General features: G+C 33.9%; 6 protein-coding genes and 1 non-coding gene across 7 annotated transcripts in view; all 7 read right to left on the reverse strand.

Moving 5' to 3' along the window:
- Positions 1-10,526: 10,526 nt before the first annotated feature.
- Positions 10,527-10,946, reverse strand: LOC144575462 (uncharacterized). Its single transcript, XM_078325611.1, has one exon. The coding sequence runs from the start codon at positions 10,944-10,946 to the stop codon at positions 10,527-10,529; it is 420 nt and encodes a 139-aa protein (XP_078181737.1).
- Positions 10,947-23,916: 12,970 nt separating this feature from the next.
- On the reverse strand, positions 23,917-25,887 carry LOC144575648 (protein CELLULOSE SYNTHASE INTERACTIVE 1-like). Its single transcript, XM_078325858.1, has 4 exons — positions 25,606-25,887; positions 24,905-25,359; positions 24,488-24,604; positions 23,917-24,256 (listed from the first exon to the last, which is right to left on the reverse strand). The coding sequence occupies exons 1-4, from the start codon at positions 25,823-25,825 to the stop codon at positions 24,116-24,118; spliced, it is 933 nt and encodes a 310-aa protein (XP_078181984.1). The 5' UTR covers positions 25,826-25,887; the 3' UTR covers positions 23,917-24,115.
- A 3,723-nt stretch (positions 25,888-29,610) lies between these two features.
- On the reverse strand, positions 29,611-29,717 carry LOC144576018 (small nucleolar RNA R71). Its single transcript, XR_013518583.1, has one exon. It is a non-coding gene; the product is annotated as a small nucleolar RNA R71 (small nucleolar RNA).
- An 11,671-nt stretch (positions 29,718-41,388) lies between these two features.
- On the reverse strand, positions 41,389-41,808 carry LOC144575463 (uncharacterized). The gene has a single exon (XM_078325613.1). It carries the CDS (start codon positions 41,806-41,808, stop codon positions 41,389-41,391), a length of 420 nt encoding a protein of 139 aa, XP_078181739.1.
- A 2,825-nt stretch (positions 41,809-44,633) lies between these two features.
- On the reverse strand, positions 44,634-45,053 carry LOC144575464 (uncharacterized). The gene has a single exon (XM_078325614.1). It carries the CDS (start codon positions 45,051-45,053, stop codon positions 44,634-44,636), a length of 420 nt encoding a protein of 139 aa, XP_078181740.1.
- Positions 45,054-47,716: 2,663 nt separating this feature from the next.
- Positions 47,717-56,858, reverse strand: CSI1 (binding protein). Its single transcript, XM_078325859.1, has 7 exons — positions 56,435-56,858; positions 55,895-55,962; positions 52,334-55,379; positions 49,406-51,950; positions 48,705-49,159; positions 48,288-48,404; positions 47,717-48,056 (listed from the first exon to the last, which is right to left on the reverse strand). The coding sequence occupies exons 1-7, from the start codon at positions 56,498-56,500 to the stop codon at positions 47,916-47,918; spliced, it is 6,438 nt and encodes a 2,145-aa protein (XP_078181985.1). The 5' UTR covers positions 56,501-56,858; the 3' UTR covers positions 47,717-47,915.
- A 13,993-nt stretch (positions 56,859-70,851) lies between these two features.
- LOC144575479 (cellulose synthase-like protein E6) overlaps positions 70,852-72,089 on the reverse strand; it is a 4,445-nt gene continuing 3,207 nt past the window's right edge. The window contains exons 7-8 of the mRNA XM_078325636.1: positions 71,821-72,089; positions 70,852-71,573 (exon numbers count right to left, since the gene is read on the reverse strand). The exon at positions 71,821-72,089 is cut by the window's right edge and continues 79 nt beyond it. Of these exons, the coding sequence (XP_078181762.1) occupies positions 71,028-71,573; positions 71,821-72,089 (815 nt within the window). The 3' untranslated portion in view covers positions 70,852-71,027. The remainder of the gene's footprint in view (positions 71,574-71,820) is intronic.

The following is a 72,089-nucleotide window of genomic DNA, read 5'->3' on the forward strand; positions in this document are numbered from 1 at the left end:
AAAGGTTATACAAACGATCATGACAGACACGCTTAGTGAAACGACCACTGTCATGCCCGTTCAATGTATCAATTATTAAAAATAAAAATTAAATCAACATGTGGCATATTATTTTATCATGATCTTTCCCCTTTAGCTCACTCACGATCTTGCTCAATACCTTCATCTTCATTACCTGGAACCCACATAAAAGTGGAACGGGTGAGAGATTCGAACATCCTCTCAGTGCGGGATTTAGTTCCAGTTTTCACCTATATGTCAATCCAATGGGAAGTCCAACCAACATTGAAAGGCCACCAACCCACTGGGAAGTCCAACCAACAGTAAGAGGATGTCTCACTAGACGAGGGGTCTAGTCGAACACCGGATCCAATGTGCACATCTCGATATGCGAACATATCGGCCCCTGTTCACTTATCTTTTCACATCACGTATATTAACTCAACACAACACATCCTATAAGTTCGTTGATCAAGCGAATAATCTTATTCTAATATTCACTAACAAATTCAAACGGTTGTTCGAATTTAACATGCATAATTCTACTATGTAAAAATAAATGCAAACAAAACGATAAGTAATTATTTGACAAAGTTCAGAAAACCCGCACCTGATGTTGAAGTGAATCCTTGATTGTCTCTTATGTTGTTTAAATCTTTAAACTTCGAATATAAAACATAAACATATATTTTAATTAACGATGTTTGAATTAAACTTTGTTTCCTAATAACCTAAATGTTATACGTCATTTACCATAGTTTACTATCTAGGCGAATTGTCAATGATTTTGATTTGACTATTTCGGTAAAATCTTGTATATTAGATGTTATATATTCTCTTTATTAAAAACTCTGACAAATTTATATTCGATTAAAATAATTTGATATCTAACCTCTGTTTTAGTATTATAACGAGGATGAAAGGATTAAAATAAATAAGATCAATGATTTTGCTTGTGTCACCTTTATCATTTTTATAACCTATAATTTTGACTAGATATAATAAAAAGAATATCCAATTAAATATATAGTAATATAATTGAACATATCAACTCTACGAGATAAGAGTTAGTATTTTTTAATAAGATATATATATATATATTAAATACCATCATGTACATACAGAGATCAAAATTATTTATTTATATCATTTCAATAAAGAAAGTGGATTGAAAATATAATTAAAATACTAACAATAACTATTAGTTAGTTTATACAGTAGCTATTTAGAGTTGTTAAACACAACAAAATATACATCACAATTGAATAAAAATCAAGAGAATAGTTTTAGAATTTTTATAACTGAAGGAATTAGTATCATAAAAGATATAGATTTTCAGATTATGATTTAAATGAATACAATCTAAGAATAATACTTGATTCGAATCAACATCTCTATTATCATATCCTAATCGATGGAATTCATGCATCAACTTATAAAGAAAATATCATAACTTAGAATACCTTAATGTAGAAAATTTTCTGCGGCAGCCAGCATAGACTTGAAAAGGGAATCCTCATTAATTTTTAGCAAGGTCTAATGGCTAATTTTACTTTCCAATTAAAATATTGAGAGATGGGTGTGATTATAGAGGGGTCAGAGGAGTTTAAATAAGGAATGTCCGAAGGTTGGATAAAAACTGTAGTTTAATTGAATTTAAATAATAGGTGTGATGAAAACTGTACAGTTTTTAATTTGATTTAAGTTAGAGAGAAACATTTATTAAATACAAGGATATATGATGAATTTAGATGTCTGCCGAAATTAAGTTTTCTAAGTTAATTATACTTCATATTGTTGAATTCTAAATTAAATTGAAGGTTTTTATTAATTAAAGATTTCTCTATTAATTGTTCTATTAATTGAAGGTTTCTAGGTTTCTTAATAACCTCTAAACAAACTATCCAATACGATACATTTCATTTAAAGCTAAGAAAAATAAAGATCACAGCATTAAATAATATGAGGAGTATATTTGTCACACCCCGCGGCCACGGGTCGTAACAGTCCCCCGCCGTAAGCATACAACGCCGTGTATGCTTACAAGGCTACTCACATTTCAAACCAAACAACAAGCAATTCAAACAAGTTTCTAATATATATATCAGAGTACACAGTCTGGTCAGCATATAATACAACAAAAGTATCTCATCCGGATACCAACCACGAGCCCTACCCTAAATCTATACAACAAAAGATATCTAGGGTCATATACTGGTAAGCTACTAAGGCCTACTACTCTCGTGCCTCTCCGGAATCAGTCGCACCAATACCTGTAAAATAACGGGGAAGGTGGGGGTGAGAATAAAATTCTCAGTGCGAATTTGCCACATTTGAATTATTGGACTTGCAATCAAACTCTATATTCAATAATGAAACCCAAACAACAACAATGCAAACAGTTATATAAGAAAACATAAATAACAGAATGCCACTACTCGACAACAGTTAATCAACCTGAAACACAGTTTACGGAACTTCCAAGATGAATCTCAAACACAACATATATTTTGGCTTAACTCGATTCCTAACTCAGTTCAGTAGGGCTTGTAGCAATTACAGATATTCTTTCGAGCTGAACCTTTATCAAACCCACATCTGTAGGGTTACTGACACCTACAGATGGCCAACCGCTGGACCCTTTATCTGACACCCATCTGCAACCGCTTGGCTTAACAGTTTATTAAGGTCTGGTTCAAATCATGTAAAGAAAATCCACTTTAGAATCGTTTCCAATATTCGTCATATTCAATCGACCGTTCAAATGCATTAACACGTAGGAAAATGCTACCGAGCCATAGACGTTACACATGTCACCCACGACCTCAAATCACATATCATAACATATCACATATCATCACATAATCACCCTCCCTCGTCCCAACCGGTACTGGGAATATCGAGGGCCGTTCACCTAAGGCCATTAGGATCCTGGGAATCCAAGTCAGCATACAGCCCGACTTGGCAAATTCATTGGATCCAAGTGCTTAACTTCGTAAATCCATTCACATACATATCAAATCAAATCGTGGTGACTTTCAATCAAATCAGATCATAATAGATCGACACAACCTACAACCATACCGGCATGCAAATCACTCAAGTCACATCAATTCGAGTTTAATTTGATTGGGCTATGCAAATGCTCTACACAATTCAATGATGCAATCAATGATATTCAACATGACAAAACGAATACACAGTTTAATTCCTGAAAATAAAGTATCAAACAAGTCCAAGAATCCCGCACCTTAGTATGACGAGCGTACCGCTTAATTTAAGGATCGGACGTCTCGTATTGTCTCGCAAGTTCTTGCTCGACCGAGCCTACACCTATATTATACGTATACTTGGTTTAATTTGGATTCAGTGGTCCATACGTTTACTTAGGGTTTGTACAGTCCTAAATCAATTCTTATGTTTTGGTATCGATTCTTTTCGGTTCTTTCTTTCTTACCAAAATCTCACATAACGGTACACAATTCCATCTAGGCCCTCTAGCCTTATACTATTTCACTTTGGTAACCATCAATCACCGTTTCACTACTTTGGTTCTCGGATCAATTCGATTCACCGTTTGGTTAACCCTAATTTGGTCAAAACCTCAAATCAGCCGTTAAATGTTCTAAAAATTCACGATCAGGAGGCAACCCTACCGATTACAAGTCTAATTGGTCGGGTTAAACAAATCAAATCACGATTATGCCAACTTTCAATTTTGGCACGAAACCCTAGAAATCAGATTTCACAAATCGGAAGAAATCGGGAAAAAGATTGACAAACAAACTAGTAAGGAGTGTAGAGGAACTAGTCCTCGAGCAATTCGAACACAAATCTCGGGTTTAAAACGAGAATCTGAGAAATCGAGAAGATTCGAGTTTTCGAAAGAAAGAAGGAGAGAAAGAAATACCAAATAGGAGGGTTCGGAGAGATCCTCGGCTGCTTTCTCGGTTCCAAACTCGATTTATCGCAACAATCGGGAGTCTGAAAGAAACGGAAAGTTCTCGCACTCTTTTCCTTCTCTTTGGCCGAAAATCACGAAATAATGGGGAAATGGTGAAGTGAGAGAGAGAGAGAAGGTTGGATTTGAGTTTTAGGGCAAAAATCACCCTGAATGCGGATGCCCCCATCCGCACTGCGGGTGGCTTGATCCGCACTCGATACTTAGAAAGTTTTCAGACCAAATTCAAGAAAAATCCGAGCCTAGTACGGATGAACCCCACCCGCACTGCGGATGGACCCTTACCCACACTGCGGATGGACCCTTACCCGCACTGCGGATGGACCCTTACCCGCACTGCGGATGGACCCTTACCCGCACTGCGGATGGACCCCATCCGCACTCACTACTTAGCCGATTTTGGACCAACACAGAATTTCATGAGTGCGGATGCACCCCACCCGCACTGCGGATGGACCCTTACCCGCACTGCGGATGGACCCCATCCGCACTGAGCCTATAAAGTTCCGAAATCTCAAAATTTCGACGCGATTTCAATTCACAATTAACTTACTTATTTAGGGAAACCTTAATTAAGGTTTAAACTTCCATTTTATTAACACAATTAACTTGATTCTTTCTTTTAAATCATTTTAATTTAATTGTAAAAATTTCGTAACGTAACAATATTAATTGTTTTATATTTTATTAATTGGAAGAATATGTTAATATAATCTAAGATTTTAAATCAATTCATACCTTGATTTATTTGTTCTAGTTTACATGACGTTACACTATTCTAGCTATATTCTTATTTTGCAATCAAATATACTCTAAAGTAATACTTTAGATGTGCAAGAAGTTCCGCATATTTTGTTAGTTGTAGATATTAATTATTTTGTTTTGGCAAAATCCAAGTACCCTACGGCAAAACCACTAGCATCCATTTTGTATACACAAAATATTGTCACAAAAGGAATTAAGGATAGTATGCTTTAATAAAGGAGAAAATGTTTATGTCCACTGGGTTTTGTCCACCATCTGTCCACAACCTTATCCAACTCCCGTTCTAACTGTCGGTCCCCACCTTCTTCTAACAACTTCGTCTTGCTATTTAAACACCTGATCCCTCAAATTAGAATTCTCGAAACTAATCGTCTCATCTTCTCTTCTCTTTGAATCAGATCGGTCTCTTCTCTTTGAATCAGATCAGAGATTGATCTCGAGAGAGATAGAAATACTTGTCAGATTGATCGAGAGAGAGAGAGAGAGATTGATCGGAGATTGATCTCAACATCTTCAACATCAATTATTCATCATTCTTGTCATTTTCTATCTTTTCGCTGAGTCACTAACGCCTTGCTTTCTTTCTGTTTCCGCGGGGAAGAGAAGGATATAAGATGTTCTACACGGTGAGTAGAGGAAGCTACTAGCTAAAGCATATAGTTATCCATCTAATCAACCCAATCATACTAATAGCCAATTTACCTTCTCTGTTGATTTTGCTTTCACCTCTCGCCTCTCATCTCTCCTCTCTCTCACCTCTCTATTGACGGTCGCGACGACAATGAGAGTGGATAAGAAAGAGATGATCGGATCGGATCGGAAGAATAATCTGGATCGGTTGCGACGGCAACGAAATCGTAATTGTTGTTTTTTTGTATTTACCTTCTCTGATTCATTTTTCCTTTGCAATGTCGATTTTAATTGAGATTACTGATTCAGTCTCGTTTTTTATACATGATCGCAATAGAACCTTCAATCGTGGAGCGCGATCGAATAGAAGTTGTTTTTGTTGAAGAGCACGACAAAATTCAAATCTAGTAAGTTATTTCTGTTGAATTTGTTGTTTTCGTTGTATGCAGTAACAGATCTAGCATTTCAAATGAAATCTGGAGGAAAGAGATGATAGATAGGCGATATGGAGTATTGATCTGTTAATTTTACTGTATTGCCCCGTTAATTTTACAGTATTCATCTTGTCATTTTACAGTATTCATCTTGTGGAAATCTGGAGGAAATAGATGATAGAGATGCGATTTGGAGTATTGATATGTTAATTTTACAATATTGCCTTGTTAATTTTACAGTATTCATCTTGTCATTTTTCAGTATTCATCTTGTGAAAATCTAGAAGAAAGAGATGATTTGATAATTTTACAGTATTTATCTTGTAATTTTACAGTATCCATCTTGTAATTTTACAGTATTCATCTTGTGAAAATCTGGAGAAAAGAGATGATAGATAGGCTTCTTACTCATCCGAACAATGAACACAAGAGCTTTTTAATGTAAAAGTTATTTGTCCATAGTTTTTTTGTTGCTATTATGTTATTCTGAATGTTGCGGTGAATATTTTTATCTTGTGTTGAACAGATGTTGTTTGTGGTGAACATATGTTGTTTTGTGGTGAACAGAATTTTTGTGTGATGATGGATGTATGTATAGATTTAGCAATTTTAGAGTATACATGGTATTATTTTATGGTTTATATTTTGTAATTTTACAGTATACATGATTCTTTGTAGGTTGTAGTTTAAACTGAAATGTAGCATTTGTTACATTTTATCTTACAGTATAGATGGTATTATTTTATGGTTTAGTTTTAGAAATTTTACAGTATGCAAGATTCAATTGAAAATTTAGAGTATTATGTGAAAATTTTACAGTATACAAGATTCAATTGAAAATTTACAGTATTATTTGAAAATTTTACAGTATACAAGATTCAATTTTACATTATATATTTTATAGTATACAAGATATAATTAAAAATTTTAATGTATACAAGATTCAATTTTACAGTATACAAGATTCAACCCAGTGCGGACGCTAATAATTAACTCTAACTGCCAATAATCGCTAATAACTAACTTTAACTGCCAATAACTTCCTATAACTATAATTTCCGAAAGTACGGTTTGAAAGTACATTTATTTTGTCCTATTGTGCAAGTTGCAATCTTTTTCTAACTATCATGTGACCACTTCAAATAGTTGCTGGATGTTTTGTGATTAACTGATATATTTTATGTGATATATTGTATAATTATACAGTATGTAGAAGTAATTTTACAATATTCGCGCAAGTCAAAGCTGTGGACAATTAGACGCTTCCTTTGTTTTGTCAAAGTATGAACTTTCTAATTTAACATTTTGTAATATGTAGAATAGATTGTATATTAATTTTTTGCCATGTTGAACTATGAACTTTCTAATTTCAACTTTTGTATTATGTCTTTGTAATGTCTATCAAACTCTTTAAATTCTGATGTACTTTTTAGTTTTAGTTTTTTGGTTTACTTTTTAGTTTTTACTCTTAAACTATTAGTTTTTGGGTAATTATAATATCCCCCACCTATCCATCCCCCATTTCATCCCCCAACTAACTTTCTATTTTAAGTATAACTATAACTACTATTTCTAACAACTTTTATTTCTTTCCTCTTTCTCCCTTTCTCTTCCACCTCTATTTTTCTCTTTCAGCTCCATCTTCTTCTCCCACCTCCGCGTCCGCCTCCCACCTCCCTCTCTCACCTTCACCTCACCTCACCTCCGCCTCTACCTCCCTCTCCCACCTCTGCATCCCACCTCCTCCTCCACCTCCGTTTTTCCATTGATAAGCTCCCCTCCCTCTCCCACCTCGAAATGATAAATACAATAAGCTCCCTCCCTCTTACACTTTCGTCTCGGTTTTTTCCCTCTATGCCTGCTGCTCCTGCTCTAGCGAACGTTCTGCCGGAGATCATCCGTCACTCCATCCCAATCAAGCACACATTTGCCAGGAATGAATACTTCAATGTGTATGAATGAATACTTAAATGTGTTTGAATGAATACTAGAGCACGTCTCTACCGGGTCAGATCCGTCACTGTCGATCATATCAAAATAATTTTGTATATGTATATGCAATTAATCTTTTTCATGTTTATGTTCCCCTTCCTCATGAAGTAGCGAGTTTTGCAAATAACAAAGCTTTATTAATGATGAATTAGGCCACTGCGTATTAAATAAATGACATAAAAATAAATTTTGAAAAAAAAAAAGATATATGAATGAATACTTGATGTCTTAGATACGAATACTTCAATGTGTATAAATGAATACTTAATATCTTATGTATGAATACTTGCATGACAAGATATTCATACTTGTGCAACAGATAACTCGAAAGTATGTCATCATGGATCTCATTTGAAAGATAAAATTGTGTAGAAAACGTTCGTGGTTTTAGATTTGCAAAATTCTTCCCAGATCGTCAAAAATATTGGTTAGATTGAACGGAGAAAAAAAATCCACCTCTATAAACATGTAAAAAATAGATGAGTGATGTGTCCAGTTTTTATATTTACACTTATACGATGAGGATTAATACTTTCTCGATAAGAGATGAATACTTGTGCAACGGACAACTCGAAAGTATGTTATCATGGATCTCATTTGAAAGATAAAATTGTGTAGAAAACGTTCGTGGTTTTAGATTTGCAAAATTCCTCATAGATCGTCAGAAATATTGGTTATATTGAACGGAGAAAAAAAAAACACCTCTAAAAACGTGTAAAAGATGGATGAGTGATGTGTCCAGTTTCTATATTTGCACTTGCACGACGATGATAAATACTTTCTCGATAAGGATGAATATTTGTACAACGGACAACTCGAAAGTATATCATCATGGATCTCATTTTAAAGATAAAATTATGTCAAAAACATTCGTGGTTTTAGATTTGCAAAATTCCTCACCGATTGTCAGAAATATTGATTAGATTGAACGAAGAAAAAAAAATCTCATCTCTAAAAACGTGTCCAGTTTTTTTTTTTAAAATACTTAATATATTAGGTATGAATACTTGATGTGTTATAGATGAATACTTGATACATTATAGATGAATACTTGCACGCCAGTTGTAAAAATTTTCAAATATTATGTGGTCCCCAAATAGTAAGTGGTCCCTCTAGGTAGTTAGTAGTTATTGAAATAGTTAATGACTGGGGGATGAAATGGGGGATTGTTACGGGGGGATAGCTAGATGCTCCCTTAGTTTTTTGGTAGGAGCCCACTGTGTATTATAATTAAGGTACGTATTTGGTCTTGTGCAGTACATGTCATGCCTTGTATCGATTTTTTTTTATTATTATTATTTATTTAACGATTAGCTGTGCAATATTGCTCTAACCATTACATTTACATTATTGTAAGAGTAAAGGCTAGCTATTATAAATGCTTCAACATACCTTAATTCAAATATATGTGTCCTCCATTTAAATTTGATCTAATTTAAAAATCATGCATTGAATAAATTTAAATATTTAAGTTACTTATATATGGGCGAATATAAATTTTCAGTTGGACCAAATTTGCATTTGATCATATTAAAATAAGGCACACCATATCCACAAATTAATTCAACTTTTTTTTTGAACAATTTTCAGCCGGACTGTCAAAATTATCAAGCATATATGTGTACCGTCACGAGGACTACATCTCATTTTGAAGGGCGAGATATATATAATGAATAGTAGTCAATTCACTTTTATTTTTTTAATTTAAAATTTTCATATAGTTAACATTTTTTCTTGAAAGACTTTTAGTCGGATCCGAATCTGACTCTACTTCAGTCAGATTCGAATCTACTGCGATCCTTACATGTGAACAATAGTCTAAAAATTAAATGATTCGACTTGAAAAATCAGATATTTTTTCAAATTCAACTGTTAATTTGTTTCGAGATGTTTGCACAGAAAACTAGTTATTTAGAAATACGTACATAGAAAAAAAATTAAATGATTGGACTTGAAAAGCAGGTATTTTAAAATTACTGTTCCTGAAATTCGGATCGCAGCAGATTTATTTCCGCTTCAGTCTATTTGATTGGCTTCTATTCATGATCTTTGCTTCATTTTCTTTTTCAATTATGTCTCTGTTTCTAGTTCTACCTCTAATGTATCAAATAATCAGGAGCGGAGACAAAAAAAAAAGAAGCTTTAAATGAAAATCACAATACATATTTTGTAGATTGTAAATTATAATTTTTATTTCAGTTATTAATTTTATAAATGTGGTGTACAAATAAGTAATTTTTGTTAAAATTACATTGTAATTTTTTTTTTTACTTAAAATGATTGCAATACAGATTTTTAGAAGTTTGAAAAAAAATAATGATAAATTTACCTTATTATTATATAGTAAATCCGTCCTTGCATGTTACGCTGAAGTAATTATATTAAATCATACAAATTTGATTTAAAATGTTTGCGGAAATTGCAGTCATATGTCATACATAAAATGGTAAGTATGCTATGTAACCGGCAGTGAAAAAAAAATCATGGGAGTCATTTTAAATTTGAAAAATTCTTAATAAAGTCATCCAGTGTTTTTTCTATGCTTTTGAACTTGTAAGACTGAATTATGAGCATCAACTAAATTTTCGTTATCAAACTCTAAAATAAATAATTTTGTAAAAACAAGATTTATTTCTCCTCTAAGTCATCACGTATACAACATTAAAACTGTAACTTAAAAAAACAAAAAATAAAAAATAAACACATGTATCGGAAGAAAAATTTTAAATCATCCAATTAATTAATTAGACAGAGACTATAGTTGTTAGCTCCCGCTCGACGGCTAGTTTAAGGAAGCTCCCTTCTTCGAGCACCATCTGAATCGGCATAAACCCCAATCCGTTCGCTATGGCAAGCATCAACTCACGGATCTCCGATTTATACTCTTCCAGATCCACTAACCCGTTTCCATCATGGTCAAACTGAGCGAACATACCCTCATATAGCTGTCCGAGGTCGTCACTGCTTAGCACAGCATCGTCTATGCCGAAGTGTGTCTCGATCACCCTAAGTTTTTTTAACTCGCTCGCCAACTCTGTGTAGGAAAGGAGGCCGTCGTGATTTGAATCGATGGCCGTGAAACTCTCTTTGATAGATTTGGTAAAGAAGTCGGAATCATTGAGGAAATTGCAGATGGTGGAAGCATCTAAGATTTCAACACTCATCTTGTGTTGTGTTGGTAGTGTTGTAAAAAGAGCTTAATTATGTATTGGGTTAATTAAGAACTTGAGATGGGTTATTGTGTGCTTTGTTTTGGTTTGGAGCGATTGAGAGCTACTTAATTGGGTTGTGTATATATACACCGATCGAGTCTCAGCCTCAACGGTTGGTTTAATTCAAGGAATACAATTGGGATCTAATTTTGGTTACGGTCGTTGTTTTCTTTTGGGGCCATGGTTTTGCTTGGCCGTAAAATATGAAGACAAAGAAGACGTGTCTTGGTCATGCTTCTCTAGTACCTTCACCTTCTATCGTCGTCGGTCAAAAACGGGAAATAGATAGTGGAATGGAAACCGATCGACTAAAAACAAGAGATTCGATTAATTGTTTGTTTGACATATAAATTGAAATATATAAATTATTTCTACTTATCAAGAGAACAATTTAAATATTTTTGTCTTGTTCATACTTTTAAATCTTTTTAATAACAAAAATTGTATAACTAATATATCAAAATTAAATTGTAAAATGTAATATTTATTATTTTTATATAAATTATTATTGTACTTTAATTTTATATGAATTAATAATTTTAAGAAATAGCTTTTAGAATTTATTAACATCAGTCAAACTCTTGATACTATTAAAGTACTTGAAATAACATATTTTTTATCTGTGCATATTAAAAAATAACATATATCATATGCAGCCATTTTTATTAATACCCTATAAAAAAAAAGTTAATTTTAAAACTGCCTCCGCATTATGATTTTTTTAAAAATACCCCGATCGCCAGATCCACGGGCGGCCCACCCTCCCTATCAGACCTCTCGGACCAGGGGCGGTCCACTAGAGACCAGACCGCCTGGGGTCTGGGCAGTCCTCTTTTTTTTTTCTTTTTTTTAGAGATCTCTTAATATTTTAATTTAAAAAAATTTGTGAAAAGAAAGTTTTCTTGTTTAGAGTGTATGCCAAAAATAAGACATTTGATATATTTATGGAGTGATGTCTTATTTTTTGGCGTACACTCTAAACAAGAAAACTTTTTATTTACAAAATTATTTAAATCAAAATATTAAGATATCTCTAAAAAAAAGAAAAAAAAAAAGAGGACCGCCCAGACCCCAGGCGGTCTGGTCTCTAGTGGACCGCCCCTGGCCCGAGAGGTCTGCTAGGGAGGGTGGGCCGCCCGTGGACCTGGCGATCGGGGCATTTTTAAAAAAATCATAATGCGGGGGCAGTTTTAAAATTAACTTTTTTTAGGGTATTAATAAAAATGGCTGTATCATATGTGACTAGGACAACAAACTAATCGAATCAAATCGAACTTACCCTAATTTGAGTTTGAATTTGAATAAGTTTTGAACCAAACTAGTTTGATTTGTTTTAGAACGAACTAATTTTGAATCGAATTAATTGCGAACTACAAATTTTTCGAATCGAAGTCAATCGAATTATGAACTACAAATTATTTTGACAGCCCTAGTTATACCGGTAGTTTATGCATTAGTTTTTTTTCGCGCATAACAAAATTCACACGTTTCCTTTTACCTTTTACGAATTTACACTGATAAATTATTGGCCAGCTCAAGATTCTCTTACCTTTTACGCTACTGGATTGATTAAAATTATTGGTCCGGGCGGTCTGCTAGGGAGGGTGGGCCGCCCGTGGGCCTGGCTGTCGGGGCAATTTAAAAAAAAACCATAATGCAGGGGCAGTTTTAAAATTAACTTTTTTTAGGATATTAATAAAAATGGCCGTATCATATGCGAATAGGACTACAAATGAATCGAATCAAATCGAACTTACCATAATTTAAGTTTGAATTTGAATAAGTTTTGAACCAAACTAGTTTGATTTGTTTTAGAACGAACTAATTTCGAATCAAATTAATTGCGAACTACAAATTTTTCGAATCGAAGTCAATCGAGTTACGAACTAGAAATTATTTTGACAGCCCTAGTTATACAGGTAGTTTATGCATTAGTTTTTTTCGCGCGGAATAAAATTCACACGTTTCCTTTTTCCTTTTATGAATTTACACTGATAAATTATTGGCCAGCTCAAGATTCTCTTACCTTTTACGCTGCTGGACTGATTTAAATCACGGCATGAACCTAGTCAAATAGAACTTATTCGATTATTAATTTGTTACACTGCTGAAATATCTTTCTTTTATAAGTTACCATTATATTAAAAATTTTGAACTCCGATATAAATTTGATTCCTACATTATTAAAGATTGATGGTTGAATCCATAAGTTGCATTATTTGAGATTCGAACCTAAATAGTTCGCGAATCAATTTCGAACGAATTATATCTAGTTTAAGCTTGATTTGAATAAGATCCGAATCGAACTGGTTTGATTTGTTTCAGAACGGATTAATTTCAAATCAAATTAATTGCAAACTTTTTTCGAATCGAACTCAAGTCGAATTACGAACTACGAACTTTTTGTTCAGCCCTATATGTGATGATTTTATTTTAATATTTAAATTTTAAGTTATTGTAATTTTAAAAATAAAAGTATGATAAAAAACAAAGAACAGAAAAAGTTAAGGGCATCTAAAACCTCTTCATTGATCAAAATTGGCCGAATTTATTTTGCTTTATTAAATCATAAATAATTAACGGATGCATTTTATGAATACGAAACCAACAAGGACGTCATATATTCATATACTGCTGTAAAAAAAAAATTGCAAGGAGTGCAAGCCGACATACTCCTGCCACCCAGGACACAAGCTATCTTCTTCTTTTTATTTTGAATTCTCTTACGAGTTTTTTTTTATTTTTTATTTTGTTTCTAAAAAGAAGAACCGACTCGTCTTTGACCCTTTGGCTGTGGAGGAATGTTTCTCCTCCAAGTCATTTTAAATTTGAATGATTCTTAACAAAGTCATACTGTTTTTTCTCTGCTTTTGAGCTTGTAATACTGAATTATCAGCATTAACTCTAAAATAAATAATTTAATTTTATAAAAATAAAATTTATTTCTTCTCTGAGTCATCATGTATACAACATTAAAACTGTTACTAAAAAACCAAAAAATAAAAAATAAACATATATAATATATCGAAAGAAGAATTTTAAATCATCCAATTAATTAATTAGACAGAGACTATAGTTGTCAGCTCCCGCTCGATATAATTCAAGGAATTGACGCGTGAATATATATGTTATAATTATTATATTTAATACTCGGAGTCTGGGACCATATGCAGTCAGATTCAATTGGTGTTTTCTTTTGGGGCCATGGTTTTGCTTGGCAGACCTCTTCTTTTCTTTGACTGTGGGTCCAAGTGACAACAGAAATTGACCTACCTGCAGCTGTCGGTGAGAATAACAATAAAAATAAATATTAAATAAAAGAACCGTTCCACTAGACATGGACTCATGGTCCTCTAGCTAGTACCTTCACCTTCTATGGTCGTGGGTCAAAAGTCAAAAACGGGAAATAGATAGTGGAAAGTGGAAACCGACACTGATCTGATCAGGGTGGTGCCGCATATTGCATTACTTGTGACACTCAGCTCATCCAATATGGACTACTCAAGTCAAGTATCACGCTGCTGCTCATTCAATATTCACCTTTTCAGTTTCACATGGAAACTGTCGCTCTGCTTCCTGCTACTCAAGCTACTCACACACTTCTGAGATGCTGGTAAAGACCCTTCATGCCCCGGATGCGCTTCAATTTCGATTCTGTTATAAAATAAATATAAACAATCATAAGAAGAATAAACAAGATAGAGAGGAAAAGATGATAATCTCTTTATTCATACATTTCTCATGTGTGTACAATACAAGATTACAAAGTCTCTATTTATAGGCTACAAATTGTAAATGAAAAATTTCATCTAAATAAATGGAGAAATAAATTCCAATAGTAGTGGCCATCAATTCCAATTGTAGTGCATGGAGTAGTGGGGATAGTGGAGAATGAATGTTGGGAGTTATGGACATCCACATTAACATTTTATTCATAACACTCCCCCTTGGATGTCCATTACATAAGAATATGCCTCATTAAAACCTTACTAGGAAAAACCCTATGGGATAAAAACCTAATGAAGGAAAAAGAGTACAATATTCTTCTAAATACGCAACAACATCCTTACCAGGAAAACCCAGTGGGAAAAATCATGGTTAAGGAAAATATAGTGCATATTAACTCCCCCTCATGACAGCATCAATCAAGATCTTTAAGTCGGCGAACTCCAATATTACGAACTAGCTTTTCGAATATTCCAGTAGGGTGTGCCTTAGTGAATAAATCTGCTGGATTTTTCACTTGAATGGATTTGCTGAACATTAATAACATTATTCTTTTCGAGATCATATGTGAAAAAGAATTTTGGTGAAATATGTTTTGTTCTATCTCTTTTAATGTATCATTCCTTTCATTGAGCAATACATATAATATTATATTCATATATGATCTTCGGGATCATTTATCTAAAAGACAATCTACATGTCTGACGAATGTGTTGAATCACAGATCTTAACCAAACACATACTTGACTTGCTTTTGTGTATTGCTCAATTTTCTCATAGGTAGCGAAATATATGTTTATTTATATGTCAATATCTTCGCGTGAGAGAAGAACTATATCTTGCTAATAAATTTACTATAAATGATATATCATGTATTGTATGCCCATCAAGATAAGTGCTCATATTGCACTAAGATATGGTACTTCAGGACCAAATAGTTCTTCATCATTTTCTCGAGGTCTAAATGATCTTTATTCACATCTAATGATCTTACAACCATCGGAGTGCTTAATGAATGTTATTTATCCTTATAAAATTATTTCAGCACTCTTGCAATATAATTTTTTTGATGCAAAAAAAATATCATTTTTAAATGTTCAATTAGCAATCCAATGCAAAATTTTGTTCTTCCAAGATCTTTCATCTCAAATTCTTCATTTAAATAATTTATTCTTTTGGAAGCTCTTCAGGAGTTCCAATGATACTTAGATCGTCAACATAAACTGCAGTTATAATAAAATTATTTCTATATCTTTTCATGAAAATACATGGACAGGTCGTATCATTCTTATATCCATGTTTCAATAAATATTCACTTAAATGATTATAGCATATGCGTCCATATTGCTTTAATCGATATACAAATTTATTCAATTTAACTGAATAATGTTCTCAAGAACCTAAATTACATGCTTCAGGCATCTTAAATTTTTCAGAGATTTTCATATAAATATCATTATCAAGCGAGCCATTTAAATAGGCTGTAACAATATCCATTAGGTGCAAATTAAGTCCTTCATAGACTGCCAGACTAATTATATATCAAAAAGTTGTTGCATCCACCACATATGAGTATATCTCAAAATTTCACCTTTCTCATTTTATTTTCTCATAAATATTCATTTATATCCTACTGGTTTTATACCTTGAGGTACAAGGACTACAGGTCCAAAAACTTCTCATTTTTCAAGAGAGTTTACCTCTACCTCAATTGCACCTTTCTATTTTTGTCAATCATTCTTTTGTCGACATTATTTAATAGACTTCTAGTCATGATCCTCAATATTTATTATGTTTAGCGCTATATTATATACAAAAATATTATTGATATCAATTTCATCTGGGTTCCATCTTATTTCATTCATGATATAATTTATCGAGATCTCTTTATTTTCATGAATTTCAGATACTTGAGTTTCTGCTGGAACTCCAATATTACTTATAATTTTATTCTCTTCTGGAGTTTTATCTGAAATTATCATATCCTCGACTTGACCATTTTCATTCTTTGCTCCTTTTATTTTTCGAGGATTTTTATATTTTTAATCTTTGGAACCGATTGCTTTTCCACGCTTCATGCGTGTTATAATTAGTCTGTCCAACATGGACACCGACTTTAATTGGAGCATTAGCAGCTGGTACATGTGATTTGGTCACGTTCTTTGAGTTTGTGATTATGTCTGGCAATTGATTCATTAACCTTTGCAAATGAATTATCTTTTGAACATTTAGTTCACATTCTTTAGTACGAGGATCAAAATAAGACAATGATAATTCATACTAATATATTTTTTTTCAGCTGATAGTTTTCTCCCCCTAAGGTTGGAAATTTTTATTCATCAAAATCACAACCGGCAAAATTAGTTATGAATAAATCTACCACTCTATTATATATGGAGATTCAAATTCAATATAAATTCTCAATTTTCTTTGATATCCCATTTTAGTGCGTTGTGGTGGAGCAATTATAACATATACCGCATATTCAAAAAATTCTTATATGGGAAATATTAGGTATGTGACCAAAAACCAATTATAAGGGGAAGCTTTATAATAGCTAGTTGGCATGATGCGAATATCATATCTTCTTTTTATATACGAACATCTACAGGATGTTCAACATTAATTTCGATATTGTCTAGACGTATTTTCATAATTGAATTATGCTCTTTAATCAAATCTATTGAGCAAGTAATTTCGCAAACGCCAGGTTGCGATTTGATAATAAACATACATGTAACCTTCTTATTGATGCATCAATTAAAATCATAAAATATTCAAATGGTTCACATGTTGGATATATTGTTCCACAAATATCATATTGTATATGTTCTAGAAATAAAACCAACACAAAAAAAAAATTCATCAGATTAAAGAATCTTCTAGTTCTTTGATGAATGTTCATAATTATCTATTATTTTTCGTATCACTATTGATCCGGAATGGTCCAACCGGACATGCCAAACTATAAACATATTCTTGTATGTAAACTTTTGGTTTACAATAACATGTGTTTCAATTGCACTAATATATGTGTAGTACAAGTCAGAGAAAAAACATATGCAATTTATTTTCAATATGCATTGTTTTTCATATATTCAATATTTTTTCATTAGTTGTCTCAATATGATATCCATTTCGGCGGATATTCTTAAAACTTAACAAATTTATTTGAGACTTACAAGAATATAATACATCATCATCAATATAAATTTGCATTCCTCCATGTAACAACAAAATAACTCTTCTGGAACTTTCAATCAATTTTTTTTTATATAAAAATAAATAAACACCATTTCAACAATAATCAATAATAAAAAGAATAAATAAGTAGTATTTAAAAAAATTAAACATAAATAAGCAAATTTTATCTTACATTTACATTTTTTTATGCACTACAATCAATATAAATAATAAATAAGTATTAATTCATTTTTCAAAATAAAGAATGAACAACTATTCATTTTTTATCTTATAATTTTCCATAACAACATAAAAGATAAAAATTAAAATTTCACCTTATATTGTAATACCTCTAATGAAATAGATAAGCTTTTTTAAGGCATTGTATGAATAGAAACGAACAAGCTTCTTTTAGGACATTGTATTAATAGAAAATTAAATGATTTATGAAAGTAAATCATATCTTTTCAAATAATTTTGTATAAGTTTGATATACTATTTTTTTTTTCAAACAGTGAGGGCTCAATTTTTCATAAATGTCACCTATTTTATATATCTCTTTTTCATCATTCAAATAATGTCAAATCATTTGACTAAATTGAGTTTGTCCATAATAGTTCAATATAATGTTTTGACGTACTACATGTACATTGGCGTACGACAGGTACATGACTAATAATAGCATGAATTTTCTTATTTGTCATTCTCTTCACTTTCTAATTATTTCTCCACTTCTAGTGGTAATTCTTTTTGTTCATTTATTTTTCCACTTCTAGTGGAATGATGCGTTTTTTCTTCATTATCACGTCCATATCTAATAGTTTGTCCATCATATTATTTTTCACTTCATGTGTAATTATTATTTTGATCAACCAGAACAAGACATGTGGCTTCAATAATTTATTATAATTGAACTTCATGTCAATTGATAAAATTGATAAAATAGCTTCAGGCAAATTTCATTAATATAATTTATATTCATATGGCTTCGGGCCATTTCATTAACATAATATAATGTAAAAGATAATGTATAAACTCGAAATATTTCTTGAATCTTTTTCGGAAAGAGTACATCAAAAAAATTCCACATCATATAAATCTTATTGAAATCTTCTTCAATAAGATATATTGAAATATTCTCATATTAATTTTTGTGAGCCACATAAATCTTCTTCACGAAGATTAAATTATTAAAAAAAATATGAACATCACATTAATTTTTGCACATTATTTAAATTTTCTTTATTATCTTTCCACTTCAGGTGGAAATATGTGTTTTTGTAATAATCACCATGATAATAAACTCATTCTTGTCCACGTCCACAAGTTTTTTTTTTTTTCAAATTTATTATTATATATTGCTACATTTACTTCAGGAAATGAAGCAGAACCAATTGAATTATTTTGTCCAACAACTCGTTATAATCTCTTAAACCATAAAGAGATAATAATTCAACTTAGAATATCTTTAACTTCTTCAAGAAGATTAAATTATTGAAAAAAAAATATATGAACATCATGTTAAATTTGCGCATCATATAATTTTTCTTTATATCTTCTTCAAGAAGATCTTCTTAATATCTTTTGAAATCTTCTTCAAGAAGATTCAATTATTAAAGCAAAAAAAAATATGAACCACTATACAATATTTGTACATCATATAAATCTTCTTCAAGAAGATTTTTCTTTTAAATCTTCTTCGGAAAGATTAAATAAAAAAAATGCACTTCATATAAAATTATATGAATCATACTAAACATCTCAAAATAAATATAAATAAATTGATAACTTATTTGATTTAGCAATTACTAGGAAGTATTATTTATATAAATGAAATTGAAATAAAAGTTATTAAAATTACCTCGAATCTTCAACTAGTAGAGCTCTCGTGCTGATAACGTGTTATAAAATAAATATAAACAATCATAAGAAGAATAAACAAGATAGAGAGGAAAAGATGATAATCTTTTTATTCATACATTTCTCATGTGTGTACAATACAAGATTACAAAGTCTCTATTTATAGGCTACAAATTGTAAATGAAAAATTTCATCTAAATAAATGGAGAAATAAATTCCAATAGTAGTGGCCATCAATTCCAATTGTAGTGCATGGAGTAGTGGGAATAGTGGAGAATGAATGTTGGGAGTTATGGACATCCACATTAACATTTTATTCATAACAGATTCAGAATTATTCAGCTACCGCATTAATAATTAAAACACACCGTAACTGCGACTTCATAAGCTCTCCAGTAAATGAGTACTGGAGTCTGGACTGGAGGAGAGATTCGATTAATTGTTTGACATAAGGTTACTTCATAAATTGAAATATATAAATTATTTCTACTTATCCAGAGAACAATTCAAATATTTTTGTCTTGTTCATACTTTTAAATCTTTTTAATAACAAAAATTGTATAACTTATATATTAAAATTAAATTGTAAAATGTGATATTTTTTATTTTTTATATACAAATAAAAAATTATTATTATTATTCTACTTTAATTTTATATGAATTAATAATTTTAAAAAATAGCTTTTAGAATTTATTAACATCAGTACAAACTCTTGATACTATTAAAATAATTGAAATAACATATTTTTTTATTTGTGCATATTAAAAAATAACATATATCATATGTGACTAGGACTACAAACAAATCGAATCAAATCGAACTTACCCTAATTTGAGTTGGAGTTTGAATAACTTTTGAACCGAACTAGTTTGATTTGTTTTAGAACAAAACTAATTTTGAATCGAATTAATTGTGAACTACAAATTTTTCTAATCGAAGTCAATCGAATTACGAGCTACAAATTATTTTGACAGCCCTAGTTATATCGGAAGTTTATGCATTAGTTCTTTTTCGCACGGAACAAAATTCACACGTTTCCTTTTACATTTTACAAATTTACACTAATAAATTATTAGCCAGCTCAAGATTTTCTTACCTTTTACGCTGTTGGATTGATTAAAATCACGTCATGGACCTAGTCAAATAGAACTTATTCCATTATTAATTTGTGATTGAATTATTACAATACAAGTAATAAATCATAATTTACGCTCAATTCGGTTGCAAGTGTACAACATTGTCGAGTAGTACTTAGGGATCGTCTCCACAGGGACAAGTTGGAATATCAAATCTAACCTAACAATTTAATTTAGTAAAAGAAAATAAAAAGGTTTTTGTTTGTTCAAAGGTTGGTTTGGTTTTGATTAAAATGAATTAAACTAAAGTCTTAAAGCAAAATCTGAATTTTTAACAAGTATGAGAAATTAGGGTTTCTTAGGGTTCATATCCACTAATGTCACGACTAATTGGTTTATAAATTTATGTTCTTATGTTTATGAAGGCACAGTTTGGTGTTGTAGGTACAAAGTGATATTTCTATATTAATACCATCTTTAAATTAGAATAAACGTCAGCTCTCAGTACTTGGCTACTCTAATCTAAAGTCATTAAGTTCTTACTGTCCCAATTGATCTAGAAAACTATCTTTCACCTCTCGGTACTTGGCACAATTTTCTAAACTATTAGGTAAAGCCCGTATAAGACAAGCATCACCTCTCGGTACTTAACCTATCAAATACCCTATTCCTTATGGTCTGGACCTAATATTCAATTTCTCAATTGTAAATACCAAATCCTAGGGTTTCATGCAATTTCGATTAAGTCTTCACAATCAATTAAAATAAAGAATATATCATAACAAAGAACAAGAATATATAAAATAAAACCAACTAAATCATAACAAAAGTTTCAAGTACAACCCTAATCAACCCTAGAAAAGCCCTTAGCCAGTCATGGCTAAGATACAAATCAAATCAAAAGAATAAAAGAGTTCCAAAGGAAAGAAAATAATAAAACCGATTGATCAATGATCTCTTCTTCCTTCTTCTCTCTTCTTGCTTTTCCTTTGCTTTTCCTTGTTTTAAAATCAAAAATTCTGCCTAAAAAAAAACCCTCCTTAATATGTTCTACATATCCCCTTTTATAACCCCTTGTAAAACCTAGAAATAACTAACTAAAAATAGCAAATTCGGGCTCTGAACCGCCTTATTGCGGGCCGCAATACATTCATTGCGGGCCGCAATACATTCATTGCGGGCCGCAATGAATGGAGGCAGTTAACAGACTGCGCAGAAAAATCTGGAGAGGTCATTGCGGGCCGCAATAAAGGTCCTGCGGGCCGCAATAAAGGTGCAGAAATGAAAACTCTGACTTGTTTGGTTGCGGGCCGCAATGGATGTTGGCAGTTGCTCCAATCTTCATGCTAACTCACCCGTTTTGCTTCGTTAAGCTCCAAACACTTGATTACCTGTAAAACAAACATAACTAGGGCAGTAACTTGAACTTTTGGACATTTCTAACCTAATTAAACCTAATTTCAACAAAACTTGGCTTAATTTACATAACAAACCCTAGGTTTCAATAGATACAATTTCAGTTTATCAATTTGTTACGCTGCTGAAATATTTTTCTATTATAAGTTACCATTATATTAATAATTTTGAACTTTGATATAAGTTTGGTTCATGCATTGTTAAAGATTGATGGTTGAATCCATTAGTTGTTTCTATTATAAGTTACCATTATATTAATAATTTTGAACGAGAAGGGTTCAAATGCCTCCATTTTTTGTGCCTCCATCATGCCTCCATTTTTAAAAACTTAAATGTCAAAATAAAACCGTTAGATGTAATCTATTTTATTTTCTCTATGTGCCCATAAAAAATTATCACATTTTGATTTTGCTTTTATATGAATCAATAAGTTGAAAAATCAACGTCTAGAAATTATCTACATTTCTATACATTTTTAAAGCTCAAGATGACAATCAAAACAAAGTTGAAATGCCATAATTTTTTACATGTGCATAGATAAAATGATATAGTTCATATCCAACGGTTTTATTTTGAATTTTAAGATTTAAATTTTGAGTTATCAAAGTTTTAAAAAATGGAGGCATGATGGAGGCACAAAAAATGGAGGCATTTGAACCCTCCTCATTTTGAACTCTGATATAAGTTTGGTTCATGCATTATTAAATATTGATGGTTGAATCCATTAGTTGCATTATTTGAGATTCGAACCTAAATAGTTCATGAATCAATTTTGAACAAATTATATCCAGTTTGAGTTTGATTTGAATAAGATTTGAACCGAACTCTTTTGATTTGTTTCAGAACAAACTAATTTCAAATCGAATTAATTGCAAAAAAATTTCGAATCGAACTCAAATCGAATCACGAACTACGAACTTTTTGTTCAGCCCTATTTGTGACGATTTTATTTTAATATTTAAATTTTAAGTTATTGTAATTTTAAAAATAAAAGTATGCTAAAAAACAAAGAACAGAAAAAGTTAAGAGCATCTAAAACCTCGTCATTGATCAAAATTGGCCGAAATTATTTTGCTTTATTTAATCATACATAATTAACGGATGCATTTTATGAATACGAAACCAACAAGGACATCATGTATTCATATACTGTTGTAAAAAAAATTGCAAGGAGTGGAAGCCGACATACTCCTGCCACCCAGGACACAAGCTATATATCTTTTTCTTTTTATTTTGAATTCTCTTACGAGTTTTTTTTAACTCCTTTGAATTTTTTTTTTTTTTTTTTTTGTTTCTAAAAAGAAGAACCGTCTTTGACCCTTTGGCTGTAGAGGGATGTTTCTCCACATTTCTACTCGGACTGTCCTCTGTTTTTTACACTAGTTCTTTCTATTCTCAGTTCAGTTTGGTTCACTCTCTCAATCTCTTCGAATAGACTTTGAATAAAGTTGCTAACAATATTAACACTAGATTCTAAAGAGCTGGATTGACTGCAAAATGAGACCCTAAAACTCAAAACTGATATGAACTTCTGCTACCGTTATATCAGTTCTTATATTGTAAATGTATGAACAAATTTCTTTTACCATTATATATTTATATCAGTTCTTATGATATTGTAAATGTATGAACAAATTTCTAAAATGGAAGAAAAGAAGGGAAAAAAAATAAAGAATGATTCATTACAAACAGCCAATAGCCGACAAGAGCCTGTTTATCTCACACAATTTACACAAATGGACAAGAACATCTAGCCGGGTAAGATTAAAGCAAAACTACAACAGGACAGCAATTCCAAACCCTTTTTATATAAATTACAATATTACATGCCTCGATTGGTACTCAATGTTTGTAAATGTTTACTTGTTTGACCACTGGAACTCAATTTCCAGATTTCGGTTGGGCCCACTTTTGCTCTCAGGTAGCAGTGTATACTCCCCAGCAACTGAACCGAGCATTACAACACGATCAATCTGAATTGTGACTTTACCAAAGGAGCTCTGCAATCGTATTTCCATTTGATAGAAACAAGTCAGATTAAATATTCAGGGGAATAAAACCAGCTAAATAGATTCAGAATTTTATTAAGATTGCCATTTTAGGCAAAGCATATAGTGGCCAGTAAGTAACTAATCATACAGGTCCATAGCCCTAAAAATGCCACTTTCTCTCAAAAATTATGGCACATAAACAGAACTAATGAAATGATGTTGCAATACATATTTATATACCTTTCCCATTTTGCTCTTGTTCTTGCATGATATATGAAGCTTCTGTCCTTTAGGAGGGCTGTCAAAGGCCCATGCAAAGGCTTCATCCCATTCAGGTGCTGGTCCAGTGGATACAATCTGGCAAAGAAAAAATTTATATTAATAACAGAAGTACATAAAAGTAAAAATTTCAACAAGGATCCATCCAACAACTCCTTTATTTAAAAGGGAAAGAAAAACGACACTTTGACACAAGACTCTACATTAATTCAAGAAAGAAAGACAAGGCCCTGGACAATGAAGAAATGGAAGAAATTTCCCTTCTAATGAGAAGCACAAACTGTACTGACGCACCTCACAATTGTGAGGAACCCAACAACAAAAGGTGCAATAACAGGGAACACAAAATAATTTCAATTTTTGAAATCTTCCTCTTACCTTGGTTTGTCTAGGTGGGTAGTTCCCAAGAGTGATCTTACAAAACGCGCTAGGGTTTCCAACTGACTGCCTGAGATTGTTCCCTCGTTTTATAGTAATAGTAAGAGTTCCAGGCAAACACTGCAAGAGCAGCTCGGCCTTCTCCTGGAAGCGAGGTGGGCCTGACTGTATCAAGTACTGGAGAAGAGGGATTGCCTCGGATGCGGCAACCGACTGGGCCTTGAATACTTCAGTTGGGCATGCTGACCAAGCTTGCCTAAGAAGGTAAAGGGAATCGAGTGCTGCCTCTTGGGTTGCCTCTGAACCTGTTTTCAGGGAGGTGACCAAGTGGGGAATGCATAGGGTTGCTGGCTCGGTAACCCTCAACCTAGGGAAGTTGCTGAGCAATGCATTCAGTGCCTTCAAATACTCTTCATTTGCACTCCCTGCGGCCCATATATCTTTTTCTATGGCAGCTGTACAACAAAAGTTCATATCACTGGATATCAAAATGGATAGTTCTAGAGAAGTATTTGTTATTGACATCCATATTTCATCTCCTTTCTGTAGAGTTAACTGCAAATTTTTGTGCTAAAATTTAATCGAACTCTAATTATGTACAAAAATATATACAATCCAGAACTAGAAAAATAAGACGGTTGTCTATGCCTAATGTACTTGAGTGTTCTTTTATTAAACAATATAAGAGGGAAAAGACTTACCAGTTATAGCCCTGACAGTCTCACTGGAAGCGTACTCCTGGATGGTATGGTTATTGAATAAGAGTTTAACAAACATGGCAGCTTGTACAGATGTATCAGGATTGCTCGAGTTGATGAGGTCCAACACGACCTGAACTCCACCTGACTCAGCAACTGCTCTTTTATTTGACCGGCTGTACATCACAAGGTTCTGAAGTGCACAGATTGCCACCACCTTCATTTCCTCAGTCGGGTTATCTTCTAGAAGGTTCACCAGTGCCCGGCATGCTGCGACCGCATCGGTTGACCTATATATGTGACCGAGTTACGTATATTTCTTTCAATTCGTAATGTTGACCTTGGTCAGCGTTACGGACACGTGAAAGTTACTTGTCAGAAAAATACCGATTGTGATCCAATTCCTATCTTTCTCAAAGACATCTTTTATATGCTTCACTAAGCAGTTGTGGAAATGAAGTCGACAGAAAGAATAGTAAATATGATCGCATTTCCATTTTCTTACAAAACCTCTTTCATATGCTTCAACAAGTAGTCGTGGAAAGAAATTTTTTTTCAATGAAAACAATGTCAAATGTGATCCCACATTCGTATATTTCTTCCAAGAAAATTTTCTTTCACGGTTCCTTGAAAAGACGGTAAATCTAGTTTTACCCATTTTTCATTTCAAAGTAGTAAATCTAATTTACTATAAGCTGTAAATCTAATTTACTTATATACGGGACCAAGTCGGGTATATAATCTATCAGTTACCAATTATTTATTTTGCAGCTATGCTCAGTTCTTATTTATACCATTTAAAGCACATAAACAATTTATATGTTTTAAAATCAGATATTCTTTTCGGTCCATAAAGCAATTTGGTAACGTGACAAGGTTCCTTTTGGGCCAACCATTAGGACACGTGAAAGGGGCTCCCAGGAAAGATCGGGGTCACAAGGACCGCTAGACTCAATCTTTCCTAGACAGAACCATCTCTTTATTGTGTGGAAATGACAGCTCTTACTCAGGTACTTTATTGCTTCATCACATTCTTCGATGAACTTTACTTATCCGAAGGTTTTCGAAAGGGCGAAAAACTTACACTCAATTTTGTCATTTCAAAAGCATAGAGTAATTTGGTAACGTGACAAAGTCCCCTTTGGGCCAGCTATCAGGACACGTAAACGAGGGTTAGACGAAAAGTCGAGACTTTTCTTGTCATTAACCTTGTCGTTTACGGGTGGAGATTAACAGTTCTTACTTGGGTACTTTATTGCTTCATCACATTCTTAGATATCAAATGCAGTTGAAAGTTTTGAAAACGAAAACATAAAGAAAGCATAAAATCCTATTTTATCTTTCTCGGTCGGAAAACCGATCCAAGAAATGTAAAAGTTTACATTTCATAAGAAAGCATAAAGAAAGCTTAAATCTAATTTAACTTTCTTAGTCGGTAGAACCGATCCAAGAAAATCTCATTTCTAATCGGTTTTGGACGTAAGCTGCAAATGTAAGAATTAAACTGATATGCGGTATATGCACCTAATTTGCATAAGTTATAACTTTTAGAAAATCAATCAGCAGGAGAGCCTTGTGCTCTGATACCACTGTTGGGTTTTTCGATGCTGTAACCAAAACCCGTTTAGGCTTAGGCTGCGGAATGACCGTAAAACAAAAATTTCTACAGCAAACTTAAGCTCAAGATTAAACGGGGTATGTCAGGAAACTTTCCAAGGCGGTCCACCTTCAGTATTCCTTTGGCATCAAAACCCAATTTAATCCTTTTTACAGATCTACTCCATGATTGATTTCTAAAACTTTAATCTACTTACCAATTAAATAGATTAATATAGCATATTTATACATTGTTTCCAAATCACAGTTGGAATGCAGACCGAGCGAGTAGAGCCTCACCAGGGAAGGAATCGACTCGGAGTATCACATGTGTGATACCTCTATCGGTTATCCACCAGGACTAACCGGAGAGCGGTTTATTTCTTTTGCCAGAAATACCGTAAACCGCGGAATTCTACAAAAACACTATTCACGGGGAAAAGACGAAAACCCGTAAACACGAATTTTCGGTTGCTCAGTTTCATCAATATGCAAAACTGACATACCGCGGAATCCAGCAGGATCTGAAATCAGCTGAAATCAAGGAGGCCGAAAAGGAAGCCTCTGCACACGCGATCCAGGGCATTAAATGAGATATTTCCTCACCAAAAAAAGGGGAGATTCACCACTGGAACTTGGACAACTTTTCTGGGAGCAAAAGACAAGAGAGGAGAAGGAGAAGAGAAGTGAAAAACGCGAGTTTGCAACGGATCTTCAGATTTTCCACTGTTTTGTCATGAACTCTTTTATTTTCTGTTATTTGTGTTATCTTACGAACATGAGTAGCTAATTTACTTTGTTTCTAGGGCTAAGATGTAGTTTCTAGTTTGGTTTTGTTTGCATGCTACTTGGATTTTGTGTTGAATGCTTGTTTTTACTTTGTTGAGTAATATTTTGATTGCTTTATTTGTGCTTGCTTGAATCGATTAGTCATCCCGTTAGATGAATGCGCACATCTAAGTGTTAGGAGCCAAGTCTATGACATTTAATCCAACCGAATAAAGTATATGAAGTAGGGTTAAACCAAGGAGTACCCGAAAGGTGAAACTTTCCTTGAGGCGAAAGTTCTTGGATACTTTTAGTAAACCAACAAGTAACTTAGATAAATTAGGCCAAAATGCGAAAGTTGAGGTTTAACGCATCTAAGAGGGAAGTATTTGAGTCCGGTAATCGGGTACTAGGCCAAAATGCGAAAGTTGAGGTTAGGTATCTAGATCTGGTCGATAGAAACCCTAAACATTAGTATCAACACAGAAAACAGTAGCTGCAGCATTAACTCGGGGTCCCCTACGGGCCGTATGGGAAGCCATACGGGCCGTATGCCTCGGGGCTGAACAGAAATGAAATCTGAACCCTGGAAACGCCTTTTTATTAATTGAAAACAACTTTAATTCTTTTTATTGCTTTTTAAACTTGTCATAAATCATTAGAATTGTTAGAACTGAACCAAATCAATTTCTCTCACTTCTAGAATTTTAAGTAATTTTAGGATAAGTCCGGTTATTTTCTTCCGTCCCTGTGGATCGATACCTGAGCATACTCATCGATAGGATAGTGCACTTGCTATCTGATTTGACAGAGTGTAACAAAGGTTTAAAAGGTATAGCTTGCTATACTGAAACTTTGTAGCATATATTCTGTGCGAACAAGTTTTTGGCGCCGTTGCCGGGGAAGGCAAAGAAAATTCTAGACTTTTTCTTATTTTTGCTTGATTCTAGATTTAAATTTTAATTTTTCTTTTTCTATCTTTGTAGGAACATACTGGAAGGGTCACTGCCCAAGAACCACTATCAACTCAGAAGCAAAGGGGAGACTTCCAACTCATTTGTTCCAGCACCACCGCATCTGTCACCTCTTCGTACGGCCCGTAGGAAATTCATACGGCCCGTACCAGCCGACAACAGAGGCCAGACAGACCTAGAACAGGACACAATGAATAACGGCGGAGTTAATCCACCCATCACTGATCCACCAGTTCAGGATCCACCCATCCAGGACCCTCCCGTCCAGGACCAGTTCTCTGATGATGAAGGAGCAGACTATGCTCCCAGGACATTGCGAGAGTTCAATGTCCCGAGAGCTGAAGATGTTAGAGGAGCAATCCGACTGCCAAGGATTGCTGGCAACCACCCCAACTTCAATCCGGGCGTTGTCAACATCGTCCAGCAAAACACATTCCATGGCATGGATCATGAGGATCCACATGCCCATGTTCAAACTTTTCTTGAGTGTTGTGCCACCATTAAAATTAATGGCGCAACAGCTGATTACATTAGGCTTGCTTTATTTCCTTTCACTCTTAGGGATAAAGCCAAGAAATGGTTAGGGTCACTACCAAGGGATTCAATTACTACTTGGAGGGAACTGTCCAAACTGTTTTTGACCAGATTTTTCCCCCATAAAAGAACTGCCGAGATTAGGACCCAACTGACCAGTTTCAGACAAAGGTTTGATGAACCACTGAATGAGGCCTGGGAAAGGTTTAGGGAATTGCAATACTCTTGTCCACATCATGGTATTCCCGAATGGTTACTTGTTCAGTCTTTTTATTCTGGTTTAACTGATACCACTCGTACTTCTGTTGATGCAGTTGCAGGTGGAGCTCTCATGGATCGAGAGGCTACCGAGGCAATGAATTTAATTGACAATATGGCAACTAACCAACAATGGTCCGGTCGAGGGAGCACTCGAGGAACTGGAGGAGGCCGAAAACCCGGAGAGCGGTTTATTTCTTTTGCCAGAAATACCGTAAACCGCGGAATTCTGCAAAAACACTATTCACGGGGAAAAGACGAAAACCCGTAAACACGAATTTTCGGTTGCTCAGTTTCATCAATATGCAAAACTAACATACCGCGAAATTCGGTAAAACACTATTCATCGATCCCGTAAATATACTTCACAACAACCCGCAAGATTATACGTCAACTACGTATAACTTTCTTTTCTCAACCGAAACACTATTTGGGAGAGAAACCGAGAAAGAGAGAAAATACCGATCCGTTTCGACACGAAACGGTATGAGTGAATTAGCGATTTTTCTCTCTACCCCTCCACCTCTATTTATAGGATTTAGGGTCGATTGTCAAAAGACCAAAATGCCCTCCAAGTTCGGCCTATTTACAAGATATGCCATTGAATGGATAAGGATGACATGTCATGTGGATAAGATCGATGACGTGTCATCTGGATAGGATCAATGACATGTCCTGCGGATAAGGACGAATCTGAAAAGACCCGAATGCCCTCGGCCCGAATACAAATAATATTCGTATAATTATTCTGAACAATTATATATATTTTTCTTGCGGTTGTTGTTTCGGTAATTTATACAATGTGTCCTGCACATTTATAAATTAACCGGTTAACTTTTATACAACGTGTCACACACGTTTATAAATTAACCAATGTTTTTGCTTATTATTTTTACATAACATTTATAATTTAATTATAACACGTATAATTAATTATAACCATCTTACTATTGATCATAACCAATTTATAATCAATCACAATAAGATTCTCCGATTAACTCCTATATGGTGTGACCCAATAGGATCTGTGTTATGTTGGTAAATAGAGTTAAAACTGTTTTAACTTCTATAATCATGAGCGGCATCTGGCAACACATCATGACCATCCAATTACACAGATGATGATGTACTGTACAATATCACGATCCAGTAAACAATTTACTTGTGTCTGTTCTTCTGTCTCATAGCTATCAGATCAGTTTCAAGGTAGATGTGTGTCATCCTTGCTAACTGAATCTTTTCTTGATCTTGAGCAGATTATCAAATATAATTACTCTTGTAATAATACCGCTAGCAGATAATCTAACTCTACCAAGGGGCCCAGTGATGCTATAGCTCGTATAGAGATACGAGGGACAAATAGTATTCTTGGTAAACTATCACTTCCTCAACTAAGCTATACATATGGAAAAGCTACCGTTATGACTGCTTTTTACGGACAGCGGTAGATAACAATCACACATACATATTTCTCAGTGGGAACGATAAATACCTCATACTGTAGAACCTGACACTGAATGAAAACATAAATGACACGAACACAATTCTATTTAATGTTTCATTCGGGGTCTGTCAAATACCATGTTCCTAGAACATGTATCTATGTGATTAAAATGACATCTCGTGTCAGGTGGTTTGTAAAACTTAACCATCTTTTAATCCACATACTAACCTTATCGCGGTAATTAGTGTTTCTGCTAATTACCTTGGTCAGTGACCTTTTAAGAGTATATATTATCTATATTATGGAGTTTCACAATTTCAGTCATGAACTCGAAATGATCCATAAATTCAATAATACTCAAGGCAACAAAATGATATATAAATAAACATTCAATTCATGAACAAAGCTTTATGATAAATTGTCGTATTATTGACTTCTAGATTATTACAAACTAACAATCTCCCACTTAAGACACTAATGGTGTGCATGGACAGATGTAAAGTGGCCACAGTTATAATGTAGGATAATTCATATACCCTTGTTGGGAATCCCGCATCAGACTCTGTTTGGGAATCTGCGCTTCGTTCTCAGTTTAGTCTCTAGGTGCAGAAAGATCGTAAAACAAAAATTTCACTTCTATCTTAAGCCGAGAATCTGCTCCCTAATTGATTTCTAAAACTAAATTTATTTAACATTTAAATAAATTAAGACAACATTTGTACCTTGTTCCCAATTCGAATTGGAAGTGAAGTCCGACTCGCCTCGGAGCACCAGACGTCTAATGCCTCTATAGGTTATTCACCAGGAACATTCTTTTGTCATAAATACTAAATCCGCGGTATTCGCAAAAACATTATTTATGGAAGGAGTCAAAATACTATTCACAAATCTCGGAAAAACTAATTCACGATAATGCGCAAAAACAGAAAAACCACAACTTTCGCAAAAACACTATTCACAACTCGCAAGAATATACGTGGATTACGTATACCTTTCTTTTCTAACCGAATCACTATTTGAGAAGAAAAACACGAAAGAGAGAACTGACTTTCAAATCGATCGGGTTCTGATTATCAGACTCGAATTGGAATGATTTTCTCTCTCACCCTTCATGCCTTTATATAGGCATTAGGGTCGGTTTTGGTATTTACCAAAATACCCCTAGAAGGTCGGTTTATATGTGATTTTACCAAAATACCCCTTGGGCCATAAGCCCATAATCCAATTGGTTGATTTTGGACTTTTACTTTGAGCTTTTGAATTAAATTCTAAATTTAATATTTAGACCCAAATTCAAATGGGGTTTAAGCTAAAAATATTAATTCATAATTAATATTTATAATCCATTTAATATCTATATAATTGTTCTGAACAATTATATTTCTTGCGACTGTTGTTGCGGTAACTTTTACACAACGTGTCGTACACTCTTATTAGTTTAATATGTTTAAGCTTGTCATATTTATGACATTTATATTAATTATATTATTTATAATTAATTATAAACTTCTTATTATTAATTATAACAATTTATAATTAATCATAAGATTATCTGATTATTTTTCTTTTCGGTGTGACCCGATAGGATCTGTGTTATGTTGGTAAATAGAATTAAAATTGTTTTAACTTCTACAAATCATAAGCAGCACCTGACATGATGCTTTATGACCATCCAATTACACCAATTATCTTGTACAGTACAATATCATGACCTAGTAAACTATTTACTCGTGTTAATTCTTTTGTCTCATAGTATCATATCAGTTTTAAGATAGGTGTGTGTCATCCTTGCAAACTTAATCTTTTTCCGATCTTAAGCAGATTATCAAATATGATTAACTCTAGTAATCATACAGCGCGCTGATAACCTTACTTCATCAAGAGGCCTAGTGATACTATCACTCGTATGGTAATACGAGAGACAATAGTAGTCTTGGTGAACATCTCCCATCCGCACAAGTCATGTATACTGAAATGTCACAGTTATAGCTACTTTTTACGGATAGCATTAGACAACACTCACGAATACACACTTCTTATGTAGGAAAGACAAATACCTCATTCTTTAGAACTTAACACTGAATGAAAACATTAATGACACGAACACAATTTCATTTAACGTTTTATTTAGGGTCTGTCAAATACCATGTTCTGTAACATGTATCTATGTGATTAAAATGACATCTCTTTATCTATGGTCTGTAAAACTTAACCATCATTTAATCTACATACTAACTTTTTTACGGTCAATTAGTGTTCCTGCTAATTACCACGGTTAGAGATTATCAAGAGTATTTATCATCTATATTATGGAGTTCTACAATTTCAAGTCCTTAACTCGAAATGATTCATAAATGCGATAATACTCAAGGAACAAAATGATATCTTTATCAATCATCCAATTCATGAACAAAATATATATGATACAATTATCTTATAATTGACTTCTAGATTATTACACTAACATATAATGCTTGGCATACATACACATGTTATACAAACTTTTTATATAGCTAAAATTGCAATTCTAGCTATATAAAAAGTGGCCACAGTTTTAACGGATGTAAAGTGGCCACATTTTATCGGGTGATAATGGCTCTCTTGCTGAAAATAAGTTTCTTTTAGTCCATATGAATCATTAAGTCTTAGCTTAAATTTTAGCTCTATGTACATTTTGACTTGGTTGGAAACAATGGAATTTATTCAGTTGTGGTACTTATACAAGTTCGCAAAAATTAGTAGCAATGTAAGTGTGATCTAACCTTTTGATCTGGGAGAAACTGGTTAAGAAAATTCAATAAAAATAAGACACAACTTGGTGATAGGAAACAATATTGATAATTTAAGAGAGTATATATGTAGGTCGTGGATGGCGTTAGCTTAGGTACAAAATTTTATTGTATGATATGCATTGATGTTTTATTTTTGCTGAGCATCTGTATTGTATTTTCAATACTTTAATGTAGGGTATGTTTGGATGTGTTAGGAATATAAGCTATTCTAGAATAGGGGCTATTTGGAATAGCAATGTATATCATATGGGTATGTTTGGTTGGATTGAGAATAGGCTATTTTTAGGGTTAGGCCATTCAGAATAGTCTATTTGGTGTTTGGTTGTGTTAGAATAGCTAAAATAGTGAATTCAAATTTTTTTGTCTTATTAGATTAGGCTATTTCTAAGGATTTTTTAGATTTTGCTATTCTAATAAAACAAACTACAGCTATTCTTAATTTGGCTATTTGTCACACCTCCAGATAATCCGTCACGTATTTCTATGTAAGACGTATTTACATCACATACATTATCAATGACTATATAATAAAAGCCACATTTATTTCATAAGCAAAAAGGTTATACAAACGATCATGACAGACACGGCTAGTGAAACGACCACTTCCATGCCCGTTCAATATATCAATTATTAAAAATAAAAATTAAATCAACATATGGCATATTATTTTATCATGATCTTTTCGCTTTAGCTCACTCACAATCTTGCTCAATACCTTCATCTTCATTACCTGGAACCCACATAAAAGTGGAACGGGTGAGAGATTCGAATATCCTCTCAGTGCGGGATTTAGTTCCAGTTTTCACCTATATGTCAATCCAATGGGAAATCCAACTAACATTGAAAGGCCACCAACCCACTGGGAAGTCCAACCAACAGTAGGAGGCTGTCTCACTAGACGGGGAGTCCACCCTACTTTAGGTCTTGACCCGTAACAAGATCACTTTCACCTACAGTCACGTTAACGAGGGATCTAGTCGAACACCGAATCCAATGTGCACATCCCGATATGCGAACATATCGACCCCTGTTCACTTATCTTTTCACATCACGTATATTAACTCAACACAACACATCCTATAAGTTTGTTGATCAAGCAAATAATCTTATTCTAATATTCACTAACAAATTCAAACGGTTGTTCGAATTTAACATACATAATTCTACTATATAAAAATAAATGCAAACAAAATGATAAGTAATTATTTGACAAAGTTTAGAAAACCCGCACCTGATGTCGAAGTGAATCCTTGATTGTCTCTTATGTTTGATGTTGAAGTGAATCCTTTATTGTCTCTTATGTTGTTTAAATCTTTAAACTTCGAATCTAAAACATAAATATATTTTTTAATTAACGATGTTTGAATTAAACTTTGTTTCCTAATAACCTAAATGTTATACGTCATGTACCATAGTTTACTCTCAAGGCGAATTGTCAGTGATTTTGATTTGACTATTTCGGTCAAATCTCATATATTAGATGTTATATATTCTCTTTATTAAAAACTCTGACAATTTTATATTCGATTAAAATAATTTGATATCTAACCTCTGTTTTAGTATTATAACTTATAACGAGGATGAAAGGATTAAAATAAATAAGATCAATGATTTTGCTTCTGTTACCTTTATCATTTTTATAACCTATAATTTTGACTAGATATAATAAAAAGAATATCCAATTAAATATATAGTAATATAATTGAACATATCAACTCTACGAGATAAGAGTTAGTATTTTTAATAAGATATATATATATATATATATATATGAGTACGGCTAACGTGCTTCCGGTAGCATATGAGCCGAAATGCTTCCGGTGGAAATTTGAAATTTCAAAATTCAAAAAGTCGATCTGAACCGTTCATCTCCTTCTCCATATTAATATCTGCTTGGAGACCAAATTTTACATTTTTCTGAAATTTTTTACTCTTTATTAAGCCACTTTGAAAATTGCTGATCCAACGGTGGCTTACCAAACAGTAAAAATTAGAATCTACCGTTGGATCAGCGATTTTCAAAGTGGCTTAATAAATAGTAAAAAATTTCAGAAAAATGTAAAATTTGGTCTCCAAGCAGATATTAATATGGAGAAGGAGATGAACGGTTCAGATCGACTTTTTGGATTTTGAAATTTCAAATTTCCACCGGAAGCATTTCGGCTCATATGCTACCGGAAGCACGTTAGCCGTACTCTATATATATATATATTAAATACCATCATGTACAGAGATCAAAATTATTTATTTATATCATTCCAATAAAGAAAGTGGATTCAAAATATAATTAAAATACTAACAATAACTATTAGTTAGTTTATACAGTAGCTATTTAGAGTTGTTAAACACAACAAAATATACATCACAATTGAATAAAAATCAAGATTTCAGATTATAGTATCATAAAAGATATAGATTTTCAGATTATGATTTAAATGAATACAATCTAAGAATAATACTTGATTCGAATCTACATCTCTAGCTATTATCATATCCTAATCGATGGAATTCATGCATCAACTTATAAAGAAAATATCATAACTTAGAATACCTTAATGTAGAAAAATTTCTGCGGCAGCCAGCATAGACTTGAAAAGGGTATCCTCATCAATTTTTAGCAAGGTCTAATGGCTAATTTTACTTTCCAATTAAAATATTGAGAGATGGGTGTGATTATAGAGGGGTCAGAGGAGTTTAAATAAGGAATGTCCAAAGGTTGGATAAAAACTGTAGTTTAATTGAATTTAAATAAGAAGTTTTAAATAAGGATTTAAATAAGAATAAAGATTTTTGTCCCCCAGTTTATTTCTCTCATCCATCCCCCAATCATTAATTATATGAGGGAACCACAACTTCCAGCACAAAAAGACAAAATAAAACGTGTATTAGTCATTAATAATGTGGGAGACTGCTAATTAACTGGGGGACCACTTATATTTGAAAAACTTTACAACTGATGCGCATAAATATGTATACTTATACACGCAAATATTAACATCTAATATAGTAAGTATTCATATGTAAGATATCAAGTATTTCTTTAAACAATCTTTCTTATCACATACTCATTTTTTACACATTTTATGGGGTTTTTTTTCTTACTTCAATGTTGCTCATATTTCTGACAATCTGTGAATTTTTTTGCGAATCTAAAGTCACGGACGTTTTTTACGTAATTTTCTCTTTCAAATGAGATCTATGGTGAAGTACTTTTGAGTTGTCCGTCGCGCAAGTATTCATACTTGATATATTATATATTAACACCTGCGCGCATATGCATCCATATTTACACATGATAGTTGTAAAATCTATCAAATATTAGGTTGTTACCTAAGTAGTTAGTGATCCCCCACTTAATTAGCAGTCCGCACAGGTAATACATTGCGAGGCATGAATACTTGCTCAACAAGATATGAATACTTACACGACAACGATGAATATTTGTATGACGAGGTATGAATACTTACACAACGGACAACCCGAAAGTATGTCATCATGGATCTCATTTGAAAGAGAAAATTACATAGAAGACGTCCATGGTTTTAGATTTATAAATTTTCTCACAGATTGTCATAAATATTGATGAAATTAAACGGAGAAAAAAAAACCCAACTCTAAAAACGTGTAAAAGATGTGTGTGTGGTGTGTCCAGTTTTTTTTTCGAAATACTTGATATATTATATATTAACACTTGTGCACATAGGTATCCATATTTGCACGCGTTAGTTATAAAATCTATTAAATATTAGGTGGTCCCCAAGTAATTAATGAAGTTCAGTTAATTAATGGTCCCCACAAGTAGTTATTGACTGGGGGATGAATGGAGGAAATTGACTGGGAGATAGTTAGTCGATCCCTTTAAATAATAGGTGTGATGAAAACTGTAACAGTTTTTAATTTGATTTTAAGTTAGAGAGAAACATTTATTAAATACAAGGATATATGATGAATTTAGATGTCTGCCGAAATTAAGTTTTCTATGTTAATTATACTTCATGTTGTTGAATTCTAAATTAAATTGAAGGTTTTTATTAATTAAAGATTTCTCTATTAATTGTTCTATTAATTGAAGGTTTCTAGGTTTCTTAATAACCTCTAAACAAACTATCCAATACGATACATTTAATTTAAGGCTAAGAAAAATAAAGATCACAGCATTAAATAATATGAGGAGTATATTAATTGTTTTATATTTTATTAATTGGAAGAATATGTTAATATAATCTAAGATTTTAAATCAATTCATACCTTGATTTATTTGTTCCAGTTTACATGACGGTACACTATTCTAGCTATATTCTTATTTTGCAATCAAATATACTCTAAAGTAATAGATGTGCAAGAAGTTCCGCATATTTTGTTAGTTGTAGATATTAATTATAATTATTTTGTTTTGGCAAAATCCAAGTACCCTACGGCAAAACCACTAGCATCCATTTTGTATACACAAAATATTGTCACAAAAGGATAGTATGCTTTAATATAGTGGTTATCCCTTCTTCCAAATATACAAGATAGGCCAACAGTAGATGCTCTCTATTGTACAGTTTAATTTTGTTTTGTCAAAGTATGAACTTTCTAATTTAACATTTAATTTGTAATATGTAGAATAGATTGTATATTAATTTTTTGCCATGTTGAACTATGAACTTTCTAATTTCAACTTTTGTATTATGTCTTTGTAATGTCTATCAAACTCTTTAAATTCTGATGTACTTTTTAGTTTTAGTTTTTTGGTTTACTTTTTAGTTTTTACTCTTAAACTATTAGTTTTTTGGTAGGAGCCCACTGTGTATTATAATTAAGGTACGTATTTGGTCTTGTGCAGTACATGTCATGCCTTGTATCGATTTTTTTTTTTTATTATTATTATTTATTTAACGATTAGCTGTGCAATATTGCTCTAACCATTACATTTACATTATTGTGAGAGTAAAGGCTAGCTATTATAAATGCTTCAACATACCTTAATTCAAATATATATGTCCTCCATTTAAATTTGATCTAATTTAAAAATCATGCATTGAAAAAATTTAAATATTTAACTTACTTATATATGGGCGAATATAAATTTTCAGTTGGACCAAATTTGCATTTGATCATATTAAAATAAGGCACACCATATCCACAAATTAATTCAACTTTTTTTTGAACAATTTTCAGCCGGACTGTCAAAATTATCAAGCATATATGTGTACAGGACTACATCTCATTTTGAAGGGGGAGATATATATAATGAATAGTAGTCAATTGACTTTTATTTTTTTTTAATATAAAATTTTCATATAGTTAACATTTTTTCTTGAAAGACTTTTAGTCGGATCCGAATCTGACTCTACTTCAGTCAGATTCGGATCTACTGCGATCCTTACATGTGAACAATAGTCTAAAAATTAAATGATTGGACTTGAAAAATCAGGTATTTTTTCAAATTCAACTGTTAATTTGTTTCGAGATGTTTGCACAGAAAACTAGTTATTTAGAAATACGTACATAGAAAAAAAATTAAATGATTGGACTTGAAAAAGCAGGTATTTTAAAATTACTGTTCCTGAAATTCGGATCGCAGCAGATTTATTTCCGCTTCAGTCTATTTGATTGGCTTCTATTCATGATCTTTGCTTCATTTTCTTTTTCAATTATGTCTCTGTTTCTAGTTCTACCTCTAATGTATCAAATAATCAGGAGCGGAGACAAAAAAAAAAAAAGCCTTAAATGAAAATCACAATACATATTTTGTAGATTGTAAATTATAATTTTTATTTCAGTTATTAATTTTATAAATGTGGTGTACAAATAAGTAATTTTTGTTTAAATTACATTGTAATTTTTTTTTAGTAATGATTTCATCCCCCTCATTCTAGTCTCCTAACAGTCCCCCTGTCCATTAACTACTTATGGTAACTATTTCTTCCATTCTAGTTAGTCTTTCTAACTGTTTTGACCCCTCTTTCTCTTCCGATCAACAAAAAAAAAATCGCGCTCTTCACGGCCTTCACAGCCTCTTCTCTTTCTCGGCGTGGTGCACCGTTGAGATCCGGCGAGGAGAGAGTGGTGCACCATCAAGATTCGACGAGGAGAGCATGGTGCACCATTGGAGGGGGTCCATGCTAGCCCAGCGAAAGTTGTTACAATGGAACATATGAATATTTTATTAGTTAGATATGAATACTTCATTTGTTAGATATGCATACTTCATGTTAGATGTGAATACTTTTTGGAAGAGGTGGGGTGAGAGAGATGAATCTGACATTTGAATGTTGAATTGTATAAATTATTTCGAACATGTATGAATACTTCATTTGTTAGATATGAATACTTCGTTTGTTAGATATGCATTCATGTTATTAGATATGAATATTTCTTAGAAGAGGTGTTCAAGAAAGAAGGGTCTGACTTTGAATTGTATAAATTATTTCAAACATGTATGAATACTTAATTAGTTAGATATGAATATTTCTTAGAAGAGGTGTTCAAGAAGAAGGGTCTAACTTTGAATTTTGAATTGTATGAATTATTTCAAACATGTATGAATACTTCATAATCGTCAGTATGAATACTTCATTTGTTTAAATATGAATACTTCTTTAGTTAGATATGAATAATATATAGATTCGCTGTAGTGGTCCCCAATCTTGGCAAATGTTGCTTTCAGACGGTTGCGGTCCCCAATCTAGGCTGCCACAAGACGTCAATGGCCCCCTGGTCGTTACTGGTCCCCTCCAACTTGTGTTTACATACGACGAATTGTTCTGATAATAAGTATGAATACTATACATTCGTAGGTATGAATACTATACGTTTTGACTATTAACTCAGAGTATAAATACCCCCATATCAGATGTTGGAGTCAGTTAGTGGTCCCCTGTCGAAAGTTGTTTGTCTTTTAGTGCGGGGGACGTTTAGGGGACTGATATGGGGGTACTGTTAGTCGATCCCATTTTTTTTTTACTTAAAATGATTGCAATAAAGATTTTTAGAAGTTTGAAAAAAAAAATAATGATAAATTTACCTCATTATTATATAGTAAATCCGTCCTTGCATGTTACGCTGAAGTAATTATATTAAATCATACAAATTTGATTTAAAATGTTTGCGGAAATTGCAGTCATATGTCATACATAAAATGGTAAGTATGCTATGTAACCGGCAGTGAAAAAAAAATCATGGGAGTCATTTCAAATTTGAAAAATTCTTAATAAAGTCATACTGTGTTTTTTCTATGCTTTTGAACTTGTAAGATTGAATTATGACCATCAACTAAATTTTCGTTATCAAACTCTAAAATAAATAATTTTGTAAAAACAAGATTTATTTCTCCTCTAAGTCATCACGTATACAGCATTAAAACTGTAACTTAAAAAAACAAAAAATAAACACATGTATCGGAAGAAAAATTTTAAATCATCCAATTAATTAATTAGACAGAGACTATAGTTGTCAGCTCTCGCTCGACGGCTAGTTTAAGGAAGCTCCCTTCTTCGAGCACCATCTGAATCGGCATAAACCCCAATCCGTTCGCTATGGCAAGCATCAACTCACGGATCTCCGATTTATACTCTTCCAGATCCACTAACCCGTTTCCATCATGGTCAAACTGAGCGAACATACCCTCATATAGCTGTCCGAGGTCGTCACTGCTTAGCACAGCATCGTCTATGCCGAAGTGTGTCTCGATCACCCTAAGTTTCTTTAACTCGCTCGCCAACTCTGTGTAGGAAAGGAGGCCGTCGTGATTTGAATCGATGGCCGTGAAACTCTCTTTGATAGATTTGGTAAAGAAGTCGGAATCATTGAGGAAATTGCAGATGGTGGAAGCATCTAAGATTTCAACACTCATCTTGTGTTGTGTTGGTAGTGTTGCAAAAAGAACTTAATTATGTATTGGGTTAAGAACTTGAGATGGGTTATTGTGTGCTTTGTTTTGGTTTGGAGCGATTGAGAGCTACTTAATTGGGTTGTGTATATATACACCGATCGAGTCTCAGCCTCAACGGTTGGTTTAATTCAAGGAATCCAATTGGGATCTAATTTTGGTTACGGTCGTTGTTTTCTTTTGGGGCCATGGTTTTGCTTGGCCGTAAAATACGAAGACAAAGAAGACGTGTCTTGGTCATAGTTCTCTAGTACCTTCACCTTCTATCGTCGTCGGTCAAAAACGGGAAATAGATAGTGGAATGGAAACCGATCGACTAAAAACAAGAGATTCGATTAATTGTTTGTTTGACATATAAATTGAAATATATAAATTATTTCTACTTATCAAGAGAATAATTTAAATATTTTTGTCTTGTTTATACTTTTAAATTTTTTTAATAACAAAAATTGTATAACTAATATATCAAAATTAAATTGTAAAATGTAATATTTATTATTTTTATATACAATTATTATTGTACTTTCAATTTTCTTTTGGGGCCATTTTTATTAATATCCTATAAAAAAAAAGTTAATTTTAAAACTGTCCCCGCATTATATATATATTTTTTAAATGCCCCGACCTCTAGGTCCACTAGGGATCAGACCGCATGTGGCTCTTCTTTTTTCTTTTTTTAGAGATCTCTTAATATTTTGATTTAAATAATTTTGTGAATAAAAAATTTTATTGTTTAGAGTGTACACCAAAAAATAAGACATTTGATATATTTATGGAGTGATGTCTTATTTTTTGGCGTACACTCTAAACAAGAAAAAAATTTATTCACAAAATTATTTAAATCAAAATATTAAGAGATCTCTAAAAAAAACAAGAGGACCGCCCAGACCCCAGGCGGTCTAGTCCCTAGTGGACTGGCTCTGGCCCAAGAGGTCTGCTAGGGAGGGTGGGCCGCCCGTGAACATGGAGGTCGGGGCATTTTTAAAAAAAATCATAATGCGGGGCAGTTTTAAAATTAACTTTTTTTAGGGTATTAATAAAGAATAGGGTTCAAATGCACCTAAATTTTTGTGCACCCAAATACTTTCTATCTTTCAAATCTTTTTTCTCCATTTTTAAAGTCCGAATAGTCAATCCGAACCATTAGATGCGATCTATATATTAAGATGTGCTTGGAGACCAAATTTTATATTTTTTTTTAAATTTGTTTACTATTTATTAAACCACTTTGAAAATCATTGATCCAATGGTCCAGAAAATGTAAAATCAGCGATTTTCAAAGTAGCTTAATAAATAGTAAAAAAATAGAAAAAAATATAAAATTTGGTCTACAAGCACATCTTAATATATATATATCACATCTAACGGTTCGGATTGACTATTCGACTTTGAAAACAGAGAAAAAGGATTTGAAATATAGGGTGCATTTGGGTGCACAAAAATTTGGGTGCATTTGAACCCTCCTCATTAATAAAAATGGCCGTATCATATGCGACTAGGACTACAAACGAATCGAATCAAATCGAACTTACCATAATTTGAGTTTGAATTTGAATAAGTTTTGAACCGAACTAGTTTGATTTGTTTTAGAACAAACTAATTTCGAATCAAATTAATTGCAAACTACAAATTATTTTGACAGCCCTAATTATACCGGTAGTTTATGCATTAGTTTTTTTTTTTTGCGCGGAACAAAATTCATACATTTCCTTTTTCCTTTTATGAATTTACACTGATAAATTATTGGCCAGCTCAAGATTCTCTTACCTTTTACGCTGCTGGATTGATTTAAATCACGGCATGAACCTAGTCAAATAGAACTTATTCGATTATTAATTTGTTACACTGCTGAAATATCTTTCTTTTATAAGTTACCATTATATTAATAATTTTGAACTCCGATATAAATTTGGTTCCTACATTATTAAAGATTGATGGTTGAATCCATTAGTTGCATTATTTGAGATTCGAACTAAATAGTTCACGAATTAATTTCGAACGAATTATATCCAGTTTGAGTTTGATTTGAATAAGATTCGAACCGAACTGGTTTTGATTTGTTTCAGAACGAACAAATTTCAAATCGAATTAATTGAAAACTTTTTTCGAATCGAACTCAAATCGAATCACGAACTACGAACTTTTTGTTCAGCCCTATATGTGATGATTTTATTTTAATATTTAAATTTTAAGTTATTGTAATTTTAAAAATAAATGTATGATAAAAAAAACAAAGAGCAGAAAAAGTTAAGAGCATCTAAAACCTCGTCATTGATCAAAATTGGCCGAAATTATATTGCTTTATTAAATCATAAATAATTAACGGATGCATTTTATGAATACGAAACCAACAAGGACATCATGTATTAATATACTGTTGTAAAAAAAATAATTGCAAGGAGTGCAAGCCGACATACTCCGGCCTGCCACCCAGGACACAAGCTATATATCTTCTTCTTTTTATTTTGAATTCTCTTACGAGTTTTTTTTTATTTTTTATTTTGTTTCTAAAAAGAAGAACCGACTCGTCTTTGACCCTTTGGCTGTGGAGGAATGTTTCTCCTCTAAGTCATTTTAAATTTGAATGATTCTTAACAAAGTCATACTGTTTTTTCTCTGCTTTTGACCTTGTAAGACTGAATTATCAGCATCAACTCTAAATTAAATTTTATTTTTTCTCTGAGTCTTCACGTATACAACATTAAAACTGTTACTAGAAAAAACAAAAAATAAAAAATAAACATATATAATATATCGAAAGAAGAATTTTAAATCATCCAATTAATTAATTAGACAGAGGCTATAGTTGTCAGCTCCCGCTCGACGGCTAGTTTAAGGAAGCTCCCTTCTTCGAGCACCATCTGAATCGGCATAAATCCCAATCCGTTCGCTATGGCAAGCATCAACTCACGGATCTCCGATTTATACTCTTCTAGATCCACTAACCCGTTTCCATCATGGTCAAACTGAGCGAACATACCCTCATATAGCTGTCCGAGGTCGTCACTGCTTAGCACAGCATCGTCTATGCCGAAGTGTGTCTCGATCACCCTAAGTTTCTTTAACTCGCTCGCCAACTCTGTGTAGGAAAGGAGGCCGTCGTGATTTGAATCGATGGCCGTGAAACTCTCTTTGATAGATTTGGTAAAGAAGTCGGAATCATTGAGGAAATTGCAGATGGTGGAAGCATCTAAGATTTCAACACTCATCTTGTGTTGTGTTGGTAGTGTTGCAAAAAGAGCTTAATTATTATGTATTGGGTTAAGAACTTGAGATGGGTTATTGTGTGCTTTGTTTTGGTTTGGAGCGATTGAGAGCTACTTAATTGGGTTGTGTATATATACACCGATCGAGTCTCAGCCTCAACGGTTGGTTTAATTCAAGGAATCCAATTGGGATCTAATTTTGGTTACGGTCGTTGTTTTCTTTTGGGGCCATGGTTTTGCTTGGCCGTAAAATATGAAGACAAAGAAGAGGCACAGACCTCTTCTTTTCTTTGACTGTGGGTCCAAGTGACAACAGAAATTGACCTACCTGCAGCTGTCGGTGAGAATAAAAATAAAAATAAATATTAAATAAAAGAACCGTGTGTCTTGGTCATGGGCTCATGGTCCTCTAGCTAGTACCTTCACCTTCTATGGTCGTCGGTCAAAAGTCAAAAACGGGAAATAGATAGTGGAAAGTGGAAACCGACACTGATCTGATCAGGGTGGTGCCGCATATTGCATTACTTGTGACACTCAGCTCATCCAATATGGACTACTCAAGTCAAGTATATATCACGCTGCTGCTCATTCAATATTTACCTTTTCAGTTTCACATGGAAACTGTCGCTCTGCTTCTTGCTACTCAAGCTACTCACACACTTCTGAGATGCTGGTAAAGACCCTTCATGCCGAATTATTCAGCTATCGCATTAATAATTAAAACACACCGGTAACTGCCACTTCATAAGCTCTCCAGTAAATGACTACTGGAGTCTGGACTGGAGGAGAGATTCGATTAATTGTTTGACATAAGGTTACTTCATAAATTGAAATATATAAATTATTTCTACTTATCCAGAGAACAATTCAAATATTTTTGTCTTGTTCATACTCTTAAATCTTTTTAATAACAAAAATTGTATAACTTATATATTAAAATTAAATTGTAAAATGTGATATTTTTTATTTTTTATATACAAATAAAAAATTATTATTATTATTCTACTTTAATTTTGTATGAATTAATAATTTTAAAAAATAGCTTTTAGAATTTATTAACATCAGTACAAACTCTTGATACTATTAAAATAATGGAAATAACATATTTTTTATTTGTGCATATTAAAAAAAACATATATCATATGTGACTAGGACTACAAACGAATCAAATCAAATCGAACTTACCCTAATTTGAGTTGGAGTTTGAATAACTTTTGAATCAAACTAGTTTGATTTGTTTCAGAACAAACTAATTTTGAATCGAATTAATTGTGAACTACAAATTTTTCGAATCGAAGTCAATCGAATTATGAACTACAAATTATTTTGACAGCCCTAGTTATATCGGCAGTTTATGTATTAGTTCTTTTTCGCACGGAACAAAATTCACACGTTTCCTTTTACCTTTTACGAATTTACACTAATAAATTATTAGCCAGCTCAAGATTTTCTTACCTTTTACGCTGTTGGATTGATTAAAATCACAGTATGGACCTAGTCAAATAAAACTTATTTCATTATTAATTTGTTACGCTGCTGAAATATTTTTCTATTATAAGTTACCATTATATTAATAATTTTGAACTCTGATATAAGTTTGGTTCATGCATTATTAAAGATTGATGGTTGAATCTATTAGTTGTTTCTATTATAAGTTACCATTATATTAATAATTTTGAACTCTGATATAAGTTTGGTTCATGCATTATTAAATATTGATGGTTGAATCCATTAGTTGCATTATTTGAGATTCGAACCTAAATAGTTCATGAATCAATTTTGAACAAATTATATCCAGTTTGAGTTTGATTTGAATAAGATTTGAACCGAACTCTTTTGATTTGTTTCAGAACAAACTAATTTCAAATCGAATTAATTGCAAAAAAATTTCGAATCGAACTCAAATCGAATCACGAACTACGAACTTTTTGTTCAGCCCTATTTGTGACGATTTTATTTTAATATTTAAATTTTAAGTTATTGTAATTTTAAAAATAAAAGTATGCTAAAAAACAAAGAACAGAAAAAGTTAAGAGCATCTAAAACCTCGTCATTGATCAAAATTGGCCGAAATTATTTTGCTTTATTTAATCATACATAATTAACGGATGCATTTTATGAATACGAAACCAACAAGGACATCATGTATTCATATACTGTTGTAAAAAAAATTGCAAGGAGTGGAAGCCGACATACTCCTGCCACCCAGGACACAAGCTATATATCTTTTTCTTTTTATTTTGAATTCTCTTACGAGTTTTTTTTAACTCCTTTGAATTTTTTATTTTTTTTTTTTGTTTCTAAAAAGAAGAACCGTCTTTGACCCTTTGGCTGTAGAGGGATGTTTCTCCACATTTCTACTCGGACTGTCCTCTGTTTTTTACACTAGTTCTCTCTATTCTCAGTTCAGTTTGGTTCACTCTCTCAATCTCTTCGAATAGACTTTGAATAAAGTTGCTAACAATATTAACACTAGATTCTAAAGAGCTGGATTGACTGCAAAATGAGACCCTAAAACTCAAAACTGATATGAACTTCTGCTACCGTTATATCAGTTCTTATATTGTAAATGTATGAACAAATTTCTTTTACCATTATATATTTATATCAGTTCTTATGATATTGTAAATGTATGAACAAATTTCTAAAATGGAAGAAAAGAAGGGAAAAAAAATAAAGAATGATTCATTACAAACAGCCAATAGCCGACAAGAGCCTGTTTATCTCACACAATTTACACAAATGGACAAGAACATCTAGCCGGGTAAGATTAAAGCAAAACTACAACAGGACAGCAATTCCAAACCCTTTTTATATAAATTACAATATTACATGCCTCGATTGGTACTCAATGTTTGTAAATGTTTACTTGTTTGACCACTGGAACTCAATTTCCAGATTTCGGTTGGGCCCACTTTTGCTCTCAGGTAGCAGTGTATACTCCCCAGCAACTGAACCGAGCATTACAACACGATCAATCTGAATTGTGACTTTACCAAAGGAGCTCTGCAATCGTATTTCCATTTGATAGAAACAAGTCAGATTAAATATTCAGGGGAATAAAACCAGCTAAATAGATTCAGAATTTTATTAAGATTGCCATTTTAGGCAAAGCATATAGTGGCCAGTAAGTAACTAATCATACAGGTCCATAGCCCTAAAAATGCCACTTTCTCTCAAAAATTATGGCACATAAACAGAACTAATGAAATGATGTTGCAATACATATTTATATACCTTTCCCATTTTGCTCTTGTTCTTGCATGATATATGAAGCTTCTGTCCTTTAGGAGGGCTGTCAAAGGCCCATGCAAAGGCTTCATCCCATTCAGGTGCTGGTCCAGTGGATACAATCTGGCAAAGAAAAAATTTATATTAATAACAGAAGTACATAAAAGTAAAAATTTCAACAAGGATCCATCCAACAACTCCTTTATTTAAAAGGGAAAGAAAAACGACACTTTGACACAAGACTCTACATTAATTCAAGAAAGAAAGACAAGGCCCTGGACAATGAAGAAATGGAAGAAATTTCCCTTCTAATGAGAAGCACAAACTGTACTGACGCACCTCACAATTGTGAGGAACCCAACAACAAAAGGTGCAATAACAGGGAACACAAAATAATTTCAATTTTTGAAATCTTCCTCTTACCTTGGTTTGTCTAGGTGGGTAGTTCCCAAGAGTGATCTTACAAAACGCGCTAGGGTTTCCAACTGACTGCCTGAGATTGTTCCCTCGTTTTATAGTAATAGTAAGAGTTCCAGGCAAACACTGCAAGAGCAGCTCGGCCTTCTCCTGGAAGCGAGGTGGGCCTGACTGTATCAAGTACTGGAGAAGAGGGATTGCCTCGGATGCGGCAACCGACTGGGCCTTGAATACTTCAGTTGGGCATGCTGACCAAGCTTGCCTAAGAAGGTAAAGGGAATCGAGTGCTGCCTCTTGGGTTGCCTCTGAACCTGTTTTCAGGGAGGTGACCAAGTGGGGAATGCATAGGGTTGCTGGCTCGGTAACCCTCAACCTAGGGAAGTTGCTGAGCAATGCATTCAGTGCCTTCAAATACTCTTCATTTGCACTCCCTGCGGCCCATATATCTTTTTCTATGGCAGCTGTACAACAAAAGTTCATATCACTGGATATCAAAATGGATAGTTCTAGAGAAGTATTTGTTATTGACATCCATATTTCATCTCCTTTCTGTAGAGTTAACTGCAAATTTTTGTGCTAAAATTTAATCGAACTCTAATTATGTACAAAAATATATACAATCCAGAACTAGAAAAATAAGACGGTTGTCTATGCCTAATGTACTTGAGTGTTCTTTTATTAAACAATATAAGAGGGAAAAGACTTACCAGTTATAGCCCTGACAGTCTCACTGGAAGCGTACTCCTGGATGGTATGGTTATTGAATAAGAGTTTAACAAACATGGCAGCTTGTACAGATGTATCAGGATTGCTCGAGTTGATGAGGTCCAACACGACCTGAACTCCACCTGACTCAGCAACTGCTCTTTTATTTGACCGGCTGTACATCACAAGGTTCTGAAGTGCACAGATTGCCACCACCTTCATTTCCTCAGTCGGGTTATCTTCTAGAAGGTTCACCAGTGCCCGGCATGCTGCTACCGCATCGGTTGACCGAGCCAGACTCTCATTCTGGAACAGATCTCCAAGTGCAAGTGCACAGAGTAACCTTCCCTGCTGAGACTGTGTTTGCGGGTCCAGGAGGTACATTGATATAGGAGCAATTGCCGACTTTGCAGCCTTTGCTTCCCTGATTTTAACATTGTTTAGCAAAACTTCAAGAAGCCTTGCGGATGTCTCTTCACACTGGTGATTGCGCAACAGGTCCAACAGAGCCTCTACGGCACCGCTCTCAGCCATGGCCTCAGCACTGGTTGAATCATCACTTTCTAACACAACAAGGGCATTTAATGCACCTACAATGGTGTTTTCCATACCAGACCGAAGAAGCTGCACCAGCACAGCAACCGGCACCTCGAGGAAAAACTCAGTGCTGTATTGCAAAATTGTAGCAAGAACCGAGGCAGCTGATTCCCACACGACATGTGGCAATGGAGGTTCAGTTTGCAAGATGACTTTCGAGAGCTCATACACACCACCTTCTTTTGCAATGGTATTTGCCCATGCTAGTGAAAGATTGGCAAGAGCCTTAATCGCCCTTTGCTGAATGGTTGGGAGGTTTGAACCAAGAAGTTGGATCAAAGGCGGGATTGCTTGCTCGGTTAAGAAGTCCCTGGCTAGTTGTTCCTCTTGAAGGAGATGGGACAAAAGCTCAGCTGCCAGCTGCTGCACAGCTGGGGTCTGAGAATTCAACATGGCAATAACTGGCTCTATTGTTTGGTGGGGGCTTAGGTCATAATCCGCACGGCATTGTGGGTGCTCCAAGATATTTACAAGAACTTGCAAAGCACTGTACTGTCCATCAGGACTGATGTCATACTTGCAGAGGAGAGAGAATAGAGGCTTCACCACTTTGGCAGCAGATGGACCCTTGGCTATGGATGCATTGTTGGTCAAAATTCGAAGCAATTCAGCCAGAGCGACACACAGGAAATCAGGGGCATCATGGAGAATCTCAAGAATGCTTTCAATAACTCCTGCCTTAACCATCTCCAATTTGCACGCAGGGCGGTCCTTGCCGAGTTTCACAAGCGCTCTGGCAACTGACTCATGAAGCACGTAGTTCTTGCCAAACAGAAGCCCGACGAGAGGGATTACCGCACCATGCGCTGCAACCAGCTCAGCTAGCTGGTCATCATCCAATAGCCTGTCTAAAGCACGTACAACTGAAATCTGTGCAGGGCTTGATTCAGTCACCAACATTGATACAAGTGGCTCAACACAACGAGCTGCAGCCATGGTGGACCTGATGCGGGTGTTTGAAAAAAGCACACAACATAACTCAGCAGCATCACCCTTGAGCTCAACCGAACAGTTTGAGGTGAGGATGCGGCAAAGCACATCTACAGCATTCATCTCAACATCGGCCACAGACAAAGCACGTGATGGGTTGTCGCACAATAGCTTGACAAGGGCAGAGATGGCTGCATGCTGTTCCCTCTCCATACCGGTGTTCAATATCTCCACCAAAGGTTGAATAGCCTGTCGGGCTGACTCGCTGTTTCTGACATGATCAGCACCGAACAAGTTTTCCAATGCTTTTGCAGCACTGTAGCGGGAGTTCCTTCCACCAAGGCGTAATACCGCTACAAGCTGATTCACAGCACCGATTGAAGATTCATGACGCCTTATCTCAGCATTGCTAAAGAGGATACCGAGTAAATCAGTTGTGGCTTCTTCAGTGGCATCCTGTGGGCTCAGGGAAAGATACTTGGTGAGTGCCTCAAGAGCACCTGCTTCAGCCATTAAGCTCATATTCAATGGGCTATCCAGTGCTAACTGGGTTAGCAGACTCACAGACAAGACAGGAGCGCCGGGTCGATCAGGAATCGGTTTGAGTAGATCAACGAGAGCAGGTATGGCTTTCTTAGAGGTAGCACCAACCCGTATTTCATCTACCCTGAACATTCTCTCTAGTGCAATCTGGTCAGGATTGGTAGGCAGTTTGAACTCTTCTGAGAGCTCCAAAAGGTCTGCTATGTCAGAATCAGCACACCCGAGGAGAGAGATAAGACCGATAACGACACCAGAATTGGCAATTGTTAGTATAGTCCCACGGCTGCCATTGGAGGCCAAACTCGACAGTGCTTGTGCAGCAAAATAACGGTTGGGTTGCTCGTCAGATCTCAGAAGATTGGACAGAACAGGAATTGAGTTGAGTGCTGCATCTGACCGTATCACATCCCTATCTTGAAACAGTACAGCCAGGAGTAGTGCACAGACCCAGGTGCTATTCTCCTCCTTTGATTCACTCTGTTGGAGAATTAAGAAAACTATTTTAGTTGACTGAGAGCAATCTTGTTATAATACAATAATTAGAAGATTGAAACCAATTATTTTACCCCGGCCTAAGGATTGCATTTTCTAATGGAATATAGTGCGTATGACCTGAACTGTACACAAGCAGTTAATAAGGATCTTTTGACAAAGTTGACCTCTAAGTTGCAACAGAATACTAAGTTATGCACAAAAACATCCAAAGAATACCTAGAAATAACATTAAAAAGTAATACAATAATATGAAATTAAACTGGTACGTAGACCTAAGAAACTACCAACCCCCGTCAGATCAAAGTGGACATGTACCAAAATTTGAGGCAGTCAAGTCAGCTTCAGTCACTAAAGACAGAGTTTACCTGGCTGTAAACATATGAATTCTGAGAGATCATTTCGTTGAGAATTCCTACAGCTCCAGCCTCCAAGATCTCAGCTGCACTCTTGCTATCATGACAAGCCAGCACAGCAAGAAGCCACATCGCAACCATATTTCCAAAGATAACTGATGTGCAGCCGTCAGCCTCACCATTCCGGTACTGCTCATTTGATCTCCGGCAAATTGTAATGTCCATTATGCCCTCACCCACCCTGTTTTCGCTTGAAAGGTTTGTCAAATGAAGCATACTTACTAGAGCATGGATCAAGTGAGTGCACAGGTTTGACTCGGTCAAAACATCTATCAGCTTATGAGCATGTTCCTTTGCTGAGCAAATAAGAAGTGCGGTTCCACCGACTTTAACTATCAGCTGGTTTGAGCCGATAATTCGTCTGGCAATTGACTGCATGCATCCTGGGGTTTCAGACACCAAACCTCCTACTATGCCATGCTGGTCACGGCAAAGCCTTGACACAACCTCTATAGCTTTGTCTTGCAATGTCGGGGCTGCATCAGCAATGCAGGAAACAAGAGGAAGGATTGTGTGGGGTTGCTCGGCCAGTATGGTCCATGGAAGCCTTGTCTGCTCACTTGATGCTTTTGACTTGGAAATGATTGCTAGAGCATCCAGAACCTCAGATGTGGCAGAAGCATCACCATTAGCAGATTCAAGCAGTGAGGCAAGAGCTAAAACTGACCCGGCCCGGTTGAGGGTGTCTGACACCGCCAGGTCAATCGTCCGATTATGTAAGAGACGTGCAATCGCAGCAGCTGCATGGCTTTTACCATCAAGGGTTCCCTCCCTCAAAACCCGAGTTACCGGGAAAATAACTTCACTGTAGTCCACTTGCACCGAGACCTCATAATCAAGGAGGAGGTTTGCCAGAGCCCGAACCGCCTCCTCTGCGACACCCAAAACTGAAGAACCCGCTAGCAAGACAAGCCGCGGTAAAAGTTCTCTCCCAACTGCAGCTACCTCCTTGTTTTGCTTAATTGAAAGAAAAATGGAGGCCAGGCAACTACAAGCCGCCATCATAGTCTTGTCAGACTCCACCCCGAGCAACTTCACAACCGACCATAGGGTTTTGACTGCAATGTTGGTTTCACGCAAGTCCTTCCGGCAGTGGAAAAGACCCGCCAGTGCAGATGCAGATTTTGCCTGGGTTTCCTCCTTGTGGGAACTCAAAATCTTTATCATAGTCTCAACCGCATCATTTGCTGCACTACCTTCATGCAAGATATCAGCAAGAGGTGCCACAGAGAGCAGACTCTGTAATGCGTCCAGCACATACACTTTCGACTCAGGCTGCTCACTGGTTAACAATGCTGATAACTGGCTTATTGTACCAGTATCAGACTTGTGTATCAGATGGTTCAGGGTTTTGGAAGCAATCTCCTTCCCATTGTCACTTCCATTTTTCAACAACCAGAGTAACGCGGGCACTGCATCAGCACTTTCAACACAAGCACGTATATCTTCACTGTGGTTGCAGAGGTTGCCAAGTATAGTTGCAGCATCTTCCCTTGCTTTCGGGGATCCCGTCTCCAGTATCTGAACTAATGGTGGTATCCCTCCTGCAGCAGTGATAGCCCACTTGCTCTCATCATTCTCATTTGATAAGAGGCTAAGCAAGGCAACCGCACACTCCTGTTGCTGCTCAGAAGAGAGACCGAGAAGGGATATCAATAGCTGGACCCCATCACGGCCTTGTAATGCCTGCCACAAACCGGCTTCTTTGTGGCACAGAATAAGAAGAGACTTTAACAGCTCCTCTTGGACCTCATTGGCAGCCATTGTTATTAATCCGACAAGTTGTCGTTTTGCCTCAGAATTGCTGAGCGCCTTTGCAAGAAAAGGGTTGCCATACAAACTTGCCAGAGCCTCGATTAAGCGCTCTTGTACGAGAATTGGTGATTTTGCCTTGAACTGCTTGATGAGAGTTTTCTCAATACCCAGAGGATCTGACAAACAGATCGACTCAGCTTTAGAATCATATATCATCAATGCCGAGGCAAGGGCACCTAGTGTATCGGCTACCTGAGCAGGCGAGGAACAAGACTCAAGACTCTCTCCCAGACTGGAGATGACATATGACAAACCACCTGATATATTAGCCAGTGCACCCATGGCATTCTCTTGCAACGCCTGGGCTGACTCCCCTTGCATGAATTCCTTCGATGGGGCGATGGTCGCATTTATGAGAGCCGGTATTCCATTACAATTTGCAATCTCGCGCCTTGCTTCCTTACACTGTGCAGAAAGGGATTTTAGAGCGCCAGCGGCCTCAGCCCGAATTGATGCCTCATTGCCAGGCCCTAGTAATTTCAAAAGTAGCTTAGTGGTCTCGGCGGATAGAACTTGTGAACAGAATGATGCATCTTCCATCATGGCGCACCCAAGAAGGTAACAAACATTAGCTACTGTACTGGTCTGACCTGACTTGAGTAGCTTAATTAAAACCTCAACCCCACCAGCTTGTAAGGTGGCGGACCAGAACCCTTCTGTATTTTTGGAAAGGTTTTTTAGGGAGCCAGTTAGGAGACCATCCACCAAGCCTCCAGATTTTTTCAGCTGGCCCCACAGCGCAGGGACCACACCTTCTGTCGAGAAAATCTTTGACCCAACATGGTCTCTCACGCCACCTTGAGAAACTGCATAGATGGTTTTCGCAGCAGCAATTTGAGACTCTGACGAGCTTGATTTAAGGAGACCAAGCAAAGGAGGGATGCAACCCCCGAGTAATACTTTCACTCTCAGTTCTTCCTCCTTACAGAGAGAACCCAGCACAGTGGCAGCCTGCATCTTGACTCCAATTGGTCCCGATCTAAGAAGGGAAACAAGGATCGGCACAGCTTGGGAGTGGGACCCAACGGCCCCAAATGCAGTTTCTCGGGTTTCAATGAGATCCAGTAACTGCTTCAGGGAGGATTCTTTATCTTGGGGAGATGAAGAATTGCGTCGGAGTTGTTCTATACATTGAGCAACGCTTGCGAGAGTCCCGTCTGTATCCTCTAGGTTGTTTCGCTCTCTGCATAAGTGATTTCCAGTAAGATGGGTATGATTGAGTAACCAAGTTAGAAATTAATAAATATAAGGCATGCCCAATATGAACAAAGCTTAGAAAAGATATTAAAACGTGATTGAAAAGAAAACAGAGAAAAAACTTGAATCAAGACTCTTTTAGTAATGATATTATGGGATAAGATTTCAATGCTTGCAATACTTTTCTATAATAGACAAATTTGCAAATCCAGATATTGGTCAACTGGTCAGGATTGGTATAGACTAGAGAGACGTACTGAATAGCTAAAAAGTCTATACGAACTACAAAACCAATTTACTCATACATTTATTACTTGTTATAGGCCATATTAACAGCTAGAAGCAAAGCAGAGGAAGATAATTGTGTCACCCGACTAAGTCACTCTTAGTGATGATACTGACTTCTAGTGCAGGGACAAACAATAACATACAATGGTCGAATTCAAAACTAAAGCCAGTTAATATATGCCATTAATATATGCCAGTTACTCAAAAACTTACTTTGAGCCCATCCTCATAATGGAAACTGGTGTTGGAGGTTCTGAATCTTGAACTTTATCAATGTTTCCCTGTAACAAGTAAATTCCTTCAGCAAAAGAAGCAACTAAAGCCAACTATTGTACTATGAAATGATAATAACATAAACAGTATAGATTTCGCCAGATACTGATTCCAATGACACCCAGCAAAAGAAAAATTATAACAAATAACAAGAATACTTATAATTAAACAATTATGATAAAACCAAATTTATAAATATGGCCAAAATTTATCTAGCTTGTAACAAGAGGCCACAATTGAAGATCTATAAGAATAGAAGTGTATTTCTCAATGCAACTGTCAATTTAATTGTGTCAACTCAAGGAACTGTAATTAGAAAAAAAAAATGACAGCTCACTAGAGCCTTCATAAAAACTTGCAACAGAAGATCCTAATTTAGACTGACTGAAACCACAGGTTCCTCGCAAGGATCAAATAATGAATCACACGGAAAGAAAAATAGTAAGCTCAGAAATAGATAGGTCTTATAGGAAAACAAACCAGATCTGGCACGCCATGGCCGTTCCCATTGGTCCCATTTACCCTCCATGCCAATGCTGCCGCCATTTTTCACTGAATACACTAGCCTTTGCAAAAATGCCTCTTCACTGAGTATGAATACACTCGTCACAAATTCCGATCAGATCGTTAGCGTCTCCAACAAGCTTCTTCCTAATTCCAACACAACATTCAGGCTACATGTACACATTCCAATCGGAAAGGAGGAGAGGAAGAAAGCTTGTTGGGGAGAAAAAGAAGGAATCAATCTGTTGAATTGAGTTGTAATTTGATAATATAGAGAGAGAGAGAGAGAGAGAGAGAGAGAGAGAGAGGGATTTGGGATCTGACTGAAGTGGGAGAGAAAAGAAAGTGAGAAGAAGAAGGCAGTGAAAGAGAGTAGATCTGAGAACTGGGACTTTCTTCTTTTTTATTTTTATTATTGTTGGTATATTAGCGGCGTATTATTATTATTACTATTATTATATAACCGCCGACACTCATCGATGCAACGAGCCCAAATGATAATAAGAGCACACTGATTATTACAGGGTTTTAATCTCAAAAGGGTATGCTATTTGCTTATTTACCCTTTATACAAAAAAATGTATGAGTAATTGAGTGTGCTTATAACTCCTATAAAATGTATAATATATTTTATATTAAATATTATTAGTATGGAATATCATAGGAAAAGCCAAGACAAGTAGCATGTGGGGGAATCAAGCAGAGCACTTGGGTCGACAGTCATACTCTGAGCTAAAGATAGCTGGCTACTCGCATGCAAAAATACTAAGAATTTCTCACTTTGTTAGTATTAAACAAATTTTACAAAGTTTAATAAAAATATATATATATATGTTACAGCAGAGCAGAGCAGTGTGTTGCTGCGCTGCGCTGCGCTGCGGTTGTTGAAGTGTCGCAGTCTACGTGGGCTGGAATTAAGCACACTATTTTCTCTCCCACCGGACAAAAAAATGAAGATAGAGAATTCCCAACCTCCTTTCATGCAACTCCGAAGCATTCCTCCCAAATTGGATTGGCAAATTGCAATTTAAGAAAATGCAATTAGACTAAAAGAAAAGAATGTTCATTTCACTGTCCGTGGGTGTGTATTGAATTTTGAACATGCAATCTCTTCACAAAAGTATTAATCAAATTGAATGTATCGCAATACATTTAATTCATGTTTTTGCGATTCAGTATGTAATGTAATATTATTCAAAAGTTTAAATCGTTTTGACCGCAACAAAAATATAGCATGCTCGGATAACTAAATTTTTTTTAAATTATAATTTATAAACCTCTCAAATTCCATCAGTAATTTTTAAAAATGAAGAAATTCATCCAAGTCAGTGGTCCACGTAAGTCATTATTGCAAATAAGAGTTTACTAATTATTGGCTACTCATTGACAAGTCTCTTAAAGCAAAACATGCTATAATTTTCTCACTTTCCTGCAAATATTTTTTTATCAGTTTGTTTATTATGAACTTCTATTCTATAATCTATATATAGACACTAGATCGTGAATAGTCCGATAAAAAGCCATGATATTGACAAGTCTTTTTTATTATACAGGAAAAAAAAAAACTATTTTCCGGACTTAAGTAAAAAAAAATTAAAACATTTAGTTTTGTAGGTTAGAAAATAGAAAGTGATGGAGAAGGATCAACGGACGCTTTGCTTGACAGTGAAGGGATACCATCCAGATCTTCTGTGGCACTCTTTCTTGTAACACTTTTTATAGCCAGTAGCTATCGAAGTATCCATATATTATATTTCTACCATGCATAATCGAGCTAGGCTACGAGTAGAGGTTGAATAAAACCCGTTAAGGGTATACCCGCTCGTACCCGTCCGTACCCGCCAGCTAGGGTACCCGTGTCCGAGCCCGGGTATGGGTCGGATACTCGGGTACGCGGGTACGGGCAAAAACCGGACCGGACCCGTTATTTTAGACCAATACCTGAGTTTACCCTACCCAAGTTAACCCGTACCCGACTAAACCCGTACCCGACTACCCGAGTACCCATACCCGTATACCCGAGTACTGTTCATCACAGTTCAAAATTCAAAAAATTTGATTTTTCCCCCCAAAAAAATCAGAAAAAAACCAGAAAAAATCAGGAAAAACCAGAAAAAATCAGAAAAAACCAGAAAATAAACAGCAAAAAAAAAATTAAAAAAAAACCAGAAAAAGCCATACCCGTACCCGAATACCCTTGTACCCGAGTATACCCGTACCCGAGACGGGTATACCCGGGGTACCCGTACCCGCCCGAGTTGCAAACCACTAGCTACGAGTATGGAACTATGGATACTATGAAGTTATGACGCAATAACAAGAAAAAATTATTATTTTCGAAAAATAACTTGCATGAAGTTTGTGTCTATGGCGCCACATTTCGGCTTTCGTGCCACGAGTTCTAATCTCAACCTAACGTGCATTGACCTTGATATTTCATCACGCTAAAATACATAATTGCATGATGTATATTTTAGTAATTATTTTTAATTTTCTTCACATTAAAAAAGATCAAAGTTTTCAAATAATCTTTAATATATGAATATTACTTAGATTCTTAATATGTCATCTCTTACATAAAGAATAATATCTTAACTATTAAATTTACTACCAATTCAGAAAATAACTATAATGATAAAACCGTATCCGTATTCGTACATATATGATTGTTTAAAAAATACGGAGAAAATTTTATGGGCCTCGCCCCTATTTTAAAAAATACTATAACAGATTGTTATGCTATCATATTTATTTATTTATTTCTAGGAATTCGTGAGATTTAGTGGATTTGGTGCTGATATAGCAGTTGAATGTAACATTATTTATTATTATTCAATCATTTTAATATGAGATCTAGTAGCAGATCAAGCAAATTAAATACCTGATCCATTATAAGATTTGTAGTATATTAACCATGCATATAGCGTATTTAATTAGCTTTTAATTACACGAAGTATGAATTAAATTATATGGTATACATGTTTAGCATGTTAAAGACTATTTGTCGGGTATTAGGACTATCCATATAGGATTAAATTTGGTTATATGATCTATATGTCCAGTGTAATGTGATTTTACCATCATGCAGTAAGAGTAGGGGTGTTCATTGGGTCCGGTTTAGTCAATTTTGAACTGAATCAAATTAGTTTGGACTAAACGGTTCAGTTTTTTTGTTTAATGGTTCAGTTCGGTTTGAAAATTTTCAAAACTGATAACCGAACCGACCGGACTTTTATATATTATGAATTTGGTCCAAACCGTCCCGGTTTATTTCTTAATATCCTGATTTATTTATTAATCAATTGCTTAAAATACTTCAATTTATTTCTTAATATCCCGGTTTCTTAATACCCTGGTTTATTTCTTAATATACTTCGGTTTATTATAAATCAATTGCTTTAAATAAAAAAATTAATATATTTTGATTTGAACCGAACAAATCAAAATAAAACTTTGATTTGGTTTGGTTCTATTTTTTAAACCAAATTATAACTTTAGTTTGTCTAGTTCAATTCGATTTCAATCGAATCGAACCGATAAACACCCCTAAGTATGAGGCAGACCCGCTAGTAAAGTTATAATTAGCATGCGTGAATAACATTACTATCCAAAGTTAGCATGCGTGAATGGACTCTCATCTTATTCTATTAGAGTTATAGGTGCTAAGATTATTTTTTTAACTCAATTTTGGCGTTTTTTGGTGTCAATATAGAGGTGATGATTCTTTCCTTAAATTAAATCTTATGCATTTTGATGTTAAGGATCTCACATATCTCCTTTTGTTGGAAGAGGAAAGAAGTCTAGAACCGACTCAAGTTTTGAACCTCCTGGTTCAAGGTTCTGGGGATGGCAACCCCCCATATCCAATGTCTAGCAATGAGTAGGACGATGAAAACTTATTAGATTTGTAGTACTTAGTTTTATGACTGTTATGATGTTTTCGAGTTTTCTTATGTTGTTGTCTTAGTTGCGGGCATGTTATGTTGTTTTGATTTTTTTCTTTTATTTCTGTTTTTGTTTGAACAGCTGTACAGCCTTGCAGTATTTGATTTTGATACCAATTTTAGGTATCAGGTCAGATATGCTATGATTTTTTATTGGAGTAGTCTTAGGTGTTTTAATTAGAAGTTTTAATGTACTGATTTTTGATTGCTGGTACAGATTTTTGGTAACTGGTACAGATTTTTGATTACTGGTACAGATTTTGTGTTTTAATTAGAAGTTTTAATGTACTGATGAATGCCTAATTATTGGAGTTGTCTTAAGTGTTTCATGCATTAAGTGCATCAATTTATGTATTTGGTCCCAGTTTTAGGGTTAATTTTCAAATAAAAAACAGAAGAAACAAATAAATTTGCAAAACATAAGAAACTGCATGCCCCATGCTGCTATTATGAGTGTTTTATGTTGTTTCGTACTACTGGTACCAACTTCTTGTATCTACTGGTATAAAGAAAGTCCAAAGATATGTTTGTAAAATTTCCTAATTTATATTATGTATCATGTATGAATCTTGATGGATTCGAACCATCATCCCCCTGAAGATTCAGGGACTTTATCCAATTGTTTGAGCTAAAGATCCATTTCAATGTCGGACTTGAGTTAAAGAGCACACAAAATGAAAATAAATATTGCATAATTGACTAATCACATCATATTCCAATGTCAGCCTTGAGTTAAAATATATGAAACAAAATCACATGAGCATGGTGCATTATATATATTTAAATCTCAATCAGTACTGGTTCGCATATTCAACCTATACCTTCTGCAAATATTCAGTGGAACTCAATATAATCTTGACTTTTTTTAATAAATTATTGGACATGACATGGACTTGCTTCAAAAAGATGAAGGATGCCAATTATTTTAGCATGAGCTTACCTTATCCATTGATTTTCGTATTAAAACTCATTAGACCTAGAAATTGATCAGATTTCAAAATTTAATTTCAACAAATGTTTGGTCATACCTTTGATTAGTTCAAACGAGATAAAATCACAAAACCTAGAGAATAAGGATGTCGTGATCAAATTCAATCTCAACCGCTTTAGCTCTGAATTTTCTCGATTTTGTTGAGAGTGACACGCATGAGGGAGAACTTGGGCTATACAAATTTCTCGTGCGATCTTCAGTCAAATCTCAGTTTTGCTGAGAGAGTGACTCACATGAGGGCCGGGAGAACTGGAGCTGACAGAGGCGGGCCTAAGACATTGCTTCGATGTTCAATGAGTTAGATGGGAAGAACGAAGGAATGGAGAAATATTTGTTCTGGAAAGGGGGAGGAAGAAAAAAAAAGGCAATGGACACCTCAAGTTAAATTTTAGGGGTACAATGGTCAATTTTAAATTTTAAAATAATTAAAGAAAAAGAAAAATAAGTAAAAGGGGATATAAGAAAGAATTTTAAATTTTCATGGGGAAATTGGATATTATGGTACTTTGATGGGGAAATTGGCTATTTCAAATATTTAGATGGGTACAGTGAAAATTTTCCCTATTTTTAAAGAGGAGGGCTCAAATATGCTATTGCTTAATGTTTCAATTGTGTCTCAATATATGTATTTTCAATTTCAAAATTCAAACAAAGATTTGAACCGCTCAACATGATATCTATATTTAAATGTGTTTATAGATCAAAATTTATATTTTTTGAAATCTTTTCACTATTATAGGTACAAAATCACTATTTTTCATAAAATTGTGTACCATCTAAAATCAGTGATTTCGTACCTATCTTAAAAAAAAGGTAAATTTTTTTTTCAAAAATATAAAAATTTAAATAGCATGATATTTTGAAATCCTCAATTTTGATATTTTAATAACATAACAATTTGGTACGGTATTAAATTCTAAACCCTAAATCCGAATTCCAAAACTTAGACACTGTATTTTTTTTACATCCAAAATCCTAAACTATTGGAAACATATTTTGATGTATGAGCAGTAATTTAAAATTAATTCACATTTTCACAAAGAAGACTTATCTTAAAAAGAGAGAAGTAGACAAAGGAGTTGAGGAAATTTTTTTGAACAGAAAATATGAAATTATATGAGGAGTGTTCAAATGCATCCAAATGCACCCTATCTTTCAAATTATTTTTCTTCATTTTCAAAGTCCTAATAGTCAATCCGAACCGTTAGATGCGATCTATATATTAAGATATGCTTGGAGACCAAATTTTACATTTTTTGGAATTTTTTTACTATTTATTAAGCCACTTTGAAAATCGCTGATTTTACCTTTTCTGGACCATTGGATCAGCGATTTTTCAAAGTGGCTTAATAAATAGTAAAAAAATTCTAAAAAAATATAAAATTTGGTCTCCAAGCACATCTTAATATATAGATCGCATCTAACGGTTCGGATTGACTATTCGGACTTTGAAAATGGAGAAAAAGGATAAGGTGCATTTGGGTGCATTTGAACCCTCCTCTATAAAATTATAGTGTGTTCACCGCCAACCACTTCCCATTCAATTTATTTTTTTGCTTGTCCGTGCTTTGCACTCCACCCTATCTAACATATTGCTTAAAAGTTCTTACAAAATTGAGTGACTGTAATTAGCAATTCCACAATTTATTATATATAATTGAAAAAAAAATCAAACCAAGTGAATTATTATTGCTTACTTCAATAAAACAGGCAAAAAAATTTTGGACTGATGAGGAGTGATGGATGTGTCAGGCCATTTTGAATTCATGATATAAACCGCATTTTCAAGTGGTACAATCAGAAGCAAACACCAGTGGCCCCTGTGGAAGGAGAAGAATTGTAGTACTTTAGTATATAATTAGTGACATATATATTTCAGCATATAATAGTGACACAAGTGTTTGCTATGGTTCATGATGTAATTCTTTAACTGAAAATATAAACAATACATAAGTTAGGGTTACAAGTAACCTACAATTGGTGGTATGGCAGGAGAATAAATTTCTTTTGATCCTCACGAGCTCGATGCATCGCTTTACACAAGTACTCGACAGACTCAGCCTGATACAAATCCACCGTGAAAGCATTAATTCTGCCGGGGTCCAAAAATGCACACAAGTTCACCTTACCTTTCGATATGATCTCACGGCATTTTTGGACTAGGAACCTGAAAAATTATAATTTTACATTAGAATATATATTTAAGTGCTATACACATGATATAAATCATTTTTGGTCACTAACATGAGAAAAATGGTGATGACTCCCATATCGAGTCATTTATCGCTTGACGAGGCGGCCTGTAGAAAGTCGTTGAATTCTTTGAAAAGCAGCACGACCTCCCTGCCGTCGTGTAGAAACATACCGGGGGGACAGTGAATGTAACATCCGTCATGCCCTCAGGTGCCTTAATCAAGTAGGCGTGGAGAGTCCGTAAAAAAATTGAAAGTGAAAGTGATAATGATTAGATTTTCAAACAACGAGACTGTGAAACACAACCGTCGATTTTACCAACGAGTCAGGTATCACACTTGCTGAGAAAGTTTGCGGATTGTGCCAAAGAGACACCTGCTAATTTTCCTGATGGGTGGATCTAGCACGCGAATAAAGTAAACAGTTGTGACATGTTTTAAAATTTCACAAAATAATAGTATGAATGAAATTTTAAATTTTGTATGTTATAGATAAAAAAATTCGGAGTTTTGATTTCAAAAGTTTTGTACACTCGATTTAGATTTACAGAACACTTTTAATATAAATCGTCTCTACAAATTTTAATACGAATTGAACTATTCAAATTTGATATCAAAATTAAATTTAATCTAATGTCTATGAAAAATCCTCCAATATCAATCTTCTATTTTTCGGAGGGTGTCCGAGAGAAAAGGTTCTGATCATGGTCACTATCAGGTTTTAAAAAAAAAAAGGTTCTGATCGTGATGCCTTCAAAAGTTTTCAAATGCAAATTAGAAATGGAATTAGCGTCCGATCTAGTGATTGAAGCACAGGAGTGGATGACAAATTGACAATTGAACAAATAATTTTGTCGACACAAAAAAAAAAAAAAAAAAAAAAAAAATTCTCTCTAAATTGCACTGTGAAATTCGGTTCAAATTAATGTAGCTGGATTAAACTCAATCCAGTCCCAATAAAATTATAAGAGATCTGTTTTGAAAGTCGTGTCAGATTAATAGAACATTTTAGATTTAAAACTTGCACCTCCTGGAGATCCGAATTCAGGTATGAGGAGTGAGGACACGGACACCTTTATTATTTTTACGAGATGGAAGACGACGCGTGTGGTGTGGATAGTTTCATAATGTCTATAAGATTCCACTAAGTATATGCTTTTCTACTTTACTTTGCTCTCCTTCTTTATCTATATTTCTTGTATTCTTCAAATTATTAGATAATGATTAATGACAGCAATGATAAATTCAATCAGCATTTTGAGTAATTAATAGATCTCTCCTAAGTCCTAACTCAAAGTCAACTCTATTCAATTCTTTTCCATTGAAATGAATTGAATTATACAAAAGCTCATTTTTTTTATTTTTCTTTTCTACAAACTTATTTGAAAAAAGTCGGTTGATATCGTGTTGAAATATATTAAACACCTGAGAAGTCAGGTTGATTGATATCGATATGAGATGAAAAAAATTGGGTGTGTGCACAACTATTTAATTTTCATAAATTTGTATAATTTAAAACTAACTATTTGATATTGATAGAATGGTCCAATAGAATAAATTGTTTTAAATGTTTTTGCTATTCTTTTTATAAACATGCATATTCTAAAATAATTGAAAAAAGGTATGTTATGGACATTTCACATCGACCAAGGAGTGAAGACAAAATAAGCTTTCTATTTTTTAAATTTGTAGTCTAGAGTTGGTCTCTTGATGTTGATCTAACTATAAAAAAATTAGAATAGGTATACCGGTTTTTTTTATTTTTTTTATTTGCATATTCTAAAATAGATCAGGAAAAATTTACTATGTTGATCACATGTGTATTTGATATTAAGTGAGCCTATGGTAATATGTATATTACGGATCAGCAATCTCTATATTAACATGTACTTGCAAACCAAATTTTACATTTTTTTTATAATCTTTTAGATAGATAGAAAATTATTACTTTTGAATGGTTCAAAATTTTCAAATTCAAATGATTTTCTAATTATCTATAAAAATAATAAAAAATTCTACAAAATGAAATTTTTTGTCTACAAGTACATATTAATATGGATATCATGTTTAACAGTTTGAATTAATTATTTAAATTTTAAAATATCGATATAAGTTTATAACGTGGGCTGATATGTAATATGCATATTACCATGGCCTCACTCTGTTATTTGATGTTGATGTCACTTAGCTGGAATTGTGAGCTTCAAAGGACAAATATTTCATATATTTGACGAGTAAAAGGTTTGAGTTTAAAAAAAATTTAATTTTTGAATTCATATAAACCAAAAGATTAAGAAATGAGTTTATTCTGGTGTCTTTATTTTCAACCAATTTGCGCCTACTTGATTTCATACAAACGAGCTTGAAAAAAGAAAATTGAATAAAAACAGTTGGTAACTTCACTTAGGATATATATACATTTTTATTTTTCTATTTAAAAGATTTAAGGATTTGATAATTGATTGTTTGATATTGTAGGTCCGTTTTATTGATTGAAACTTGTTTAGATTAGAAATTAAAGTCTCCTATGTGAGACCACAATAAAACATTGTAGCTAGCATCCATAGTTTTGCAACTATCAAAAGAGGTAAGACTTCTCCACCAGCACCAGCACCAGCACCAGCACCAGCACCAGCACCTGCACCTGCTCCTGCTATATATAATATATATGGCGAACTCTATAATCACATCCTCAATGGATTGCTACTGATCAAAATAGTCCTGACATTTACCCATTCCCTAAACCCATGCCCCATGGTAATATGCACATTGCATGGAGTGGTTTGGAGTTTCTTCTCGTTGACAAAAGTGACAACCTAAGTAGTATCTCCAACCCCAAGGAATCAGATCTCCTGCCCCCATAGTCACTGCGGAGCGGGCCCGATTACTGTTAAAGTGTTTAATTGACTACCAAGTCAAATCATGTAATTCCTTACCCCCCCTCTAAAATTAAAAAAAACTGGTAAAATAATTTAACATAAAATTTCTCTGTTGAATTAAACTTCCAACTTAATTAAAGTCTTCTCATCAGAAATCAGCATGACAAGAGTGAATTATTTGTAATATTTCTTTCCATTCATGACCCTGTAAGGTATATATCTGTAGAGCATGTCTTTATTATTTTGAAAATTTGCATATTTTTCAAAATGGCATACATTTTTTTTTTTTTTTTAAATTGAGTGAAACTCGAATCCGAACCTAATTTTGATACTAGAGGACGAATATATATATATATATATATATATATATATATAGAGGTTGGCTAAGATCAAAGTGGTAGTTCCTGAGCTTTGGTGCTACCAATTTGTTTTTCAATTTTCAAAGTTCAAAACATCGATCCGAACCGTTCAAGTTGTTCTCCATATTAAAATGTGCTTGGACACCAAATTTTATATTTTTCTGAATTTTTTTACTATTTATTAATTCACTTTTAAAATCGCTGATCCAACGGTGGCTTAACAAAACAGTAAAATCAGAAGCCACCGTTGGATCAGCTGTTTTCAAAGTGGCTTAATAAATAGTAAAAAAATTCAGAAAAATATAAAATTTGGTCTCCAAGCACAATTTAATATGTAGAAAAACTTGAACGGTTTGGATTGACGTTTTGAACTTTGAAAATTGAAAAACGAATTGGTAGCACCAAAGCTCAGGAACTACCACTTTGATTTTAGCCAAGCTCTCTCTCTCTCTCTCTCTATATATATATATATATAGAGTACGGCTAACGCGCTTCCTCTAGCATATGGGCCGAAATGCTTCCGGTGGAAAGTTGAAATTTCAAAATCCAAAAAGTCGATCTGAACCGTTCATCTTCTTCTCCATATTAATATCTGCTTGGAGACCAAATTTTACATTTTTCTGAAATTTTTTACTATTTATTAAGCCATTTTGAAAATCGCTGATCCAACGGTAGCTTCTGATTTTTACTGTTTGGTAAGCCACCGTTGGATCAGCAATTTTCAAAGTGGCTTAATAAATAGTAAAAAATTTCAGAAAAATGTAAAATTTGGTCTCCAAGCAGATATTAATATGGAGAAGAAGATGAACGGTTCAGATCGATTTTTTGGATTTTGAAATTTCAACTTTCCACCGGAAGCATTTCGGCCCATATGCTAGAGGAAGCGCGTTAGCCGTACTCTATATATATATATATATATATATATATATATATATATATATATATATATATATATAGAGAGAGAGAGATGGGCTATGGTGCATTGCAATGCATAAGCCATGGTGTGCATTGGACCATAAATCACCGATTCAAAGTCCAAATGACCAATCCAAACCGTTCATCTTGTTCTCCATATTAATATGTGCTTGGAGACCAAATTTTATATTTTTTGGAATTTTTTTACTATTTATTAAGCCACTTTGAAAATCGTTGATCCAACGGTGGCTTCTGATTTTACTGTTCCAAACAGTCACCGTTGGATCAGTGATTTTCAAAGTGGCTTAATAAATAGTAAAAAAATTCCAAAATATATAAAATTTGGTCTCCAAGCACATATTAATATGGAGAACAAGATGAACGGTTTGGATCGGTCATTTGGACTTTGAATCGGTGATTTATGGTCCAATGCACACCATGGCCTATGCATTGCAATGCACCATAGCCCATCTCTCTCTCTCTATATATATATATATATATATATATATATTTAATAAGAAAACTCATGTGCTTGGTCATGTGCATTTGATGGCCATTTAATGATTTAGCTCTCAATAATTAAGTGCCCTTTCGGCATCATCAGCCCACTATCACTTTATATATATATCCCCCATATAATGCAACTATTAATTCCATTCATTATGTGACCCTCCATTGCAAACGGATCGGATATTATCCCTATCTGGATCCGTATTCAAATTTTTGTGGATTCGGAATTTCAAATAGTTTGCGGATACATATACAAATACAAATATATATAGTTTCATATTCGATATGAATACAAATAATTATCTGCATCCAATTTTTTTTTCTTTGGATATTGGTTTGTGCGGATATGAATAATTATTTATATCTATATTTTTTATTTGTTTGTTTTAAAATCATATATATGTATAGATAGAGGAATATTTTTTGTTGGTTTTTTTTTATTAGAAATATAGTTATGTGATGATTATTTTTTGTTAGTAAGGTAAAATTTTGTAATCACATAACAAATTTAATATAAGAAAAATAATTTTGTTCACCATATATATATATATATATATATAATTTTATCACTATACTCTAAATAGTGGACATGTAGCCAAAATATTGCTAACTATTATTACCATGCATGGCTCAAAATATTAAGATATTGCAATTGTCAATTTGAATTTAATTCAGGTTTGGTATGATTTTTCACTGTAGAGTTACTGAATACAGGGACATCTATGTATTTTGTAAATGAGGAGGGTTCAAATATCTCCATTTTTTGCGCCTCTGTCATGCATCCATTTTAAAAAAGTTAATAAATCAAAATTTAAATTATAAACGTCAAAATAAAACCGTTAGATGCGATCTATGTTATTTTCTCTATCTGCTCATTAAAAAAATATCGCATTTTGATTTTGTTTTTATGTGAATCAATCATTTGAAAAATCAACGTCTAGAAATTATCCATATTAGTGCGTTTTTACAAGCCCTTGATGACAACCAAAATAAAGTTGATATGTCACAATTTTTTATACGTATCTAGATAAAATAATGTAGATCATATCCAACGGTTTTATTTTGACTCTTAAATTTTAAATTTTGAGTTATTAAAGTTTTTAAAAATAGAGACACGATGGAGACACAAAAAATAGAGGCATTTTGAGCCCTCTCTTTGTAAATAAATTTAGGTTCATACAAAGTTCACAGTACATGACGTAATGTAAGTGGTCGACAAACATGAAATGTAGATATTCCAGACAAGCAAAATCATTTTTCTAACATTTCCAAGTGACACTGGAAATTAATTATGTTAGAATAAAATTGTAAATTTCCAAATTTAATAAAAATTAGTATGCAAATTTTTGTAAGTAATTACAATAATATTTTATTTTTTTGCATATTCTTTTTAATATTCTATTCATTATGTAGAACTCATTTCTTTTACCTAATTAAAAGCATGACTCATTCTTTTGACCAAATTAAAGAATTATTCACCAATTAAATTATTATTATTATTATGATCACCATAATGAATAGTTGCAGAACACATTTTAAGCTTTCCACTGACCTTCGAATTAACACAAGTATTTTAATCAATAGTTCTGAAGTAGAAGACCAGAAGTTTTAGAATAATCATTTATGTACCCGTGCTACAGTATCCGCACAATACCCGCACTACAGTAACTGCATTTAGAGAAATGATGTATTATGGTCCCCACTAATTATATTGTGTCCACTAATTATTATTCTAAAAAGATATTAGATAGTCTCAACTAATTATTATTCTAAAATTCCAGCAGCACCCTTTCAAAGTCTTGGCACTAATTCCGCGTCAACATTTCTCTAACAAAAATAGTTTACCTCGTAAAAATAAATACTTCAGTGCATAGATATAAATATTTTCAATACTTAGATATTAATACTTTCAGTGTCATATGTAAAAAGATGAGGGATCTAATTACAACATTATGACAGTTTAGGTCCCCACAAGCAATTATGTAAAAATTACAATATTGTTTACTATATAGATATAAATACTTGTGTTCTTTGAACCTATATACTTCAAGATTTGACTATTAATATTAAAAAAAAAGTTATAGATATGGAACGGTTATGGTTCTCACAAGCAATTATGACAGTTTAGGTGCCGGTACGATGTCAAAAATTAAAAAAAAAGGTGCGGGTACGATTATTTAAAAATAATTAATTTATCATTTACATTGTTTACTATATAGATATAAATACTTGTGCTCTTTGAACTATATACTTCAAGATTTGACTATTAATATTTTAAAATAAAGTTACAGATCTGGAATAATTGGGGTCCCCACAAACAATTATGACAATTTAGGTGCGGGTACGATTATTTAAAAATAATTAGTTTATCATTTACATTGTTTACTATATAGATATAAATACTTGTGTTCTTTGAACTACATACTTCAAGATTTGATTATTAATATTAAAAAAAAAATTACAGATCTAAAGTACAGTTATGACAGTTTGGTCTCCACAAACAGTTATAACATTTTAGGTGCGGGTACTGTAGCACGGATACTCATATCAGCTTCCAAAGTTTTAAGAGACGGGAGTTCTTTCCAGGAAACAAGAAATAAAACTATAAAGCAAAAGTAGCCTTTATTATTCTAGTAAAAATCAAATATAAAAGTACATCATTTATATTTCCTATCTTCTAATTTAAATTTAATTTTAAAGAGACATCAAATTATTTTTCTTCTACCATTTTATCTTTTCTAAAAACAGTAAACGAGATACCAATCTTACATGAATTTATCTAATTAAGTGGCAAAACATAAGCAATCAATGACACGGTTAAGGATATCAACGCAACCGAAGTTGGTAAGCGGCCCGCATCCTGCCGTACCAGCATAGCTTCATAAACGGGTAAGTTAATTATACTAACAACACTGCAAATAATCACTTGTACCAGCATTGAACCCATCGATCCGATTCCTTGCACAACCAATAGCCTCACCAGACCCATTATGAAGCAAATGGGGCTAAGAACTGCCACTGTTGCTATAATTACAAAGGGAAGTGATGCCGAGCCAAACTCAATTACCTCTTTCTCATACCGTTTCAATACCTCGTCACTGGCCACCTTTGCAGTTATGACAAATGCTGACTTGGCAATGCCAATCTGCTTCAGGGCTGTGTCGAATAGTGCAAACGGGTAGGAAGCCAACCTTTTGTAAAGCCAAATCCTTTGTTCATTCCACCATCCTTTTGGTGTGAGTCCAATTTCTAGACACTCTAAGAAGCTATAGATGGATGTCACGGTAATGACGTACGCAAAAGGCAGGAACCACGAGTTACTTACCTGCTCATTGTAGTAGCACAAAATATATTAGTAGAGATATCTAATCAAGTACTGAAGCCTAGCTTCTCAATATTATCAATCTATGAAGCATTACTAGGTTTACCTTGTCATACCACCCCGCAGTGGTTTATTGTCCCAGTGCAACATAATGCCAGTAAAAGACAGGTATGGCCTCTTTATATATTTATATATTGGGATATAATATCAGTTGCATTTGTGAAAGAACAATTAATAGAAAGATTCTTACATCAGGAAATAAGGAGATGCCGTGGAGAAAGTAGATAGGAGGGATAATTGCATAACACAAAGTAGGAATTGAACAGGGAGCCCAGAGGCAATAAATGGAATAACACATCTGGAGGCCCAAGGTTATCTTGTTGCGCCCGTAGGATACGGGGCTATATCTGGATAAAAGTATCTGCAAGTCGCCTTCAGACCATCTCTTGTGCTGTATCAGTATCTGGTCAAGCGTTACAGGGGCAATACCTAAGAAGCCCCTTCGTTGTGGGTTAAAGT

This window comes from Carex rostrata, chromosome 24, assembly GCF_964058835.1.
Source record: "Carex rostrata chromosome 24, lpCarRost1.2, whole genome shotgun sequence".
NCBI classification, from domain to species: Eukaryota; Viridiplantae; Streptophyta; class Magnoliopsida; order Poales; family Cyperaceae; genus Carex; species Carex rostrata.

Bases quoted from the DNA above. Each gene is read 5' to 3' on its own strand.
- LOC144575462 (XM_078325611.1), bottom strand. From the start codon at position 10,946: ATGAGTGTTGAAATCTTAGATGCTTCCACCATCTGCAATTTCCTCAAT.
- LOC144575648 (XM_078325858.1), bottom strand. From the start codon at position 25,825: ATGAAGGTGGTGGCAATCTGTGCACTTCAGAACCTTGTGATGTACAGC. The intron at 25,360-25,605 runs GTAAGTCTTTTC...TTTGTTGTACAG, and splicing joins GACTGTCAGGGCTATAACTG to CTGCCATAGAAAAAGATATA. The intron at 24,257-24,487 runs GTATATAAATAT...ATACGATTGCAG, and splicing joins ACAAGAGCAAAATGGGAAAG to AGCTCCTTTGGTAAAGTCAC.
- LOC144575463 (XM_078325613.1), bottom strand. From the start codon at position 41,808: ATGAGTGTTGAAATCTTAGATGCTTCCACCATCTGCAATTTCCTCAAT.
- LOC144575464 (XM_078325614.1), bottom strand. From the start codon at position 45,053: ATGAGTGTTGAAATCTTAGATGCTTCCACCATCTGCAATTTCCTCAAT.
- CSI1 (XM_078325859.1), bottom strand. From the start codon at position 56,500: ATGGCGGCAGCATTGGCATGGAGGGTAAATGGGACCAATGGGAACGGC. The intron at 55,963-56,434 runs GTTTGTTTTCCT...TACTTGTTACAG, and splicing joins GCCATGGCGTGCCAGATCTG to GGAAACATTGATAAAGTTCA. The intron at 48,057-48,287 runs GTATATAAATAT...ATACGATTGCAG, and splicing joins ACAAGAGCAAAATGGGAAAG to AGCTCCTTTGGTAAAGTCAC.